Source organism: Amborella trichopoda, chromosome 6 (genome assembly GCF_054954075.1).
Source record: "Amborella trichopoda isolate Santa Cruz 75 chromosome 6, AtrichopodaSantaCruz75HAP2 v2.0, whole genome shotgun sequence".
Taxonomy (NCBI): domain Eukaryota; kingdom Viridiplantae; phylum Streptophyta; class Magnoliopsida; order Amborellales; family Amborellaceae; genus Amborella; species Amborella trichopoda.
Genome location: NC_142341.1, coordinates 39,293,227 through 39,361,123, shown reverse-complemented (window position 1 = coordinate 39,361,123; position 67,897 = coordinate 39,293,227). Strand labels below are relative to the sequence as shown.

The following is a 67,897-nucleotide window of genomic DNA, read 5'->3' as shown; positions in this document are numbered from 1 at the left end:
ATTTTAACGGCAGTGCATAATTCAAAGGATTTCACAAATTACCCTACTGGCGTCCCAAGTAGGTCACATATATACCCCATCAGCGTTCTGTTGGGTCCACTTAATCCCTATCGGCGTCCCAGATAGGTCCACTTAATCCCTGTAGGTCCACTTATACCTCACCGGCATACCGGATGAGTCCACTTAATCCATACCGGCGTACCGGATAGGTCCACTTATACCTCACTGGCGAACTGGATGAGTCCACTTGCATACTTAAAGTATTTCTAAATCTCTTTAAACATTCGAAAGCAGCAATATCATGTACTCAACATATTATTGAAATTATTAATATGAATTTCACTGAAACTATTAATAATAGTCACTTTCAATAACATTTCAAAAATAACCAGTCAAATATTTTTTGCTCAAATTTAGAAAGGTAGCAGTTCGTAAGGACATTCTAGCATAATTGCCAATCTAGTATGTATAGAAAACTCTTATAGAAATCCAAGAATACGGAATTATCACAATTTATGGGATATCAATTTGCAAATAAACATTTCACAGACAATGCTATAATCAAATGCAAAAATATCAGTTTTCAAATAATAAGGCAGTCATTTGCACATGAATTTTGCAATGGCTAAATATTCAAAAACAGTAGAAAGAAATCTCACAATTTTACTAAAAGCAGAAATATCACATTTATTTCTAATAATTTTACAGTATCTAAAATTTTCTAACAATAGACAAGAAAAATAAATAAATTTATTTCTAAGAATTTACAGCATTTAAAATTTCTAACATAGATAAAATATCACACTTTATTAAAAGATTATTTTTCAAAATAATGAGGTCGCTTGCGCATAAAATTTATTGCGCCTAAAAATTCATAATAATAAGCAGAAGTAATTATTTCATTTCATTTTAAAAAAAAAACGGATTATTTTTCAAGATAATGAAGTCACTTACCTAAAATATTTGAGAAGAAGCTTCCGATAAAATTCGGCTAAAGAGAGGAGCTCACTGTGTTTGTAAGAGGGAGAGAAACATCTCAAAAATTTTCTAAGGTGGGAGTCCTCGCCTCTCCTATTAAATTCTTAAGATACCTTATTATATTATTTTATTAAGTTACACCTCATACATGAGGTGTGACAATTATATTACACATGAAACGTTTAAAGCCCACATCTACTAAAGGACATGGTAAAGGAAAGGAAAAGTTAACAAAAGTGGTGATGGTCCCTAAGGACCATAATACTTATATGGACCATCACACTATAAAGAATTATTTTTTTATTTTTTTATTTTTTTATTTTTTTTTGAGAGTTTAGGATTGTTACAAGTTTTCTCTAACCAGGGGAGAATTATGGAAGGAAATTTTATTTTTATTTTTATTTTTATTCAACTTTAAAGGATATATATTATAGTTTTAGTTTTAGGGTTTATTTCTAAGGTTTTTAAATTTTTTTACGAATTCTAGGTTTTTATATATGTTTTATTTATTTTATAAGTACTATCATAAGTATTATTGACAAGTATTGTTCATGGCACCTGTTCAAAAGGGTAAAGTTGTCATTACAAATTTTAAGTTTAAGTTAAGATATATGAGTCAGTGCATTATTTGTTTGGACAATTTTGTACTTGAAACATTAAATTATAATATATAAGAGGAGTGTAACAGCTTGAGGAGGTCGTAATTCCAAATGAATTTTAAAAATTGAAAAAAAAAAAAAGCTTAGGCTTTTGAAACTCTAGCTTGAGGTATGAAGAAGAAACCTTAGATTTCTTTAAATTGTGCTCGTGTTTGGTTTGTTTTTTTAACTGATTTTATGATTCCGTCAAATTTTCTGTATCCCTAAAATAGGAAAGTAACTGGACGTACCTAAACCTTACCTCCTTTGGTTTTAATATTTGACTTACAAACCTATATTTGTATTAAAGTTAGAAAGAAAATCACGTTTTGAAAAAAGACATTTTTTTTTTGCTTTGGAAGTAAAATTGTATGTGCAACCCACTCAGCCATAAAGAGGCCGACCATCAAACTCTTCCCATCTTTTTGTTAAACTATAAAAAAAACCACCAATGGCAATGCACCACTATAAAAGTTCAAACTTTTGGGGTAAGGAAAAAGTTTATATAGAGCCTCTTTCTAAAAAATTTCACTAAAAAAAGATTGTTTTGATGGTCAAATATTCTAAAATTGATAACCTTGACATCAAGATGCATGGACATGAGAAAAAAAATAGATTTCAAAGTTTTGATAATAATACATCTTGTAGCACATTTTTAGACCGTCAATTTTCAAGATTTTCAAGTCTTCATAGATCTGTTGGATCTACGCTATTTTTGAAGCTTTAAATTTTATAATTAGAGAGAAAAATATACTTTAAGACTATCACAAAAATTTCCACCATTGAAACTACATTTCTCAACACTATTTAAAGGTGTGCTCTACTTTGATTGTTTAGAGCATCGGCTCTATACAAACCGCTTGGGGGGTAATGTTCAATGTATATACTTATTCTCCGCGTGCTTAGCACCCTCATTTGTACATATATTCCTTTGACAAAAAAATCTAGTTGTGGGGACTTTCTTTCATCTGAAATTTTAGGCAGGCAAAAAAATCACCTCATCATTATTTTTAGAAAAAGTTCAGATCTTTAGATTCTTAACATTAAAATCTTACTCTCCAAAAATAAGAGTCTCGTTAAATTTTGGGACATTATTTTCTTTAGGCATATACAAAATGTTATTTGAAAATTATTTTTTGAGTATTGGCCGCTAAGTTAAAGGATATGGCTAGCAATGGCCTGTCGAGCCTAATGCGGCTTAGTCGGCCCGGCCTTAAAAAGTGAGGCTTGGGCCACAAATTGTAGTCTTAAGGCTAGTACCTATCCAATTTGCCAGGCATAAACCTACTTTTTTTGTTTGTTTTTTTTTCCTTAATAAATTTTTCGGCACTCCCTGATTTGATGTATCATTTCGTAGTGTACCCACACGTTAGAAAAGTATCTAGTACATTAGTTTTTCAAAAAAGCTTTATCCTATCCCCTAAACCCATTTTTGCCTTGACATTTTGAAGTCCCAAATAAATTTGAAATGATAAGCTCTCTTTCTCTCTCACTTTTTATTATATTCTCTCTCTCTCTCTGCATTTATAAAGCAGAGCATTCATCGGTTATGGGCTCACCATATCCCCTCCCCTCTCTCTCTCTCTTTGCATTTATGAGGCAGAGCATTCATCAATTATGGGCTCCCTAACATTATCATGTGTGCAATTATAGGGCAGAGCATTCATCAATTATGGCTCACTAACATTATTATGGGTTCTCTCCGCGCGTCTTTCATGCTCCAAAACATGGGCTCATATATATATATATATAAATTTTTTTTAATGTTTATAAGCAAAAATGAACAGTGATTTCGCTTACTTTCATTACTGTCCAAAGTTCATCGCACGATCATGATTGTCCGGTAGTATTTTATTTTTCGTTTTTTTTTCTATAAATCGGAATGACTTGAAATTTAGAGTGTGTGTACATCTTAGTAAGACGCACCTAATAAAAATATGAAAAAAATAATTTATAAAATATAAATTGACCAAAATACCCTCAAATTCCGGACAATCGTGACCGTACGATGAACTTTGAACGGTGATGATGGTAGACGAAATCACTGTTCATTTTTTCTATAGGCAATTTGTAGTATCTTCGATATATATATATATATATATATATATATATATATATATATATATATATATATATAGAGAGAGAGAGAGAGAGAGAGGGGAATTACAACAGTAAAAGAACAGCGGGAAAGCGAGCCTATCATTTAGAAATTTATTTGGCATGTACTAATGTCATAGGTCAAATGGGTTTATAGGGTTAGAATGTAGCCTTCTTGAAAAATTAATGCAACTGAATATGTTTTCAATCTAAAGGTCTACTGAAAAACGATACACCAAATTAAAGTGGAAGGACAAAGGCAGTTGGCCTGACCCAGGCTGGGCACGTTGCCACCCTTAAGTTAAGGAGATTACATCACTTAAGGGATATTACATACCCTAATTTGAGGTCCTATAAGTATTCCTTCATTGGATTTTATAACCTGGGTGGGAAACCCATTGGAGCTGGTATTGCCACAAATATATATTAAGAGGGAGAGTCTAAAGAATTTGGTCTATGGAAAACATGGACTACAAAGATTAGGATCAAGTGTAGAGCTCCTGTAGACTGAACTCATGTCTAGAACAAATTATTTTGGCTAGGTCTGGGTCCTCAAATATAGAATAGGGCCTAGACTAGACCAACTGCCGTGGGCTTGTATGATGGAATATATGCGGTAGTGTATTATATTAGGAATTGTAAATTACGAGTATCTTCCTACAAAGATGTCATAAATTAACAATGACTCATAGTTCTTAGATGTTAAATTGGATTGATTGGAGTGTGCCACCAAATTTGAAAAATTATTTTTTGGAACTTAGAATCTAGTCAATAAGATATTTATAGCCACCCGATTTGAAATCTAAATAACAAGAATAATTGCTACTTCTTTCTGCTAAAAGTAAATGGTCTTTTCGTATTTTTTCTAACATATTATACGGACAATAATAAATGGGACATACTATGATATAGCATGGTATCACATGTAGTTGAAATGTATGGTCCAACGTGCTATTATGTTAATAGATTTCCTGGTCTTGAGGGGAGTATACTGTCCATTTACTCCCTAGGATAAAAGCCAAAGTTAAAGTGATTTTAGAACTCTATACTTTTGGGATGTAGAGCATATACTATTCACGTACTCTCTCAGCCAAAAGACCTATTTGGGAGAATTTTTTCAATATAAAAATTTGGCTTAATCATTAAATGATTATTTTTCATAAGATTTTGAGTTTTTTAACACTTAGATTTCACAATAAAAAAAATTAGATAGTTTATGTTCAAAGTCGATATATATATATATATATATATATATATATATATATATATATATATATATATTTCTTTCTTTCGAAAACTACAATTTGGAAATGTTTTCTATTGACTATAATCCCTGGATTAGAAGTGGTTGGCCAAGAGCCATAATGAAATCAACTGGACAAGATCTTTCTGGCCTGCATGGTGGGACTGAGTGTAGCCCAGCGATGCAGACTAGGAGGCCGTCAAACCATCCCAGTCACAAGTGGAATTGCCCGTATACTATGCTCCCGAGGGCGAGGGAGCATAGTTTACACATTTGGGAAATGATCTAATGCAAATGGTTGTATAGTAGTATAAGAGGAATGATCCAATGCAACGGTTGTATTATAGTATAATGCAACGACACTTCTAGAAAACTATGTGTGTGATATTTGTATGATTCGAAATTTTGCACATATACTCTCTTCATATCAATAATCAAATCCCTCCCCCCCCCAAAAAAAGTTCAATTTGAACTTTAGATATGGTCAAAATGAGTCCCCTCCAAAAACAAATTTAGACCATTCATTTTGTCAATTTCAAGATCTTAGCCTTTGTAAACATAAAATCATTTTGTATTTTTTAACATTGTTCATCTAATGATAATAAAGCCATCCAAAAAAATTGGAAATGAAAAAATCTTTCTAAAGCCTAGATCTAAGCATTTCACCAAAATGAACGGCCTATGTTAATTGGGCTAAAAAAATACTTTCTAGGTTGTGTTTTCAATTTTTTATTTTTTTGTGATTGTTCATTAGAATGAAAAGAGTGTATATTTCAAACAAATGGCCACATGATGGTTTTTTAAAGTTGTTGCCTCATATTACTATACAACGGTTGCATGGAATCATTGCCCATAGTATAATGCAACCTTAAACAATCCAACTAAGGTTGCAACCTCAAACAATCCAACTAAGGTACACCTTTAGATTTTATCATGATATGTAATTTTGATGTAAAATATTCTTTGGATTATCACAAAATCTATTTTTATATCTAATTATAAAATTTTAAATTCTAAAAATAGTTAAAATCAAGTAGATCTATAAACATATGAAAATCTTGAAAATAGAAGGTGTAGATAATATGTTGTAAGATGCACTATTTCTGAGACTCAAAATATTTTTATTTTTCATAGTCATACATCTTGATGTCGAGATGATCAATCACATGGTTTTTCAACGTTAAAACAACCTTTTCTGATAGATTTTTGAGGTTGCAACCTTATATAAACTATTTACTTCCAATAAGAAGACCTATTTGGGATTTTCGATTTGAAATTTTGGAACTATGTAATAATTAATAGATAATTATTCTAAAAAAATTAAAATTTGAGATTTCTAATGCGTAGATTTCACTATCTAAAAAATAACATAGTTTCTATTCAAACTTGAGATATTATTTTTTTAAATGCATGCGGGTATAATTAAGATTTTTTTGTATTGATGTTAATATATCACCTGAACAGTTTGTACCCCCAAAAGGGTCCTAAAATTAATTAGGTGTGATTTTACCCCATGGAGTAAATGAGCATTCTACTCCCGCGGGAGTTGCCGATTGGGGAAGCACAGGTAGCCTCTAGCCACCACTTAGGAAAGCGAAGTGTTTGCAGGCATCACGCTTTCGCACCTGTGCTGACGTACACTTTGCATGTCTCCCTCGGCCACGGTTTCTATGCGGCCAGCCCGCTTGTAGAAATACGGACATGGCAATAAATATTTTTAACATATAATTTGATCTTAATTTTTAGAGCTTGAATCCGAAATAAAAAAAAAGGAAAATTGTCTTATAAATGCTGGACCATATTTCTAGATTTGCGGTCCAAACAGTGTAAAGCATTTATATTAAAGATTAAAGCAAGTAGATGGTCCATCTAAAAACAATTTAAACTAATTATATAAATATTTTTTTTTGTTAGATTTATTATTTTTAATTTTTAAATTTTATTTATTTGTTCATATTCATGATCTCCATGTTAAAGATTAAATATCTTTAAAAATTAAATCTTAAAATCCATCTCAAAAATAAATTTATTAAGAGGCCCGTATTTCTACATATGGAGGCTTGGACTCATAGAACTAGGCCCAAAAAAATTTAAAAATAAAAAATAATAATGATATTAAAACAAACAAAGAGTAATGATCTTATGAAACCCTCCCACACTTATATGTGTAGGATTTCAAATGATCACCGTTAAATTTGACACAAATTTTTTAAAAAATCAAGTTCCACGTTTATGTGATTACTAGATATCTGTGTCAAATTTAATGACGATCTTTTTAAAATCTTACATACATGAATTAAGAAGGTCTCACATTATTATTACTCTAAAACAAATATTTGAACCGTTAGTTCCAATTGTTTTTAAATGGATCACCCATTCGCATCCATCTGATACTCCAAAATATAGAAATGCGGTCCAGCCCGCATGAAACAATTTTCCCTCCCTCGCTCTTTTTCTCTCTGGGCACTTACATCGCTCCTCAATTTTCTCTCTCCTGCTGTCCGATCGCACCATGGAACCCGAAGATAAAGTTAATGCCACCAAGAATTAATATATGGATATCAGACACAACAGTCAATTTCGGGTCCCCATTTTTACACTCAGGATAAATTAAATGGAAGGGCTGCTACTTCACTCCATCTTCTCCATCCATTTTAGGGTCTGCCTTCCACTCATGAAATTCAACATCTTCTGATCAGATCAGGGCTTCTGCATTTCATAAGGTATCTGTCCTTGTGCAGTCCAATTCTATGCCATCTCTCTCTAAAACTACTGCAAGTGTCTTTTATGTCATCAGTTCATGGATGGTTTTCTTGATTTGAATACTTGAACTTTTTATGTTGTATTTAGTTTGTCTGAGCATTGCTTGTTCTTCTAAGATTGCTCTGATATTATGATTTGCGCTTCTGGCCCATCATTTGAAGTTGGAAACTCCTTGCCTGTAATGTTACATGTTCTTTCCCAGTCATAGCTCGAAAGCAAGAAGCAAGGGGCGCGTTAGCGCATCCGTTTTCTTGCTGAAGTGCATTCGTTGGTTTGCTATTTTATACGTAGTTATAAGATGTGGGTTCTTATTTTTAGTGATAGGAGAGTATATGAGCTTCTGATCTGTGTCTTTAGTAGGGTATTTTTTGAACTCACTGTAAATTGTTTGCGGTTGGGTAGTTGATTTGGTTATTCCTTTTGATTCATTGTTCTATTGAATGAATTGGATCTTTAGATTCTTTATTGAATTTGTAATTTATTAGATATCTATGGTGTATCTGGAGTTAAGGTCACGGAGTGTAGAGTTATGCAACTTCCTCCTTCATTTGCAACATTACTCTTGGTTTGCCTCTTTTTTTCCTTTGATTTGCTATTGGAAATGGCTTCTCAGTTTTTAAGGTTATTGTGTTCTATGGTTAGATGTAATCTCTATTTGGTGCCACTATACTCATCTCTAGGATTCGTTAAATCTTAACATTGTATATTTTCTGTATCAGTGGACTTTGTCTCTCTTTTTCTATTAATAAGACATTTTTATCTTTTGAGAATTACCTTGTGATCCCTTATTTTCATTTGAATCAATTGTGCATTCTGTTGCTGCATAAAGATAAGGTAAATCAGTTGCACTTTTCTTACTTCTCGTGTGATGGCTCATTTTCTTGGAACTGCTCTTATGCTCTTCAAGCCACAACCATTATTGTGATCCTAGTGTTGCCTTGATTTTGTGATTGGTACTGCTCTTTGGTTCTTCCAGCCATGATTTCTTCAGATCTTATTGCTGACTCACACAATTCACTGTGTGTCATGCCCACATAGATCATGGTTTATGATTCTATGGTTCTACATTTTACATTCCATGAGCTTGTTGGGTTCTAGGAAAAGTAATTGATCACTATATCATGTATAATTTTAGCCCTTCTTCAGATTTGATTGATATGGAGGTTGGGTCTTCTTGTCATGCCTGTATAATGTTTCAATCTCCCCGTCCTTGTCTCGTTTATGATTCACTTTGATGAAAGAGATTATCTTTTGTGTATCCCACTCTATTTAGAGATTTTGCTATGGATCATCATTTGTTGTTTTTGATGCACATGGGAGCAGTTTGGCGTCTAGAGATTGATGGTTACTGGTGAAGTTATGGAGGCTTTCGTGTTTTCTGATTTTAGAGACATGGTTTGCAACATTGATTTGACATTAAAGGAATGTAGCTTTATGGCTGGAGCTGAACTGCTTAGGACTTCCATTCTCCCTGGTTCTTGGAACTGTGGAAGAGATCTTTGACATTTTGCTAATGACATTGCTTCTGGATATTTTCATGATAAATGCTTCTGTAATTGAAAACTCTAAAGTTTAATGAAGCCCACGTTGAAATCATGTCATGTGATCCTCTTGATTTCATTTACAGTTACTGATGGCTTCTGTCTTCCCTGTCTTATTTTTCTTGAATCATGTTCATCATGTTTGTAGATGGCCTAGTTAGTTCTCGTGAACTTATTTTTTCATTAACTTTCAATCCTTTGATAGATTATAGAGGGAAAGTCAATATAGAGATCACATGAAGCATTGCCGATAGCCAATATTGCATATATGGTGGTGAAATCTGCAAATAGATAGGATGGTAAATATGAAAATGTACTGATTCTATATAAAACATTCCAAAATCGTTGGAGACCTCTTAACTCATTCTTTTAATAAAATGTATAGGAAACTCACCCTCTATTGTACTAATACCAATACCACTTATTCTTTGCCACTCCTGGGTACTTATCAATTGTCGTAAAACATTTTATTAAGAACATCCTGCATAACAAGTTGCACAATATCGTTAGCACGACTTGTCCTAGCCAGAGGCTGCATCACAATTCTTGTTTAATGATCAAAAAGACAAAATCTGGTTACAACTGAGGTTTGAGGCAATAAGAGTCATTTTGTGATTTTGGAGAACACTTCCCCACTTTTTCTTGTGTTCTGTTCTTCAATGAAAGTCCAACAAATCTAAAGAAGATAAGTGAAAAGCCAAAAACAAAAACACATGAAGTTCTTTTTCTGCTCAAGGAAGCATGGGAACCCAATGTGATTTTATGGAGCCTGAAAAACAGTTGAGACTTGGGTCTACCTGTTTTTCTAGATACAAATGAAACAGTGGCCTAGATTGGAAAAAGTAAGCACATGTTTCAAGAAGTTAGAAAGAATGTGAAAAGTCATGTTTGTGTCATCCTACTTCTCCCATTTTGCCCTTTAACCAAACTTCAAGGTGTTTTAATTAGGGTACCTCAAGTTAATTCACCCACATAAATTGAGTGAATCAGACCTAAATTAATTTTGAAAGTTTTGAAGAAACAACCATGGGTCAAGCCTTCAATCACTCCACATAGTTGTACCTCCTATGCTTCATAGCCTGAGTACCATAGGTAGAGATACCACTGAAGGTAAAATACTAAAATGCTAGAAAAGTGAACAACTCATTGTACAACACGTTGTTAACGATATCACTTACGCAATGTATTCCGAAACAACACTGCTAGCAATCTTAGCTACAGTGATGCACCTCCAAGCGTAAATGGGATGAGAACAAACACTAATAAATATGCCCGAAAAATTAGGCGTTGGGTGACCTACAGGGGGCACATGTTGTTACGAGTACTGTTAAATTACTCAACTCGTGCTTAGGATTCAACTCAGGCGTGTCCAAGTGGACTCACTTGAGTCTTGCCCATGTCCACAAGAGGGCTCGTGAAATCTCATTTATGTTCGGGAAAAATACTTAGAAATAGGGAAAATTCAAATAGTTAAAAAATAATAGAAGTGATAAAATTTTATAAAAAAAAAAATATTATGCAATACCTGGAATATATTGACAAAACAGGTCCGTTGATTTTACATTGAAGAATAAAGAATACGTAGTACACTGCTCTGCTCTCTACATTGTCTCTCAAACACAAACTCATATATGTGCTATGTTTTGATGAAAATGTTATTTTACTAGAAGATTGAATTGATATCTAGAACTTGATAGGGAATTTCATTTCAAATGTTCAAGGTTAGCTGAATTATATCATAGGGACTAAGGTAATTTACCCAATTAGTAACTGTCTGTAGCTCACCTCAACTAAAGAATTTAAGAACGTTGGCATGTAATCTGAGTTGGATGAGTGCAGCTTGAGAAAGAAGTTGCTTGCGACTTTTTCTGAGCATATATATAATTGGAATGTTTATCGATGGACTAATATTATTTGCAGTAGGCTGACGTTAAATTGAACTTGTATTCAGATTTATTTGTCAGTGTGCGACAATCTCCTTGTCATTCTACAGGAGGTTGTTATGATGATTTTGATTTTTGAGGTGCCTCAAATGTACAATTACATAAGAGAACTAAGAAAATTCTTTACTCTTTAAGTACATTTACAGAAAATGACAATTATTTGAACTTATAGCAGTTTTCATATCTCTCGCACTCTCTCTACAATGGCCAGTTGGACATGGCTGCCAGGCCTGTCTAGTGCTTCATATATAACATTCATATAGGAAGACAGTAGTGGTGGTGAATGATTTTCCAGCTGTATGCTGCTCCATGCTATGAAGGAGGGGTTTGGAGATATCTCAGGAATGACCAAGGGAATCCTTTTCGGAATATAGGGGCTCTATCTGCCATTATAAAAAAATTTGACAAACCTTTAGAACAAGTTCCAATTTTCTAAAAAAACTAAAACATGTGGTTAGTTTGTAGATTACAAGCCATGGTTAGTTGATTATCTTTACCAGTGTTCTAAAAGGTGGAGCGCCCAGTGCCTAGGTGGTCCAGAGGGGCCAGTGCCTAGGCGGTCTAGAGAGCCTGGGCGCCTCACCCAGGCCTAGGCAGCCTGCCCCTAGGCGGCCACCTAGGTGCTAGGGAACCCACCTAGGAGGGCGCCCAGCACCAAGCCCTGGGTGGCCGCCCAGGGCCTGTGCCCTCCCACGGGCGGAAATGCCCCTCAACGTGGGTGCCCAGCGCCCAGGTTTTTTTTTTTTAATAAAAATGGGGGATAAGGATGACTCACTTCTTTGTCTTTCCCTTCTTTTGGATCCCCATAATATGCTTACCAATTATTGGTGATTCAATCTTGCAATATGAAAAGACACCCACATCTAGATTCTCTTCTAAAGTTTTTGGAAAATATCTATGAGGTCTTGGGTAGACAGTGCTGATCACATGCTGCTCATACTTACCAGACATGCTTCCTGGTCTATAACTCAATGGATCACCTGATCTATCAGTTTGTCCAACCTATGAGTCAAGTATAATATGATTGCACAACTTGGGTCTCAAAGAACTCGTGCGGCTATCAAATCTCTAATCCGGCGTGGTTGATCCTGCTGGTCTACTACTTTTTTGCTGCAATAATTGGGTGGGGCTAGAAATACTCAAATGATAAATAACCATTAATTGAGCCCCATAGCTCTAGAACTCAAAAAGTTCTGTTGTAATTTCAATAAAAAAGCCATCCTCCTTACAATGGACATGTTACTTTATTCATAAACATATAAAGCCCTAAACTTCCTACGAAATCCTAGAATTCCATTCCTAAAACTAGTAAACATCCCCACTCCAATTCAATAAATAAACTTATCCGAATCCTAATTACGCACAATACGAGGACTCATGTGAATCTCGATTTCAACTCGGCAAATGACAAATCTACATCTTGACAATTAAATAATATAAAACAATGAAATTAGTCTTAGAATTTGTCACCATTATCAGTCACATGCTTTTAACTAAAGATTTGAAGCCGAAAACAACTTAATTATGAAAACACCTTCATAGATAACACTCAGATTTTTTAAATTCAACTTAAAGCACCATGATCAGACACAAGTGAAAAGTTTGCTCCTCGGATGATGGTTGCCTCAGTTAGGTACCCCATCTCATTAAGAGGCGTCATCCTAGTTCAATGATGTGGCCCAGAAAGGAAGGCATCATACTAGTTCAATGATGTGGCCCAGAAAGGGAGGCATCATACGTGGAGGTTAAAGCTTGTATACTTTTCTCAAAGTGTTCTTCTTTTGTCCAAATAACATTTAAATGAGTCCAATTAGGTGGCCGATAGGATTACAGATTCAAGCATATGTTTCAGAGTTAATTTGTTTTGTTGTTTTGTTGATAAACAGTTTCCTTTTTCTCCTCTCTTTAAATCTCTTGCAAGGTTTGATATTTAATTGAGTTATTGCATAATTAGGACATTGAAAATTGTCTCTGAGCCCATAGTTCAAATATTGTGGCATTTATTGTTACACTGAAGTTTGTGGATAAAAGCAAGAAACAGATGCCCATGTAGAAATAGTGAAAACACAAAGAAAATGTAGTGTACTCCCATCTAGTCTAATGTTTCTATATAAGCTTGTAGCCCACTAGATTCTAATGGTGGGTCCCTTTCGCTCTTCATTACTATCCTTGGGACTATGATGATCCCAATGGAATATCATTCTCCATATTCCATTGTATTATAGTGAATTCTCTTGATGTTTGTTTGGGTGCGCACATCATGTGACCCATCTAGAACTCTCTTTTATTATGCAGCAACATCCATGGCTACCTCAAGCTCGCTACTGGCAACAGCCGAGCTCTGCGACTCAAACTCATTGCTCATATCGAGTGGTGAGCTTCGTGCTCTCCACCCAGTCCTCCAAATCTATGGCAGGCGCCAGGCCTTTTCAGGTCCCATAGTGACCATCAAGGTTTTTGAGGATAATGTGTTGGTTCGTGATTTCTTGGAGGAGAAGGGTAATGGCCGTGTCCTTGTTGTTGATGGAGGTGGAAGCATGCGATGTGCTATTTTGGGTGGCAATCCTGTTCAACAGGCCCAAAACAATGGGTGGGCGGGTATAGTAGTAAATGGTTGCATAAGGGACGTAGATGAAATTAATGGGTGTGATATTGGGGTGAGGGCCCTTGGTTCTCATCCTGTGAAAGCCAACAAGAAGGGAATTGGAGAGAGGCATGTGCCCATCACCATTGCAGGTACAAGGATTTGCGATGGAGAGTGGTTGTATGCGGATACCGATGGGATTTTGATCTCACGAATGGAGTTAACTGTTTGACGAATGTTGCTTTAGCCGGTGGAGGGAGGTGTTTATGGTGTGTGTCGTACTATTGTTGTAATGGATGTTTTGCTTGCTATTGTTGGTTAACCCGCATTAAAGAAGTAGGTATTTTTACTGTCTTTTACGTGAGAAAGGAATAGGTGTGCTTCACAACGAGGACAAAAGAAAAAAAGAATAAAAACAGTGTTGCTTCGGCTTTGTAGTATTTTTCATTTGGAAAATTGTGGTTTGTGTTTCTTATACCAAAGGTTTAGAAGCCTTGGTATTTATATTGAAGTCAATGATGTAAGGGATGTCTCACTATTGTATGATGTGGGACAGGAGTTGAGGGGGATGTCCTCTCATAAAGTACTATGGTGCCTTTTGCCTCAATTTATTATAGCTTCAAGATCAATGGGGTTCCTTTTCTCTTTTTGTTGCGTCAAAACAATAACATTTGGGCTTTTCCTAGTGCCCCTTTTATTTTATCTGACTGAGTGTTTGTGGATCTTTTTCAGAGAAATTGGATGCTACTTCTATTTTAACTGTTTGCCATGGTAATGAAATTTTATGCAGAGTATTCAGATAATAGGATATGAATGACCGTTGGAATGATAAAATGATATTGACCTGATAAAGAATTTAAGGGGTTTTTAACCATTCTTTTGCTATGGGTATGCTAATGATTCATTTGGTTAATTTATGGACATTAGTGTCGATGTGTAACTTCAAAGGAACTAGAGTTCCTGATTTAGGAATGTTGAAGTTTGATCTAATGTAGGGCTGGCAATGGGCCAGCCCAGGCAAGGATCTGCCCTATTTGGACGGGAGTGGTCCAGGGAAAATTAAAAGAAAACAAAGCAAAAAAAAGATGAAAAAAATAACACTCGGGTCATGCCTGCTTAGACCCAGTCCTCGAACAATGTTTTGTGGCCCAGGTCATAATTAGGGTCTCGCCAACCAGGCCAGGCCAGCCCACCCAGCCCATTACTACCCCTGATCTACTGGCCCTAACACATCATGGAGCAGAGCGTGAGGCGCGTTTGAATATTGTTCCATTTGCAAACCGAAATGAAAAAGTGGAGCGTCCAATACTAGTATGTACTTGTAATTTGTGGTATTGTCTACAGCACCCTCATGCTTTATGCCATTAATTATAAGGATTGATGAAGGGTAAAGTTTTTGGTGAGTCAGCGCCCTGTTCCAGTTCATTGCAAATCTAGGTCTCAAATTAATAAATTTGGAGCCCAAAAATGGTGCAAATTTTGTGATAGTTGAAGAATTGAAATGGATTGTCCAAAGAATTTCATTTACAGCTTTGAATCCAAAATGCATCTTGGACGGCTGTGAATCCGTACAATACGTGTATCTCTGATTATCCTAAACCCTGTCCTTCATAAATTAACTTAATTTGAGCTTCATGAATTTACTTCATTCGAGGAGTGCGAATTAAACATTTTTTTTTTTGTTAAACAAATTCTCTCGACCCTTATTGAGGGCCACCTTACTGTTCATGATGAGGATAGAAGTGCACCTCATGTTGAACTCCCAAAACCCGTCCAAGAAAAATACAGAGAGACCTAGATCTGCTTCAAGGACTAACCTCGAGCACCCAATCAACAACCCACCTAATGGGGACCAAGTGTCAATGACATTACCGCAAAAGAGGTCCCACCTAATTGGGACCAAGAGCTCAATGACATTACCACAACAGAGGTCCTCCATGACCAAGGTAATTCACCTCTTGGGATTGGAGTATCCACTCCCATGATGGGAGACAACATCATAGTAGGGGCAATTATTGAGGTCGAGGCCTCATCCAATGATCCCGATTATACAATTTGGCGCTTAAGCATCACCAAGCTTGGTCTCCTTTTCCAAGGACCCCACCGAGGCTTGAATGCCAAAGGGGCAGCCTAACAAAAAAACACTCCCAGTATTACCACCTGTGGTCCTAATCGGCAAGGACATCGGAAAAGAATTGGGGTGAAATTTGTCAAAAAAAAAAAAAAAGAATTGGGGTGGGGTGATCACTCATCCACTTCGGAGCCAATCTCAATATGAAGTTATTCAAAACCCCATATTATCTTTTCCTTAGAGGTTCAAACCATAGTTACCGGGAGCTCCCAACTAGGGTGGCACTTCCGCTCCAGGACCCAACTCCAACGCTTCGTGGCCGAGATCTCATTCGGAGCCCATTTCCAACTTTTTGGGAGCTCGCTCCTATTTTTAGGATTCTCGATCCCATTCACAACAGAGCTCGCTCCCACTACCGCACGGATCTTGCTCCCACTGTCCCACAGAATACGTTCCCAAACAAATTAGATCCCCGCTCCCATAATTTTAGAATCACGATCCCTACGTTCCTGGAACTCCATCCTTAGGGAGGATCCCACCATGAACAAAAACAGAGCCACTCGCCATTAAAATAGCAGGTTATTAGCTAAAAAACTCATAGAAATTGGGCCTCCCAGAGTCAAAGCAGCTATTCTAGCTTATTTCTAGATGGGTAATTTTTGAGTAGTCCCTTAAAAATGTTAATTTGTTTTTCCAATCCTTTACAAAGTTTTTTCATTTGAATTCCTATCGAAAACCAGTCACCCCAATTCTTGAATTCGTCAAGGCCAACGTTTATAACATACCTGAAATCTCCTTGTATATTATAGCTTTCATGGTTTCCCTGTAAAATTAGCAGCTTCCCATTTGATTTCTTTGCGTCTTGCTTGAGTTTTTCTAAAAAAATAAAGGAGCTTGAACTCTTCTCCTCCTCTGTCAAGAATATCACCAAGCTTTACAACCATGGAGTTGCTTACAATCCAATTAATAGTTTTCAATCGAAGATTTTAGCCATTTTCAGAGCTTGTTTGGCCTTTTGGAGATCGCCATGGAGGTCCCCAACTGCTAGCCAGTAAGGTTGAGATGGGTATGTAGATTTTTGTTGTTGTTGTGCTTTTTGAGAAGACATAAAGACTCCACTCACTGTGAAGTCAAACAAATGTGTTTATGAAGTTAGAGAGAGAGGGGTGCATTTTGGCAGATGGTTCCATTGGATTAGGGGTGCAGAGGTTGAAGAGGTGGTGAATGTCCGGTCAAGAGAGAGAGATAGAGAGAGAGAGAGAGAGAGAGAGAGGATAGGTGGAGATTGGCTCCAAGTTAAGCGGAATGCGATCCAACCTTGAATGGAGCTCGATCCATTTCAAATAGAAACGTATTTTTCTAAGATGGGGTGCGACTCAACTTTAAATAGAATCCCGTTTATGTTGTCTCGGAGCATGATCCTAATGAGCATGGGAACACGATCCCATTTCACATAGAACACATTCCACGTTAAATAAGGACTTCGATCCCAATGTATTGGGAACGCTCTCCCTGTTCATAAGGGATCTCGATCGGTAACTTTTGCTCTCACCAAAACTCTCTCCCTGAGCTCTGAAGCTTTAGACAGCTCTCAATCTGACTCTCCCGCTCGCGAAACCGAAGCTGTTCCCTCTCCCACTCCCAATAACTATGGTTCAAAACCTACATCCCACTCCTCATAGGCCGTTCATGTACTTCCAAGAAGGCCCACTGGACTCTATACTTCCATCTCTTCTCATAATCACATATTTTTTCAGAAAACTGCACAATTTTAAACACATTTCATGAGCACAACGAAATCGAAGGCCTATCTATTGATCTTATTGTATACACCCCCTCTAACTAATTCAATTCGCAGATACTCACAACCCCAAACCACATGGAGTAGACCTAGAAGCCTTTCATAACCAAAAACTTGTTGGCTTTTGCCTCATCCAAATATGCCATCCCTACCCTAAATTGCACTAGAGACCACACTAGTGCAATACATCCCAATGTACCACAACCCCATATTCCATACACCAAAAGGAACAATCTAAAAATCCAATAGCAATCCGCACCATTAGAGATATCCTAAATATTTAGCCCTAAACACATAGGAAACCTTAAACTTGCCTAAATAGTTCATCCCATTAGATAAACCTGCTTAATTAGGCTAACCAACTCTTAAAACCTAGCTAATTAGCCTAAACCCACCCATAACATCTTCTAAATCTGCTGTAAAAACCTAGGTTAGGAGCCCTCAGCCTGGTTTAGCCTGTAATCAACGTTTGACCACCTTAATTAACTTAAACCCTAAATTTGACCCAAGAAAAAAAATAAAGTAATATTTAGAAGGGGTCATAATCACCTTAAACCTTCACGAGTTGCATCATTCGTGGACAAACTTGTGTAATTGCCTCTATTTGGTGCCAAACAATGACCACCAGGGTATCGGCTCATGCACAACCCTTGAGGGTTGCATGCGACCCAAATGCACTCACAGGGAGTGGATAGCCCAAACTGATCCATCTCCCCAAGTGGCAGTTACATCCCTCCTTGACCTATAAAAAGAATCCCTTAAATTGAGTTTTGGTCCAAATTTTGCCATTTACCCCAAAACTATGCTTATGCTCGGATTTTGCCTTTGCCCCCATGAACCCTAAAAACCCTAGGTACACCAAACCTTGACTTCCTAGACCTCCTCACAACTTCAAGGACATGGACTTGGCCTCTCGATTCTAAACTCACAACTATAAACTACCCTGAGGGTAACCCTAGACCATGATAGTCCATCCTCTCCTCGAAGGCGTCTCCGGCTTTGACACAACTTCAACAATGGGTTTTTATGGCCCAGGATTATGAAAGACAATGGGGATGGACCCCTCACACCGACATGCTCTGACTCGACCCTAACCTCAGGTGTGGGGCTCATGCACTGGGCATACAAGTAGGCCCACTCTTTCTTCTCTCTCATTTTATTTATTTTTAGCTTTGTTTGTTACTTGCTTAATCTAGATCTTTTTCCTATTTTCTAAATTCCTTTTGAAAGGCTTGCTCCTTATTTCCCAACTATTCTAAGGTATCTATATCCCAACACTCCCCCTCAAACTCAAGATACTTTGACACAAAGCAGCTGGAGTTTGAAGCTGGAGTTTGATTTTGACAACAGCAGCTGGAGGTTGAACAATACTAAGTTGCTGAAAAAACGTTTCTTATCTGAAGATTAAACAATACTAAGTTGCCAAAAAAATGTTTCTTCTCTGAAGATTGAACAATACTAAGTTGCCAAAAAAATGTTTATTCTCTGAAGATTGAACAATACTAAGTTGCCAAAAAAACGTTTCTTCTTTGAATATCTCCTCTCTTTAGAGGCTTCTCTGAAGATCTCCTCTCTTCAGAGGCTTCTTTTTTTTTCTAGAAGCTCTCTCTTTCTAAAAGAAAATGATATTTTTTTCTGTCTTCTTCGGAAGATCCGGGGATCAAGTAATGAAAAACTCGACGATCATCACACAAGATGCTTCCGGGATCAAGTAATGAAAAACTCGACGATCATCACACAGGATGCTTTCGGGATCAAGTAATGAAAAACTCGACGATCATCACACAGGATGGAGCAACGAAAAACTCCAACAGGATTGAGTAATGAAAAACTCAATCATTAAACATAGGCATTCGGAACAAACAGGATCGAGTCACGCCAACTATCAGGAATACCCAAATATCTAAAATTCCTGCAACCTACGAGAGCCAGAAAGAGACGATAATGGATGTGGCGGACGTGAACAACTCGCTCTGCTTAGCCAACAAGGAAGAGGTGGAGAAAATTTTCAAACGGTTTCGATAGCAACGGAGACGGAAAGATCTGGATGGTTGAGCTCGGTGCGATGCTCCGAGCCCTTGGATCGAACCCCTTTGATGAAGAGGTGACTCGGGTGATGGCTGAGGCCAACACCGATGATGATGGCTTCATCTTGCTCGAGGAGTTTGTCGTGATCAACAACAAAGCGCCCTTGGATAGCAATGCGAGCATGGTGGATTTGAGAGACGCCTTTGCGATGTACGATCTCGATAAGAACGGTTCGATTTTGGCCAAGGAGCTTCACATGGTGTTGAAGAAGCTCGGTGAGAAGTGTTCGTATCAAGATTGTTGTTAGCTGAACTCGACCGTCAATTTGGACGGTGATGGAAGCGTCAGCTTTGAGGAGTTAAGAAGATGATGATGTGGCCAAAATCCCAACCTCCTAGAACCGGTCTTTCTCTCTAGATTAATCCTATTCTCTCGTGTTGGCAATCATTGTGGCTCGTATACATGCAGGGAATTGTAATAACCAGTCTCCAAGAAATCAATCACTATGCCTTGTATACACGCAAGGTAGGGTATTGCGATAACCAGTCTCCGAGAAAGCAATCACTATGCCTCGTATACATGCGGGGTATTATTTCTCTCTCTAGCTCTTCTTCCTCATATTCATGCCAATTTTTTTATTGGAGATGGACAATGGGCTCTCTGCAAAGAAGACCTGGGCAGCACCACCAAGAAGGGAACTTGTGGGAGCATAGAATGGAGAGAAAACACATGTTAATAAAGAAGACCTAGGCAGCACCACCAACAAGGGAATTTGTGGGAGCCTAGAATGAAGAGAGAACATAACATTAACTTGTGGGAGCATATAATGGAGAGAGAGAACACAACATTTACATGGTTCAGGAAGATCCATAGCTCCAACCAGCTACATCTTCATTATATTTGATAAATGTTTACATCAATAAGTATCTCTATATATAGAGAGGACAATCACATAATTACATGAGATAAATATAGTATGATAACTTGATGACCAAGTAACTTGGTCTCTATCTTTTAGATACCGAACCTTATCCAGAGATATATACATATATGAACCCGAGATATCCATATCCCAACAATGACTTGATACTATATCTTCAATAATATATGTGGTTTATTTTTTATTGGACTTGATATTCTATCTTCAATAATATACGTGGTTTATTTTTTATTGAATTTTTTAAATATAATTAGATAACTAACTTTATTTAATTTCTCATTATTTTTGAAGGATTATATTTAATTACTGATTTTTATGCTCTTCAAATTTTTTGTGATTGTTTTTGTTATCTATTTTTTAATGAATTTCAGATTATGTTATTTTTTAAGGATTTTATTTTATGATTACTTTGCATTTAATTATTATATGACAACTTTTATGTGTTATAAATTGATTTTGATGAATTTTTGGGATTGTTACCTCTTGCTCTTGTTACTTTCTATCACCTAATATCCCATGATTTAATATAGGAATGTTTTAAGAATTCAAAGGACATTGATTGTTTGTTTGGGAGTTTTATAAAAGGGTTCAGTTTGCATATGCATCCGTAGCTGTAGAGGTAAGGTGCACCTTCAAATATTATCATGGTATATAATTTGGATGTAAAATGTTTTACGATTATCTCAAAATCTATTTTTATATCTAGTTATAAAATTTTAAATTTCAAAAATGGTTAAAATAAAGTAGATCTATAAACATATAAAATCTTGAAAATGGACGGTGTAGATAACATGTTGTAAAATGCACTATTTTTTAGACTTAAAATCTTTTTATTTTTCATGGTCGTACATCTCGATGTCTAGATGATCAATCAAACGGTTTTTCAACATTAAAACTACCTTTTCCAATGGATTTTTGAGGTGCATCTGTAATTCTACATTATAAGGTTGCATATTTATATAAACTTTTTCCTTTATAAAAAGACACGGCTTCTATGCAGCCAGCCCGCATATTGTAGAACTGCGGGCTTGGCAATAATATATTTTTTACATATAATTTGATCTTAATTTTTAGAGAGTATATAATCTTTAACATGAAGATCATCAATATGAAAAAAAAAAATTTATTTGAAAATTAAAAATAATAATTGTATTAAAAAAACATGTGAACCGTTGGTTACAATTGTTTTTAAATGGACCACCTATTTGCTTCCATCTTTAAGATGGATGCTTTAGATCTCTGAACCGCATATTATAGAAATGCGGCCTAGCTTGCATGAAACAATTTTCCTTTATAAAATCCTCACATTAGACTTATGCCCCGATAAAATATTACATCTCCCATTTTTCAATTACAACTTCTGACTTCCATATTTTATATACAAAAAAATATAGGGAGACACAATTGTCTATTGAACACCAAGTTTGAAATATTGTTTGTACTTTGTAATAGTGTTGCTTAACAAAAATTGTACAAGTTTATAAACAAATGTTTGATGTTACAATAGATTTTTATTAACAAGTTAATTATCTTATATTCATTAAATATATATGTAGATATGACCACATTCCATTAAAAAGCAATATTGTCTTCTTATTATAAAAGGATTCGGTTTCTATGTAGCCAATCCCATATATGTAGAATGCGGGCCTCTTAATAGATGTATTTTTGAGATGGATTTTTGGACTTTTGGTAGTTTCCATTGTTTTTAGTTGGAAGACCTACTTGTATCCATCTTTAAGATAGATGCTTTACATTTTGTGAACTACATATGTAGTCATGCTATTCAGCCCGCATAAAACAATTTGCCATTATAAAACTTTTACTTTTAATCGTATGTAATTAAAATGCAACACAATAAAATGTAAGATTTTAGAATAAAGTATGATAATATTTTTATTTTTATGTTTTGACTAAATTTCTACAAAGAGAAGTATAATGCATCTTTTCTATAAAACTATTTATATATTTTCTAACTAATTAAATCTACATAAATATAATAATTAAATATCAATAATGTTAAATTGATTAATATTCCAGTGACACGCGTGAAGCACCTGCAACACACCAGTTGGGTTATATGTGGTCTGGGGTCAAACACCAAAAGCGGTGAAAAACATATTCTAACGTGCTCCCCTAATATCATATTGTGTCCTTATTCCCTTCAAAAAAAGGAAAAGTTTTTTGCGAGACGTAGGCATTAAAAACGGAAAGTTTTTTTTGTGTGACAGCAGGTGCGAGACCCATTAAGATGGATTAGTGTTTTGTTTTTTTTCAGGAATTTCAGGAAAAAAGTATATAATGAGACTCTTTATCTTTGATATAAGGTGGTCACAATTGGATGGTTACATTTATTTTATTGATGGAGCTTAAAGTTCAATTCTTTTTGTTTTTTTGGGAACTTTGTGATACACCCAAGCTCTCAAGTTATACATTCGATAGTTATAAATAAGCGTGCGGTTTGTATAAAGCCGAGGCTCTAAACAATCAAAGTAGATCACACTTTCAAATAGTGTTGAGAAATGGCATTTCAATATTGGAAATCTTTGTGATAGCCTTAATATATATTTTCATGTCTAATTATAAACTTTAAAGCTTTGAAAATAGTGTTGATCGAGCATATCTATAATCTTGAAAATCGACGGTAAAAAAATGTGCTACAAGATTCACTATTTCCAAAACTTGAAATTCATTTTTTTTCTCATGTTCATGCATCATGATGCCAAGATGATCAATTTTAAGGTATTTGGGCAACAAAACAACCTCGTCTAGTGAAATTATTGAGATGGACTCTAATTTGATTTTTTAGAGCCTCAACTCCATATAAACCGTTTTCCTATAAATAATTATGACCTCCTATGCTAAAGGTAAAATGGTCTCATGGTATACCATCTCTTTTTTGTCTTTTTAGTACATAGAGAGTTTATTTAAAAGTTCTCTATATTAAGATTATTTTATAAGTTGTAGACATTACATTCCAGATTTTAAGATCCAAACAACATGCCTAACATGTGTTTTACCCCAAAGAGTAAATGACGCGGTTAGCATGTGGCCAGTTTGCATATTATAGAAATTTGGGCTTGGCAATAAATATAATTTTTAAATAAAATTTGACCCTAATTTTTAGAGAATATATAATCTTTAACATGGAGATCATGAATACAGAAAAAAATCTTTTTTTAAAAAAGCTAGAAATACTAACTATATTAAAAAAACACTTGGACCGTTAGTTACAATTGTTTTTAAATGGACCACCTATTTGCATCTATCTTTAAGATTGATGCTTTATAGACCGCATATTGTACAAATGTGGTGTAGCCCACATGAAACAATTGTTCTTCCCACATGAAACAATTGTTCTTCTACAATATGGGGGCTGGGCTGCATATTTATAACAATTGTTTGGATGCTTTGTACCTCCGGACCGCATATTGTACAAATGCGGTCTAGCCCGCATGAAACAATTGTTCTTCTACAATTTGCGGACTGGGCTGCATATTTATAACAATTGTTTCATGCGGGCTAGACTATATTTGTACAACATCCATCTAAAAACAATTGTAACTAACAGTCCAAATGATATCTTAATATAATTATTATTTTTAGTTTTCAAAATTTATTATTTTTTTTATATTCATGAACTCCATGTTAAAGATTATATATTATCCAAAAATTAAGATCAAATTATATTTAAAAATATATTAATTGCCAAGCCTGCATTTCTACAAAATGCGGGTTGGCCACATGCTAACTGAATTGTAGAAATGCGGTTGAGCCTGCACAAAACAATTGTTCAAGAGTAAATGAATAGTAAGGAGAGTTACAAAACCTGCCTTAACCCAACTTTTTTTGCAACTTACCCAATCAAAGTTTTTATCGCAACATTTACCCTAAAACAAGTTTTTCTAGCAAATACCCTCAGTCAAAAAGTTATAGTTTTTAGGACCAAAATGCTCTTTCTCTCTTCTAACACCGACTACTGAACTTTTCCCATAACACAAAAAAAGGTGGTCCAACAATATCCCAAAGCGGTCTGGTACTGACAAAGAATAGTCCGGCAATAGACCCTTACAGTCCGACACTGCCAAAGAGCGGTCTAGTAACAAGCTCAAAGTACGGTTGAACAATGTCAAAGAGCGGTTCGACACTTTTTTTTACTTTAACAGGATCCAACAATTGGTACATGGCTGTCCCGCAACACATGTAAGCCCACATAAATGTCTGGCCAAATTAATTTTTTATGTATGAAAAAGGTATTTTCGTCAAAAAAAATGTACCTTGTTATATTTGGGGAGTATTTGCTAGAAAATTATATTTTAGTATAAAAAGTGGAAAAAAAAAAGTTTTGTTCGGGATAAAAAACAAATTGGGCAAGCTTTTTATGCTTCCCGTGCAACAAGAAACTTATATACTTCCCCTTATCCAACCGTCCATTCTGAATGGAGGGCTAAGATTGCCCTAATCACAATGTCACGTCTCTACACAAGAAAGCTTTTTATGCTTCTGTTACAACATAAAACTTATATACTTCCCCTAATCTAACCGTCCATTCTGAATGGAGGGCTAAGATTGCCTCAATCACAATGTTACGTCTCTACACTATTTTATTTATTTATTTTTCTATAAACTATCTTAACCCCAAATTTTGTATGTCCAATCCTCCACGCTAGCGAAAAATATAAAAAAATATTTCCAATAAAAAAAATGATCAAAATACCCTTGAAAATTTCAAGGGATATTGTAACAATCCTAAACTTTCAAAAAAAAAAAAAAAGTTTAAATAACTTTTCATAGTGTGGTGATCCATATGAACATTTTGGTCCTCAAGAACCATTCGTTTTGTCTTTTTTTGATATATTTGGGAAGACGTCTTTTGAAACACATAGACGACAATTAGCCTTTTTGTTAAATAAAATAGTTCAAAATAATTTATTTATTTATTTATTTATATTTTTTAATATGGTGCAAGTCTATTTTTATAGTGTAGACCTTATGGTCTACACTACATTTGCACAATGTTTTACCTTACAATTGGGTAGCATTTCCAACACCCTTATGTAGGACCCATTTTGCTAAGTGGACCTTTGGTCCACAACTTTTACAGAAGCATTTTAAGGAGATGCTTCACCACCCTACATGACAACCCAAGAAACTTCATTATCCATTATTAAGACACTTTCAATGAACGGTGTTAAAATTTTATAAAGTTCTCCCTCTTATGTATTATAAGGCTGTTCTCTCTCTCTAACATAAAACAATGAATCTCTCTCTCTCAAAAGAAAATAGTCTTCATCTACCTCGTAGTGACATTAGGCAAGCTACCTTTGACACATTGTATGTTTAGAATTTGGTTGGGATGCTATGTCCTGGTCATTTTTAATGTATTGGCTCAATCATTCTTCACAATGGGCCGCACAGGTTCAATGAGTGCTTTTTTAGCGTAAAGGGTGAATATTGTTGTCACTCGAGAGGTAGACTGTGCATGTATTATGTAGAGATTCCCCATTGTACTGTGGATTTTTGTGGGAAAAGGCTTTGGGTGGATGATTTAGGAAACTTCTCAGTCAACTCTCTCAGTCGTAGGCTCTCTCAAGTGACACATAAGTAAGCGATCTCATTGTCTCAAAAAATAATCTTTTTAGTAAAAATTGTGATATTTTATTTATTGTTAAGAATTTTAAATGCTGTAAATTCTTAGAAATAAATTTATTTTTCCTGTCTATTGTTCATAATTTTAAATACTATAAGTTATTAGAAATAAATGTGATATTTTCGCTTTTAGTAAAATTGTGAGATTTTCCTTCTACTATTTTGAATATTTAGACATTGTAAAATTCATGTGCAAATGACTTCCTCATTATTTGAAAAACTGATATTTCTGCACTTGATTGTAGTATTGCCTATGAAATAATTATTTACGAATTGATAATTCCATAAATTGTGATAGTTCTGTATTTAATTTTGGATTCCCATAAGGGTTCTTTTATTGAGACTGGACTGTTATCATATTAGATTTCAAGAATGTCCTTCAGAACTGTTATCTTTAAGAAATTATTGCACAAAATGTTTAAATGGCTACGTAGAGATATTTCAATGAAAGTGATTGTTATCGGTAGGGACTATTTGGACTCATCCGGGATGCCAGTGAGGTATGTTTGGACCTGCAATGATTGTTTAGATTTATCCGGTAGGGGCTATTTGGACTCATCCAGTACCGATGAGGTATGTTTGGACCTGCAGGGATTGTTTGGACCCATCAGGATGTTGGTGGGGTATATAGGTGACCTACTTGGAACTCCAGTAGGGTATTTTGTGAAATCCTTTGAATTACGCATTTCTGTTAAAATGTTTATATGCATTTTCCATCATTTGGATTATGTTTAACTGTGGATTTGTGAAAGTGCAATTGTTATCTATAAATGCTTTTGCTCGAAATTCTTCCTCGCGTTGTTTTTTTAACATACATTCTTCAGAAAATGTTTATATCTTCCAACCATGATTATTTTTGGGACCATGATGATCACTTACTGAGTAGCCAAACTCACCAAACTATGGTAAATATTTTTCAGGGTAATTGCAGTCTCATAGTTAAATGCACATCAGGACCAGCTTGTGAAGAAGATACAGTTATGTCATAACTAAATTCTCCTTTGTAACGTTTATTTAACTTCACAATTGTAAATATTTGTTCTATCAACAGATGTATATCTAAACCTTCATGTTAATATTAGTTACGAGTGGACTTTATAGACTCGTAAAAATGGAAAATTGTTTTAGCACAATAAATGGTGAAGTTCAAGAATTTGTTTTGTTAAGAATCGACTGTCAAATCTCAAGGATTCTAGTATTTTAAAACTTGTGATGTGACAGGTATTTTAGTCATTATATTTTATCGAAAAAGTATTTTTAATATTTTTAATAAATGCGCCCCAATGAGAGGATGACACTTACCAATTTTCGTATTCATATAATTTATATAAAAAAATAAAAAATAAAATACTTTGAGACGTCGGATCTAAGATCAAACAGTGAGCAGCTCTCTTGATCAAAATTGGACGGCTTACTAAGGGGAGGAAAGTATAGAAACCTTTCCAAAATTACGTATAGAAAATCTATTGCTGGGAGTTATTTGTAATTCTAACCGGATAGTACCCCTTGCAGACCTTTGAGGTTGGTACCTTCATATTAAGTGGTCCGTCGACCTTGGTCGTAAGTTAGATACAGGAGATAGATACACATCTTAGTACCCGCTGACGTGAAACACGTGCGTGAATCATTGAAGTTTGAAAGGTATTTTAGTTGGGGAAAGGTTTCTACACTTCCTCCATTCAATGGGGTGGCAATGGTCGGTGTAGTATGCCTGGGGTTGGAACACGTTAGTGGTCCGAGTGTGGGCCCTAGGTCGCTAGCCTGGTTCTAGCCTGGGCCAGCCTGGCTGTTTTAGCTTTTGCCTTTAGGTTTTCACGTGACTTTATTGGGCTCCACCCGTTAGGGCCAAGACTAGCTCCATGAACATTAGGACCGGGTCGCGGCACCCCGTTGTGAGCCTTACCATTCAATTACGTACTAACTAAATTAAAGAAGGCAAAGTTGTTCACGAGTCGGCGGATAATACAGTGTATACATGTTTTCCAGGAGATCATTTTTTTTTTATTCATGTTGATGATTAAGGTTCGTATAGAGCTGAGGCTCCAAACAATCAAAGTAAAATGCACTTTCAAATTGTGTTGAGAAATGTGATTTTAATTTTAAAAAGCTTTGTGATAGCTTTAAAATATATTTTTATTTTTAATTATAAAATTTAAAGTTTGGATAAATCAAATAAATTTATAAAAACTTAAAAATCATGAAAATCAACTGTCCAAAAATAGGTTACAATCCAATCCAAGAATAGATTACAAAATTCGCTATTTCCAAAACTTAGAAATCTATGTTTTTTTCTCGTGTCCAATGTGATCCTTTTATAACTTTTTTCCGTAACTAAGGTTAAAGAAACAAACAAAAACCCCGTTCCATCAAAGATGCTTCTTCTGCGTCTGCCTTTTGAAAAGCATCACGGAGAGAGGGCGCGGTAGAATTTCGAAAAAAATGAGAAGTCATACACGCATGGGAAATTTAAACTGTAAATGAGAAGGTAGAGAGAGAGATCAGGTAGAGAGAGAGAGTGTGTGTGTTATATAAATCAAAGGGGGAAGAGAGGCCAGAAGGCCCACAGTGGGTGGTAGAGAAAGTGGGAAGGGGGTGTGGGTTTTATTTGTAAAACAATAAGTAGAAAATTGTTTGTTGTGGAGGGTGTGGATTTTATTTGTAACATAATAACTGCAAATTGTTTGTTGCCGGGCCTGCAGAGAGAGAGAGGGGGGGGAAGAAAGGAATCCAAAGAGAGAGAGAGTTTGGAATTTAAAGAGAGAGAGAGAGAGAGAGAGGGGCATAATGCACGCCGGCGCTTTCGCTCAGATTAGTAACGCGGCATTTCCCGGATTTAGAAGGCTGATGCCAATTTTCTCCCTCTACAAATCTCATTCACTGGTTTTCTCATTTGGGTCGTTGCATAAGCGTTGTGGGCTTTCTCTCTCTTCTCCTGCATTCTCTTCCATTTCGACGACAATGGGTCAAGCTGCAGATGCAGGCATGGACGCTGTTCAACGCCGCCTCATGTTTGAAGACGAGTGAGCTTTTGCTGCTTTTCTCTTCGCTTTTCAGTTGACCCCCGCTCCCTTTTTTTGGAATCCCCTTTCTCTCTCTCTCTCTCTCTCTCTCTTGATTTCTTTGAGAATATGTTACCGCTAGATCTCTTTTGGACCTACTGGTTTATTTGATAAAATGTTACTATTTCGTATGTTGTGATCTGAATGATTAGTTTTTTTTCTTTTTTTTGTGTTACTGTTTGGGTCTATTTTTTCTGTACTTTGTTGGAGATTTTGCTTTTTTTTTTTTTTTACTTATTATTCCAGTTACATGTTTGATGTTATCATGTCCTTTTTAGCAATTGTCATATCTTTTTCTAATTATTTTTCCCTGAGGTTATGGATCTGGTTGGTTGCATTTGTTTGCGATTCAGGCTGAAGTGCAGCGTTTCCTGCTTGATTTCCGATTGTACCTGGAAACTCATTGACTGAGTTCTCATGGGTGTTTATCATGATGGGTCTTTTTTTTTATATCTTTTTATTTTTATTTTGAGATGACCTCTAGTTGATGTCGAATTGTGGGGATGGCATACAACTGTGTCACTTATATATCGGTTACGTTGTGTTGCTGTATTCTGGTATTATCTCGTAATGATGGATGTTATGAATTTGGAAACTTTTTGTTGGTACCATTGAATTGGCTTGTTGGATTGGTAATCCATACCCCTTTTGATACTGTAGCGAGTTGGGATTGAAATTCTGGTACTGAAGTTGACGTTAGCTTGGGCTATAGTGGCTCGTTCAGATCCACGCTACGGTTCATTGAGAGATGGTCCAACACTTCACACAAAATGGCCTTTTGCATGCTACTTCTATGGCCTATTGCGTGTTAAAGGAAGACTGGCAGTCGTTTGGTTATACAGGAAATGGGTTCAGAGGCTTAATTAATGGTTGTCTTAAAAGCTTCCTCTTGGAGTGGGTAGAGATGGAAGTGTAGTCTCGTGGGTGTTATGTGGCATTAGGGAAAGCAGGGTTTGCTAGGTATTAACTGAGTCTAATCAAGTAGTTTTGCATGGTTGTGTGTGTCGCTGATTCCTAAATTTAATGCACAAGGCGATTGTTGATGTGGGCTAACAAATGAGCTCGTCAAGTCTGACAAGGTTTGGGTGCTTTGAACATGCAAAAATCATTAAGTTTTCTATGATTAGCTTCATTGAATCAAATTACAGGGGCATGGTAAGCAGTGTAACTAATTTGGTACTTGTCAAATCGGCTCATTGGAACATTTGAGGCTATCCGATAAAAGAGAAGCTCATCAATCTGTGTGATCTATTAGAATGTGTTAGGATGGACTCTTAATGACACTAGTATAATTAAGGGATGTGTTTATAAATGCATGGTACCTGGGGTAGTTATTGCCACAGATGGACTTTGATTCCCTTTGGGGCTATCATCGATGTTAGTTTTAAGGCATTCTTATGGTAGTTTAGCCCTTCAAACTTAGGGCTTAACGAATGGTGTTATAAACATTGGCTTCCACTCATGAATGATGCCTGCAACTCTGAAACCAAATAATACTTTGCCATATGTCTCAAGAAAACGGCCTATTTGCCATTGAAAACCTTGTTGTTCCTTCCCTTTCAGATTGTTCCAAAAAGAAAAAAAGAGGTAATAGCTTCCTAAGAATGTGTCCTCTCTCAGGCTGTATTGAACTTACACCAATTAGGCATGACAGTAGACATCTCAAACAGGTTATGAAGTTGTCCCAAATGTTTTGAGAAAGGAACAATGTCGGAGTTGGAGGTTCATTGTATCCTCTTCTTCCCAACACATGAAGCATATATTAGGAGTTTGCCCAATGCCCTTTTCCCCTATCCTGCTTTAAATTCCTTGCAATCTTTACCTTTTTCCTAGTTTGAAAACTCACCAGTCTCCCTAATAAGCTAGATCCGCCTTATGTAATCTGCCTCTTCTCCCCTGTGATTTCATCTTTCACGACCCATTACCTACAACAATTTTTCCTTGCTTTATGGAATCTTTGCTTCCAAATCCAGGAAATTCTCGTGTGTCAAGTGTACTTTGCTCAGAATCCAGATTCCTCCACCATGATTTAAGGTCTAGAAATGGCTTAGAAAAGATAACAACTAAAATGAAAATTGAACCAACTGAGACCTCAATCACCACAATCTAGAGTAGCAGTACTAGACGTCATGCTTGCTGGCCATTCATGAAGCTTGGATACTGCTCGACTGGAGCTGCGCGAAACTATGTGGCAAGGAAAGATGTCCAGATATGTGGTCATTTTTGTTATATGAAATGACAATGAGGTGGTCTACTTGTTTGTAGTATATATTGATACATGATTGAACATTTTAGGTCTTGTTTTGTTGAATACTCTGTTTCAGGCATTGAAATTTATCATTTTACCTCTTAAAATGTTGTTGGTTTAGAGAGGATGAAAACATGCTTTTATTCTCTTAGTAAAACATTTAGAGCAACCTTGTGGATGGTAGTTGATTGAGTTTTGGTTATTTTATCACACTGTTTCAATTTGGGTACGTGTAAGTGGAGAGGTGATGTTCATAATTTTTAGAGCCACACGAAATGATGGTTGATTTTACTGGGTAGGCACTTTGCTTAGTGAAATGAGATGAAAAATGTTTGCCATGTGATTGCTTTATCGAAGTGCCTCCTTTTCAAGTATATGTTTGGTTTTTGCTTGCTTTACACATTTTGTGATTTGTGATATGTTATTTTGCAGGTGTATTCTAGTGGATGAGCAGGACCATGTAATTGGTCATGACTCTAAATACAACTGTAAGTGGGGGTCTTCTATGTTTTCTTTTTGATTGTTTAAATAATTGTGAGATGGCTTTTGACATGGTAAAACTGTAAATTACTTCAGCCATTCATGTTTTTCTGTACATTGTACAAGCATTTTCTCAACTGTGATACTTCGACTTTAGTCTTTTCATGTTGATACTTGACATGATCTTTTTAACTTTAGTCTTTCCATGTTGACACTTGACATACTCTTTTCTTTCCATGTTCATATGATATGTTCAGTGTAAACTAGAGTTGGTGCTCAACAATTAATATTACATTGGACATGTTTGTATTAATTATAAAGAATATAAAATTCCGTAATCTCTTTAATTAGTTGTTTAGTAATTTTGTGAGCGTGAAACATAAAGTGTTTTTCATTGTCACTTATATTATTGTGCTAATAACAAAAAAAAAAGCTTTTCTAATTCTCATGCATTGGAGATGTCATTTAAGAATTAATTTCTTCCTTTCCTAGATAAACCATATAACCAAGGATACTTAAATTGCCACATTTTATGCATGGGTATATTGTCTAACTAATGTAAATTTTAAGAAATTTGTTCTAATGTGTCCTTTGGACGACGTAATGCATAGGCTATGAACAAGGAAGGCAGTCTTTAGATTAGGGTTTGAAAACTCGTCGAGTTTAGATCAGGGTTTGAAAACTCGCCGAGTCGAGCTGGACTCGCCCGGTTCGACTCGGGAATAGTCTGCAACCGAGCCGGTTCCATGAAAAAACCGGGAATCGCCCATGTCCATAGAGAACTGGGCGATTCCCAATAGTGAATCGCGAGTCTTATACGTGGCCGCATCACCGGAGCAACATGTGGCACCTAAAAAACCTCCACACGTGGTAACTCACCTCACGTGTCGGCCCCATCACTTTTCTACACGCGCAATGCAACATCTATTACACAAGAATTATAGAGAACAAAGCAACACTCATCCTTCAATGTGGGATAATTCCCACAAAAAATCATTAAAGCAAGACGATTGAATATATATTATTATAGAAGCTAATAAAATCACATTAGGCGACGTGGCGGTATTGGTTGACATCTCCGATTTTTTGGTGGACGTTTAGAGTTCGAACCCCTTAGCGAGCGTCCTCGTTTATATTTTTGTTGTAAAAAAAATAAACAAAGGCAGAAAATACTGTTGTAAAAAAATATAAAAAATAAAAAGCTTTTCAAGATAAAGATAAAAAAGATAATACAACATTTTTTTATTTTTCTTGTAAAAAAAATACAAAGTAATATAACAAGTATTTCTTGCAAAAAAATAAAACAAAAGGCATAAAAAAATAAAATGTACTTTGGCAGCATCATTTTCTTATTTTTCTTGTAAAAAAAAATAAAAAGTAATACAACAAGCAAAAAAAAGTGTAGTACAACATCTTCTTCTTTTGTCCAAAAAAAAAAAAAGATAATCAACAAGTATCATATTTTTCTTGTAAAAAAAAATAAAAGATAACACAATAAGTATTTCTTATCAAAAAAATAAAAGGTATTTCTTAATACAACCTAGGAATAAATGGGCTAATTATATTTTTTATTTTTATAACATGATGGTCTTTAACATAAATTTAGTAATATTAATTTAAAGATAGGATTCATACAATGAGGCCATTGGAAATCTCTCTCTTTCTACTAACAATCTCTTCCACTAATTTATTCTAGAAACCTGAAAAATTAAAGAAAATTGGTACGCATTCTAATAATTTCTACATTGATAACCAAATCTTTTATTTTATTTATTAATTTTTGTATTATAAATCATGTAGTGTACTATTTTTATTACAGTTGTCAATAATACATTTTAAATTAGATGATATTATAAAATATTTTGGATTTTTTATTATTTATATAATAAAATAATTTAAAAATATTGTTGGTATATAATATTATAGTTAGGTCGTAATAATTTGGGTTTTTTTAACGAATTAGGGTTTTCCGCCAATTCGAGATTTTAGTGACCAATTTTTCATCGATTTAGTCAACTCTTTATTGCAGTCCATATATAATTATATACTTAATCCATAATAATTCTATGATTTCTTTTGTGTGATGTAAATTTAATGGTCAACACAAGTTCATACAGGGAAAGAACATCTCAATATTCATAAATTGATGAAAACAATGAAAGTTAATAATGTAGTACCCCCATTTCTTATTGGATTCCTAAAAAACAACATTTATAATGAATTTTAATAATTTTTTTGAATTTTTTTAAGGCTTAATCCTAGCGATTCGGCCTGATTCCTGATCTGGATCGTCGATTCACCGATCTGGATCGGTTTTTGGGATGTCCAATCCGGGTCGCCGATCCGTTTTTTAAACCATTGCTTTAGATAATTGGAAAATGGGGTTTATATGGGTCGTGGATTGTGAGTGTAAGCAGCAATTATGATTATTCTTTAAATAGTCTTCTTAGGTTTCCTTTTTATGTAGGAAAAATGCTCTCCGTATTGGATCGGCACTGGCTAGGTCCAGGCTGGGCCTAATAAGATTGAAAAAATAAAGAAAAATACAGGGAAGGGCCAGCCTGGCCATGGCTTTGGCCCAGGCCTTGCTTGACTCGACCCTCAGGCTATGGTGGCTAGGGGCTGGCATGGCCCACATGCCACATTTTGTGGCTTAGGCCCTACTTTTTCAGGGCTGGGCTAACTGGGCCCATTGCTAGCCCTACCCTTATATTTTGAAGAAAGGGTGGCCCATGGAACGTTTTATATCATCGAATATTTTTATAATTAGTTAATTGTTATAATCTTATTGTTTCTGAATTACTAGAAATAAGAGAATATAAATTATCTATTGTCAGTTCTCTAATAACTTATAGTCCTATACTTCATGGGTGGGGTTTTGTGAGGCTGTGGTTGCCTACGCTCTTTTTATTGGAGCTGTATTCACAACCCCCAGCGTAGTGGCATACCAACATGTAATAACCCACATTTCTTCTTGCAAAGTTCACCTTGAGAGCAGCTGGTTCTTGGAATTTCAGATGGCTTTCATCAAAATTCTTATTGTGAAGGTTCCACATCTTTGGAGTTAGGGTATTGATTCATCATTGAATCCTAAGATAACTTGAATTAAAGCCTCCACCATGATCCCTTCCACCTTTTTCATTGCTCTACGGCTACCAGCACATTCTGTGTTCTTGTTCCACGCAGCCTAAATAATAGTGTGAAATTTTTTTTGAGGAAAATAATAGTATTAATTTTAGTTTGTAATAAATTGAAACAACTCTCTCGGCTCAAGATCAAGCAAATTTAGAGAATTAACTTTCAACCAACAGCAATGATGGGTTGGCTATCTTATGCATCTTACATGAGCATGAAATGGCTGCCATATGCCTCAAATTCTTATATACAAATGATTACAAGGAAATAACCAAAATACCCCTATGTTGTGTTATAAAAATGTACAGACATGATATACATATAAATATTAGATTATGTCTTAACTCTTAACAGCACCTCCTTCCCCTAGTTTAAAATTGGGTTGTGAAAATTAGAGTAACTTCATTAGTGTTTTTCAGTCTCTAGTCAAGGATTTATTGCATATGTTGGCGATTTTGGTTGTGGGTGAGGCAAATTATTATAGAAAAGTTGAAATATTTGACCAACTGAAAAATTTCCTAGAGTAGTCTTTCACTGATAATAACGAGTGTCAACCTCAACCCATGTGGTGTTTGTCTCATCATAGAATACATGATTGAATGCAGAAGATGTAACTTCGACACTATCTCTTAGGATCAACAACAAGATCAATCATATGGACCATAAGATGAAACTACCTCACTGCATGCAAATTGCATAATTCTATAATCAGCTTAAGCACTGAATTTGGATATTGTATCTTGCTTGTTGTTGTCAGCACTCAGCATAGGCAACTGATGCCCATTAAACAATGATAACAGAAGTGACCCCTCCTACATGTAGGCCTAATAAATCCAATAATTATATCTACTATAATGAGTTGTTACTCCTCTCAAAATCTTAGAGAACTCTACAAAATGTAAAATGTTTTAACATCTACTTAATGTGAGGAATGCCAGGTCTCATAACATAGTTGCTGGAACCTTGGGGGATAAGGCCACAGTCATAACTTAGGAACTCGATCCCGTGGTTCCTCTACAGGATTTTAGATGGAGCTGGGTTTCGAGAAATAGGGATCTCGTCAGTGTTACATAGACACCAACATGGGTGTCGTATCTTGTGCGTGTCTCAGCCCAAACAAAACCAGTACGGCACTGACATGTCTAAAATTAAAAAATCAAAGATATAAAAGTTTAAATATAAATTTATTATTTGCAAGCAAATTAAAATATAGACCATAATTTTATGTGAAAGAACTATTTCGTTGAACATCTTCCACAATTTTATAGGTAGATCCATTTACAATAAAATGCAATTTTAAAATTTAAATTATGAACCACAATTAAAATCTCTATTAGTATGATAATAATAAATATATATCAAATATATGCATAAACATGTATGATACAATATTTTATTAGAGACTTTTTTGAATCTCATACATTAATATTTAAATATTTTGAGATTCCACTTCTAATAAATATATTGTGCATGAGAAAGTTCTTTTTATTAGTCTCTTTAGTATTTAAAAGAAGTGAGTTGTTTTATTAACCAATGTACACATGCTAAATTCATTCACATGGAGAATTGGGTTTTCAAGTAATAAATGCACTGCCATGACTAATAAATGCATTGCCATTTCTAATAAATGCATTGTTTTGCACTTTTAACCAGCAAGTATTATATATCTCCATATATTAGCACTTGTAGTTGGTGAGATGGTGGTTCATACTTTTGACATTCCTATCACAAGTTATGGGTTCAAGGTGAGCCTTCTTCGAAAAGAAAAATAAAAGGAGGATAAGGTTTGTCCAGATATCAGTCCCATTGGTTATACGTGTCGACGCAGAGTGTTGTTGCAACAAAGGTCACGACATGTGTAAATAAAGTATCGATAGCGTATCTGCCCGTGTTGACACGTGTCTCTATGTTGATATATGTGGACGCGCGACATAGGAAAACACTGAGGTGCCCATGAAACACTGGATCTTGCTCCTAATAAAATGGGATCTCTTTGTAGGATCCCTCCAAGAAGAGGAGCTATACTATTAATTGAACTACGTATCCTCTCCTTGGTATTATAGGTTTAGTTATTTAGAATATGTTAAACTCTAGTGCATATCACATCATGGTGTACTAGAATTATGGTATTAAAAAAAACGGCAGTTTAATATCATAGTAAGCCAATTTGTGATATTATTAAATTATATTATTGTAGTAAATTGGAGTACTATAACTATGACATAGGTAATAAGCTAAGGTATTTGATAATGGATCGAGCGGAATTGGCTTGATCCTAATATACTATTAATTGATCTCGCTTGATATATAGTGGAGCTTAGATCCCTTCAATTCAAGACCTCGATCCTAGTGGCATGGGGTTGCTCACCTAGGTATCTTATAGCTAGGCTTGTTGAATGTATAGATCATTGATTAAAAAAGCGGTCCATCCAGTGCCCGCCTAGACGGGCTTGAGCGCATCGCCCAGGCATGGGTGGACCAACTAGGCGGGCTATCAATGGGTGACCGCCTAGGGACCCTAGGCATTCACTTAGACGAGCGCCCAAGTGGGCGGGCTCACAAGAGACGGCGCCCTTGCCTTGGTGTGAAAATACCCATCGGGTGGGATATTTTGGTGTTCTTTTGTTTGGATTATAAAATTGGCGGTACCTTGGGCGGGCCTCCAAGGGGCTGCGCTTACGCCTAGGTGTAAAAATACCCATCATATGGGGTATTCTTGGTGTTTTTCAGTTTGGATTATAGACAAATGCATGAATACACATTTGTTATACAAAATCTAGACCTAAAACTGGATTAATGGACACCCCTTGCCCTCCTTTGTAGGGGTGCCCTCCTAGGCACTGGGTGGCCTAGAACCTCCTACCGCCTGGTGGTTTTGGAACACTGGTATGGATGCCGATCCTAAACCCAGGGAACTTCCACCATATGGCGGTTTGGCATTACCTGAACCGATCCAACTCACGAACCAGCTCCTAGCTCCAACAACTATGTCTCATAAAAATAATATTCGAAACACCTCCCGCTAAACATCTCTCTTGTGCGAGGTCTAAAAATATATTTCCAATTCTTTCCATACTTCACGCTTGCTTAGAGTGGAGAGAGTTTTTAGAATCTAAACATGAGGCTGAGAAATAGTGTTCGTGATTCACTTTTGCTAAGAAGTTAATATAAACTAGATGACTTAGAAATTAGAGGATCTAGAAAATAAGTAAGTATGAAAACAAATTTTATTTAAAAAATGTATCTCAAAATAATTCACATGAGGTATGGTGGTGACATCATTTTTGGTGATCATTCTGTTTTTTACATGACCAGAAGAACGATGACTTGAGTCTATAACTGACAAGGGTCATCCACATATTACCTTACAAGTTACACCTTCAATATAAATGATCAGGAATTCTCAAACCAGGCTGTGTGCTCTTGTTTAAGGGTGTGTTCGAATGGCGTATAAGTTGTTGATACCGCTAGTTTATACGTGGGGCCAGATGTTTTGGTGTTGGGTGTGGGGCAATGACCTGCAGCATATTGGCCCCATTTATATGGTAAGCATAGTGTCTAGGGATAAGGGCAACACGTACAAAAGAGCTGTTTTGCCCTTGTCCTGATTAAGGTGGTTTGATAAGCCAAAGAGTGAGCCCCACCCAAACACACCCTAAGGTCACATATTTAGCCTATTTAACTGATTGATTAAAGAGCAATCTGATAAATAGCTAGTAGGTGAGGCATAGGGATCTTCTCTTGTAAATCATCCTTAAGAAAAAGCATTATTAGCATCCATCTTTTACATGTCTCATCCACTAACTACAACTACTGATGATGATATCAAACTGTAGTAAGTTTGGCAATCAGACAAAACATTCTCATATTCAGTTCCATGTTTCTGACTGCATTCCTTTACCCCATTATGTACTAATCTTGCTATATATTTGTTACATGGACATCAACTTTGGGTTGGTGTTGGACTCATGCTGCAGGTGTCTGACATGGAGACCCAAAAGCCTTGAATTAGTGAGAAGTCTATAGAAAATTAAAAGAATATAAAAAAAGATAAAAGACAGGCAAGATAAAAATATATAAGTGTAAAAGAAAATCTAAAGAAAAAAAAAATCAAAGTCTTAAAAAATCTTGAATGCTTTATTTTGACACATCCCTTAGAGTGCCTTATTGTTCTAGGAAATGCTAGTTGTCCATGAATGCATGTTTTAGACTTCTGATGATGCATTTGAAAATTTTGGGAGTGTCTCGAGAATGTTTTTTTGGCAGTTCATCAGAAGGGTTCAGCACTTAGGACGAAGTGCTAGTGACATCATCTGCACTCTCATCAGTGTTTGACACTTATAAATATGAAAGTGTTGTCTCAGAAAGTATTAATGCATGGCACCACACCAGCACTAGTTGGCACGCATCACCAAATGAAAGAGGGAATGTCAGGGAAACTCTGCTTAATAGGTTTTATGAAGCTGATCTTATGATGGTTTTAACATAACTTAGTAAGGTTTAGTCTAACTTTATTAGTCCATTTATAGTAGGGAAACAATATCGCACACAAGTTAGTTCAATGGCATGCAGCAATTCGTCCATTGCGTCTTGCCTAATGAGCATCTCTAGTAGTTTCATTGTATATGGAGAGCCCCAAACATGCCTGAGCCAATGGTTGTAATCAATCCAAATGGTTGATATCAATCCAAATTGAACTTGAGGTATGGAAACACCAGAAGAATGAGGATGCAGATCATGGCAATGGAATAAATATCTGGTTCTAATGTTCTGGACATCCAATTGATGAAGCTGATGGTGAAGAGGTATCTAAGCTAAGCATTTAAGTCCCTTAGTGTTTGCTTCTTGCATTTGGATCCTTTCTAATTATCCAAATTGAGTTAGAAATTTATTATTATCTAATTGAAATATTGAATCATTAAAGACTCGATGATCACCAAAAGTACCTGGAAAAGGATGAGGACGAACTAAATTTTCTTTGATTTAGAGGGTTGTTGGAAAGTTAGGGATGCCTTCCGGAAAACTTACATTATGAGGTGCTGTTAGTCTTTGTTCTGAGGATTATAACAATGATATCCCTTTTGATTATCTATATATCCAAGAAATATACCGTCAAACTATATAGATAAATCTTGGAATGTCTATGCTGCACTAGAAGAACAAATAACACATAATTAAAAGCACGGATATATTATAAGTCCTTTTTTTCCTGGTAGATGTTCTATGATCAAGATTCCTCAAGGAACAAAAGATGGAATTGTGTTGATGAATAAACGGCACTAGTTACTGCCTCAAGTAAATGGTATATAACCATGAAAAGAAATGGTTTCTCAAACTATGATTTAGGCCCAGGAAAATACTTTGTGCCTTACTCCTTAACCCAATACACTTTTGGTCTTAAGGTGCTTTTCCAAACTATGGGTGTGGTCCACCAAAAGATTGATATCTAATGTTCATGGGATTGGATTTATGTTGAATATAGCATTACTGATTACTATATTTCTTCACTATCTACAAGCACATTTGGGTAGATGCAACGATTGTTGTCTATTCATATTTCTTCAGGATTTTCTTTGTCTGTTATACGTAACAAATGTTTATTGAATCTTACTATTCCAGGTCATTTGATGGAAAAGATAGAAGCTGAAAATCTCCTACACAGAGCCTTTAGTGTGTTCTTGTTTAACTCGAAATATGAATTGCTTCTTCAGGTATGCTAACATAATTTATTGTGAGAACATTGGAATGTGCATTCCATATCTGTGATTGGCTTCAACAAGGATGAGCAAGCATCTTGGGCTCTTTGAGTTACTAGAGTATTTCACTGAATATATCTAATATATTCCAACATAGTATAACTCATACATAATGGTCCCTCATTATATTGGACTATAAATTCATGACAATCGACATCAGAACCATAGTTGGCATTATTTACCTGCTGATAACGTTTTCCATAGGGATCACACTAAAATCTGAGTATTTCGGGAATCAAATATTATACATGTGACAATGCAGTTTGTTTCTAGGAAAGCACAGCTGATTACATTGCTAGGTCTTAGTCCTCTAGATTAGACATACTGATGCAGGAATATATGGCACTAAGTAATTGCTATCTTTGATATGTGTTGCAGCAACGCTCTGCAACAAAGGTTACGTTCCCCTTAGTGTGGACAAATACTTGCTGTAGTCACCCTCTATATCGCCAGGCTGAGCTTATTGAGGAGAATTCCCTTGGTATTTTGCATACTACTTTCAGCTTCTGGACTTGTGTCAAATTTACAAATTAGTAGAGGAGATGTCGTTGCTAACTAGAATCTCTCCCTCTCTCTCTCTCTCTCTCTCTCTCTCTCTCTCAGGTGTGAGGAATGCAGCACAAAGGAAGCTCTTTGATGAACTTGGTATCCCGCCAGAAGACTTACCTGTTGACCAGTTCGTCCCTCTTGGTCGTATGCTCTACAAGGCTCCATCCGATGGAAAGTGGGGCGAGCATGAATGTAAGTAACTATCTACATGAACCCTTGTTTATCCAAGTGAAGCATTTTGTGAGTTTTTCATGGAAACCCCCAATTCTGGTCAAAATCAAGGGAATCAGGACTGTTTTTGGCCAAAATTCATGGAATGTTGGAAATAGTAAGTGCACATATTAAAGGGGATTGCTATTTGACCCTAACACCTTTGTGAAAATTTGGCCAAACCTCGTAATTCCTTGTTCCCAGCCATGTTTTGGATGGCTATATGAGACATATTTGCACATAGAAATTTTTTATCAGTGCACATAACCTTATTTTGAAGCAGAAAAATATTCACTACATCTTACCATAATTTGGCCAATGTTCTGAATCTTGTCCATTATTTTTAATTAATCAATTATCCTTTTTAATACAGTAGTGAGATCCTTGGTTTCTCTTTGCTGGTGACTTCAAATTCTATACCAACTCCTTATTTGTTAAGAGCAACTTTTTATTTGGTTTATTTCTCGGTTCCAGTGGATTATCTTCTCTTCATAGTCCGGGATGTTACTGTACAACCAAACCCTGATGAAGTGGCCAATGTCAAGTATATGAATCGAGAGGAGCTGCAAGAGCTTCTGAGGAAAGCTGATGCTGGTGAAGAAGGTATCAAGCTTTCTCCCTGGTTTCGATTGGTTGTGGATAATTTCCTACTTAAGTGGTGGAAACATGTGGAGAATAGCACTCTCTTAGAAGCCGTCGACATGAAAGCAATCCACAAATTGACTTGAGGAAGGGAGTAACAAAGCTTGTTAGCTTTTAACATGTTTTTGGGCTGGTTTGAAATTGGAGTAATCAAGGAAATCATCAAAGACAAATAGAATAATCAAGCATTTTTTTGGCAAGAGGGAGAGATGGATGCATGTTTTGGATCATGCTTCTCTTGTTGTGCTATTTTTTGTCCGTGGTTTTGTGTCTGACACTGGAATGGTAGTTGAAGTTTGCTTAGTTCTCATGTTTGCATTTGTAAGAGATTCAGGGGCTTGTTTCTGGGGATTGTTATCTTTCTTTTGTGGTGGTGATTGTTTAACTAATTGGTCTGCTGTGGCATTGTGATGTTCTATGGCTCTTGAAATATAACTGAAAATGTAATGCTGATGTCCACATGGTTACTGGCCTTTGTAATTGACCAGTTAGGGACCGATCACCTAGCCAGTTTTAGGTTTTGAGTTTCCTCTGAAGTGATTGATTTCTCATTATTCATAGGTAGTTGATCGTACGATCATAGGGCCTAAATTCTCTCTCTTTCTCTTTCTCTCTCTCTCTCTCTGAGGCAGTGAATGTGTGTGTGAGCATTGCAGCAAGAAATGTTGTTCCTATTCAATGCAATGATCACCATCGATCAATGAATTACTCAACATTTTCAAACACAATCCTTCTCAACAATATTATTTTCCATATTTAAAAGGATATTTAAAAGAGCATTTCGATGGAATTTGCAAGGGGTAAATATATTGCCATTGGGGCGATGCTTCCCCTTAGCCAGCAATCTCAAGCCTAAGTCAATAACGCAAGGCAAGTATTTCACAAACACAAAAAAATGGAAGACAAATATAAACAAGAGGATTGGAGCAAACAATGTAATGCACAAGTTATACGCAAGGACTTATTGCCCAGCTATAAATACCATAAATGCTCCTCAAGAGTCCAGGTAAAAGGTTTCTGTGGACCTGTAGTATGCACTCACATACACCCTCATTACTATATTGCCCATTAAGGGGCTTGGCACTTGCGTATCACCTGGTGTCGTAGTTGCATGATCTTGCGCTCTAGCATATCTATTAAGAGGGATTAAAGGTATGGTAATACCGCTCTATTGGTAAAGGGTGGGATTAATGGTATGGTAAACCCCTTCTATTGGTAAAAAGAGTGGTTTGTATAAAGTTGAGGTCCTAAATAATCAAAGTAAGAAACACCTAGAAATACTGTGAAAGACGTTATTTCAGTTTGAAATTTTGTGGTGGCTTAAAAATTTATTTATTTATCTAATTATAAAATTTAAAGCTTCAAAAATAGTGTATATTGAGTAGATCTATGAATACTTGATAATCTTGAAAATTGACGGTCCAAAAAATGCATTACGAAATGCACTATTTTCAAGACTTGATATCCAATTTTTCTCATATTCATTCATCTTGAGGTCGAGATCATCATTTTGAGCATCAAAACAACCTCTTCTACTGAATTTTTGAGACGCACCTTACCCTTATATGAACTTTTTCATTGCTAAATACTACCTGTGTGTTAATTTATGTATGCATAGTTATCATATAACGTTTTAATAACAATGCATCCCACTACACGTACATTCGCCCATTCTCACATGGCTTATGGCTTGCACAAGACCATGCCAATGGTAGTGGCACATTTAAAGTTGACCATTATATTCAACACACTTACCCATCACCACCATAAATTTGACAGCCTCGTTAGACACTTGTCATCAGCGTTTAAAAAAACGCCGAGTCAAACCGGACTCGCCCGGTTCAACTCGGAAATCGTGAAAAGGGATCGGATGGCCCAAAAAATCGGAAATCGTCCGGTTCTAGAGAGAACCGGACGATTCTGTACAGTGAATCGCCAATTCACTGTACGGAATCGGCGAGTCCGAACAGTGAATCGGGGATATTGTACGAAATTTTTTTTTTTTTTTTTGTAATCCATGATAGATTTTTTTGTAATACTTGATCGATTTTTTTGTAATCCATGATCGAATTGTTTTTGTTTTTTTGTAATCCATGATCGAATTTTTTGGTTTTTTGTAACCCATAATAGAATTTTTTGTAATCCATAATCGAAATGTTTGTTTTCTTTTCTTGTAATCCATGATCGATTTTTTTGTTTTTTTGTTTTTTTTTGTAACCCATGATAGAATTTTTTGTAATCCATGATTGAATGTTTTGTAATACATGATCGAAATGTTTGTTTTTTTTTTGTAATCCATGATCGAAATGTTTTTTTTTTTTTTTATAATCCATGATTGAATTTTTTGTTTTTTGCTTTTTTTGTAACCCATGATAGAGGTTTTTTGTAATTCATGATTGAATTTTTTGTAATCCATGATCGAACTATTTTTTTCTTTTTTTGTAATCCACGATTGAATTTTTTGTTTTTTGTTTGTTTGTTTTTTTTTGTAATCCATGATCGAATTTTATGTAATCCATGATCGAATTTTATGTAATCCATGATTGAATTTTTTGAAAATTTGTGATTTTTTTTGTTTAATCCTTGATCGAATTTTTTTTTGTAATCCATGATAGAATTTTTTGAAAATTTGTGATTTTTTTTTTAATCCATGATCGATTTTTTTGAAAATTTGTTTTTTTTTTTTTTTTAATCCATATTATTCAAAGAGAAAACGAGAGAGATGATGATTCTGAGGCCACCCTATCCTAGCGATATTATTCACATATCGAGTCCCAACAGCAACAGTGTAGGGATGAGCACGAAATACTGTAAATTAAATGCTGAATGGCAGTTCATGCAGGGAAAGAACATATCAATATTCGTATATTCATTCAAAAACATGAAAATTCTTAATGGAGTACCCTCATTTTTTATTGAATTCCTAAAAAACAATATTACAATGAATTTTAATAATTTTTTTGAATTTTTTTTAAGCTTTATTCTGACCGATTCACCTGATTCCCGATCCGGATCGCCGATTCGCCGATCCGGATCGCCGATTCGCCGATCCGGATCGGTTTTTTGGAAGCCCGATCCGGGTCACCGATCCGTTTTTTAAACCATTGCTTATCATACATGATCACCATAAACTATAGCTTTGGCCCACGGCTCATGCTTGCTTGAATAAATCATGCTGCTAAGTCATTGCCCTTGGTCAGATCCGTGGGTGCCACAAAGTCTCCTTCTTGCCCTTGATTAGGTCTCCCGCAGTCGAGAAGTCCTTACCCATACACGCATGGTCAGGTCCATTGTTATCAACATCGCACTTAGGTGCATGGTTAGGTCCATTGCTGCCACCACGTCGTCTTAGGCCATCTCATATAGCCCTCAAGAGGAAAGCCTAAGTATCAAAGGTATTTCTTTCTTTTATAAGGGAATTTAAACTGCTACTTTCTCTCCCTACAACACCTTATGCTTTGCCTTGAAGTTCATGGTTCGATCTCCCCTGTCATGATCACTCTATATCAAAAGCTTTTCATTTGAAGTAAGGTTTTGAAAATCATTGTCATTAAAAAAGAACCACTAGTTATTTGTAAGACACCTTTATATAAAGCTTGGGTTCGTTATGTAAGAAATAAATCTTCATATTCATGGGATCAATCAACGATATTTGAGAAGTTCTAAAGGGAACTGCTCTTTTTACCATGCTCCTAGTTTTGGTCGTGAATTTGTCTTGATTAATGTAACATAAGTGGGGAGAGTTCTTTTTACTCTTCGACGTACCTATCTTGCTAATGCAGGAAAAAACAAAAACAACTAATGAGTAGTGAGTAAAATAGGTTTAATGGAAGAAACCTGGTCTCATTAACACTTGATTGGGTTTTAGTTTCCCCTCCCAAAAGATTGCTTCTCATTAAATAATATACTCATTACGTTTTAGTTTTCCCTCCCAAAAGATTGCTTCTCATTAAATATTATACTCATTAAATACTATACTCAAAATACTGTACTCAAGCCAAGTTGATTACAAAAAAATTGCCAAAAAGATAAGCTTCTACTAACTACTCAAGTAAATCTACCCAATTATACTCAGGTAAATCTACCCAAATACTCCTCCAAAGACTCCCAACAGACTACATCTCATTAAATACTATACTCATTAAATACTATACTTGTCAAGTTGATCCAAAAGATTGCTTCTCATTAAATACTATAGTTGATTACAAAAAAAATAGTCAAAAGATAAGCTTTTACTAACTACTCATGTAAATCTACCCAAAAAATAGCCAAAGATAAGCTTTTACTAACTACTCGTGTAAATCTACCCAAAGACTCCCAAAAGATTACTTCCCAATAAATACTATACTCATTAAATACTATACTCGCCAAGTTGATTACAATAAAATAGCCAAAAAATAAGCTTCTACTAACTTCTCATTAAATATTATACTTACGCCGAGTTGATTACAAGAAAATAACCAAAAGATAAGCTTCTACTAACTACTCATGTAAATCTACCCAAAGACTCCCCCAAGGACTCAATCAACCGATATACATGACTTTATTAATGACTTCTACACGGGTGCATGATATATACATACCCATGCCTACTTTATTTACCATCGTGTATTTACCATCCTATATGCGATGGTGCATGAGATATACATACCTATGCCTGCCGTATTTACCATGCTTATCATTAAGGAAAAGGAGCTACATGTTAGGCACGTAACATCTCCTCCCTTCTTAAAATTCGGTCTTGTCCTCAAGATTAAAATCGGTATGTACTGAGATGTTACGTAACGTCAAAATCAAGAAATTGTTGGTCTGTTGTAGCGATGTTATCTTCTTCTTCATAAGAGACCTCAATTAAAAATAACTTGCATCGATGTCCTGTCACAAATTTCTCGTTACAATTATAGCACAACCCTTTTGCACTTCTCTCTGTCTCTCTTGCAATTCAACAGGTGTCATCCGTCGAACTGGAAGTGTAGGACTGTTGTTGGTTGCCTCCTCTTTGGTTTTAATGGACTCCTTTGATTCGGACATTAAAACATCTCGCCGCTGCGAGAAATTGCGGGCCTCGTACAAACGAGCAAGTCCGATAGCTGCTGATAAAGTAGTAGGACACCCTGCTAACACGTCTGCCTTGATGTTGTCATTTAATTCGTTGATGAAACAACTGACTTGGCGGTTAGGAGGAAGGTACCCGCATTAGTGAGCAGCCTTTCAAATTGAGTTTGGTAGTTTCGTAGAGTTCCAATTTGGTGCAACTTAGCTAACTCTCCAAAGAAATCTTGGAATTAGGTAGGACCGTACTTAGCATGCAACCCGTCACAAAACATCTGCCAGGTCATTTTGCCTCCTTCTTATTTGAATAGTTGGTACCACAATTAAGCATCACCTTCCAAATGGAAAGACGCAAGAGCCACAAGTTCTTCCTCTAGTGTTTGATGGAACTGAAAAAATTGCTCCACCCTGCAAGTCCAACTCGTCGTGTCTTCTTCATCATTAACGGGGGAAAAATCAAGTTTGACAAGCTTTGGAGCGAAGGACTGTTGCGATCCATTTTGATGGTTTCCATTGGTGTTCCTAGGTCGTACTTCATGGTTTTGGAGTAGAGCCCTTGAGTTCTCCCCTACTTCAGGTTCAATATTAGCTGAATGTAAACTAAGCTTTTCAAACAACTTAACATGAGAGAGCTCACATCATCTTCCAACTTCTCCACTCGTTGATCCATGCCTTTGCTCTGATACCACAATGGCATGCCTTTGCTCTAATACCACAATGGCACATACTGAGGAGAGTTCTTCTTGTTCCTCGATGTGCCTATCTGATACCACAACAATGTGCTTTGATACCACAATAGCACATATTGAGGAGAGTTCTTCTTGTTCCTCGATGGGCCTATCTAATACCACAATGCCACGTACTAAGGAGAGTTCTTCTTGTTCCTCGATGTGCCTATCTGATACCACAATGGCACGTACTAAGGAGAGTTCTTCTTGTTCTTCGACGTACCTATTTGATACCATGTATTGAGGAGAGTTCTTCTTGTTCTTTGACGAGTTCTTCTTATTCTTCGACGTACCTATCTTGCAAGAGAACAACTACTCATTAAAATTGTTGTTCGATGTATCTATCTTGCTAATGCAAGAGAAAAGAACAACTACTCATTAAAATTGTTGTTCGACGTACCTATCTCTCTAATGCAAGAGAAACGAACAACTACTCATTAAAGAGAAAGAACAATTACTCATTAAAATAGGTTTAATGGAGGAAACTTGGCATCGTAAACAGATTAGGTTTAATGGAGGAAACCTGCTCATTAAGGTTTAATGGAAGAAACCTGGCCTCGTAAATAGGTTAGGTTTAATGGAGGAAACCTGGTCTCGTACTACTCATTAAGGTTTAATAGAAGAAACATGGCCCCGTAATAGGTTTCCTCCATTTCCTCCAATGGAAGAAACCTGGCCTCGTACTACTTATTCAGGTTTAATGGAGAAAACATGGCCTTGTAAATAGGTTTAATGGAGGAAATCTGGCCTCGTACTACTTATTCAGGTTTAATAGAGAAAACATGGTCTTGTAAATAGGTTTAATGGAGGAAACCTGGCCTCGTACTACTCATTAAAATAGCTTGACCTCAAAATAGGTTTAATGGAGAAAACCTGACCTCATACTACTCATTAAATTAAAATAGGCTCAATGGAGGAAACCTGGCCTAGTACTATTTTAAAATCGGGTATTAAAACTTACCACTCACGATTCGGTGGGTTTATATAACTCTCTCACTAATCTAAAACACCCATTGATACCAATTGAAAGTGAAGACTAGAGCAAATTTCCAAGCAAAAACGTAAGGCAAAATGGACACCTTCAACAAGCCACTTGCTAAAAACCAAGCTAAGTGAATAAGTTACAATCCTTTTACATAACAATTACAACCATTTCTAGCCTTGTATAACCACTATAAATAAACTCAAATGCCAACCCCTTATAGGGCAATTACATATAAAGCAAGACTAGCTTATGAATTGCACTTTCATAGCACAAATTACATAAACTATGTCCCAAAGCTTAAATACATCATGCAACTAATTTAAACAAAATTCTAAATAATAAAATCAACTAAACAGGGAATTAAAATGCCAAATTAAAATAGGGAAGCCATGTTTCGAACCCCTTGTGCCGGGGCCACGCAATCCAGCCCTATAAGAATTTAATTTTGTCCCTCCGGATTGTACAAAAGTGGTTGAATCTCACAAGAGTGTCTAATCCAAAGAGGAAGAAATTACACACCTTAAAATCACTTCTTAAGATCTCAACATACTGGCATTATCATCCAAAACAGAATGAAAAATATTTGAATCGAATCGGATAAAGGACAAGAGAGTTATGGCCAAACTACAGACAGTGGTCCCTTGAACTACTAATGTATGGAAAGATTATGAACCCCCATAGGTAAAAACATGATGAAAAAGTTTTGAAAATAGAGTGACACTCTGAGACTAAATTATTTGATGGGTTTGAAGCAAAGTAATTAATGGATACTCTGCATGATCATGGGTTCTCGTGCATATAGGATATAACTCATGAAAGACTACACTATGAATAAGCATGATGAAAAAGACGATTAAATGGGGATTCTAAGATCAATGAAATTTTTCTAAATTCAAAACTCCAGCAACTATAGATTTCAAGGATATGATCTTATGAGAAAAGAAAATTCAATGGAGTTTACCTTGATAAATGCACATTATGGACTTAAGCATAAGAAAGGAGGACCACCATCAAGATCACTATTAATGGAACTCTAAAAGCTCTCTCTTCAATTTTCTCTCACAAAACCTTAGAAGAAGGAGGGGAGCAACAATTTTCCAAAATGGTTCAAGAGTTGAGATAGGGTTTGAGATCTCATGATGTGTTTTTATAACATGGGTGTAACTTTGGATTCAATCAACACCCTTAATGCACTAATCCAAAGCCACATGAGAGGCTAATGTACATAGCCACCCATCCCCATCCAATCACAAGGATAAAGGGATGAAATTTCACACCATTATCACTCACCCTAACCCTAAGTTATGCCACTTTATCATTTTGTCCTTGGCCCATGTTTTTGTTCCAATTGTATCCAATGTGGCCTTACAAAAATACCCTTAGTTTTTTTTAAAATGATGTATTAGAGTAGATAACTACAAAGGCTAAAGGGCAAAGAAGTAATTGGCAAGGCTCACACATGTGGAGATATTCTACTTTATCAAAGCCAATCACTTTGTAGATCTAAAATTTCAAACCTATCAATTTAAATAAATGTCCCCTTTATACATGTGTGTGAAGATATTTTTCAACTCAAATTTGAAAATGTATTTTCTTTTTAATATCAAATAAATTAATTAATTAAACTTCATACATGCCATGCATGACCCATGTGTAAGTTAATTAAGACATCTGATAAAAATGGGGCATTAATTTATAACATTATATAACAATATATAACAAGACACCATAATACAACCCCTTATAAAACAAGCAACCAAATGTCAATCTAGTCCCTCGCCTAGGGATCAGTACTCAGCTAGGCGATAATCTTAGAGTGAGGTGTGGGGTACCATGTGGCAGCCCTATGGCCACTCGGAAGCCACATGGCACTATCAGGTCATGACTAAAGCGGAATTTGAGCTAAATAATATGAAAACCTTCATTTTTTTGGGGGTTTATACCGTTTGTTGGTAGTATAAGACCAATGGGCTAGAAATGCAACCTTTTCAAAAAAATCTATTGTATAGAAACTTAATGGTTTAAATGCATGAATATCTCAATACACAACCATAATACATATATTCTAGCCTACAAACATGGTTTATACACATTTTGAATAATAAAATTCAACCCTAATAGGTCCCTTACAAATCCCTTACTCAAAAATTCAATTAAATTGAATATAATATTCAAATATTCACATTGTACATCTCTACAACATATTGCATGACTTGCATTCGCAATTCCTCATTGTATCAAAATTATATGATAATTTCATCTTCATTCTTTATCCTCATCATATATCATAGTATCTCATACACATCATACACTTGATCATAATAATTCAATAAGATTTCAATTTGCATTATTGTAAAGCTCATACCGCAAGATTAAAAAATAATCTCAATATTCACACAACATACTCAATTTAACCAATCATGAATCCATTTAATAACTATAAATACACCAAATTAACATGCAAATATATATGGGGAAACCATGGTTCGAACCCTTTGTGCCCGGGCCACAAAAGGGCCTTTTGAGGACTTAATTTTATCTCATTGTCTAAGGCACGAGTGATAATAATAACTCAAGGAGATCAATCCAATGGGAAGCAAATGATCACATTTATTTCACTTAATGAGGCTCAAATCATGAGAGAAAAATATATCAAAATAGCTCTTTCAGGTTTGAGAGAGATATTACACAAAATAAGGAAGTTATGGTGAGACTACACCATGTGGTCCATAAGGGACCATACGGACTTTTCAACATTAAAAAAGGAACTCAATGGACTATTTTTTATGCTCAAATATGATGAAATAAACCTCTCATCAGTTGCATATTCTGAGTAAAAATTTCAGAAAAATAAGATCAAGAAATCAAGTTGAAACTACTCAAGATCATGGAGTAAGCAAGCTTGTCTATACATACGATGTGTATGGACTACATTATTGCTTTGGGACTCTTCAAATATCAAGTTTTCATGACTAAAAATAAAGAAAGCTACTGTAAATTAAGAATTACAGCATGCTTTGATAATGAAAATGAAGTAAGAATTAAAAATACCAGAAGAAAAATCAATATCTTAATGAAACAATAGTATGGGCTTGATCATATAAATGATGGACTACTCTATTGAAGGGTTTCAAATGAAAGCTCAAGAAAGAAGATAGTCTAATGAGTGACCACATTTTTGTCAAGGGCTCTCTTTCTCTTTCTCTCTCTTTAAAGTAAATACTCAAGTTAGGGTTATAATTGATCACATAAGTTACTTTTATACTTAGATCATAAAGATGAATTTGATATTGATCCTTGATGCCTTAAATCAATGGCACATGATAGGCTTCTATCCAAGTCACTCATCCATATCTTACCACCAAGATCAATGGATGAGCTTTTGACATCTTTTACTCTTTAAAATCTAGGTTTACAGTCATTTTACCTTGAAGCCCTTAGCTCCATGTTTTATTTCTCATTAAGTCCAAATTCATGTTTACACTTATGCCCATGGTTTTTGAATAATTTGTGAGAGTCAATAAAATACAAGAACATGGGCATAAAGGTAACATAGGATATCCACACAAGTGAATAAAATATCTTATGATACTACCAATAGGATTTTAACAACACTAAAGTTTCACAGGGCTCAAGCCCATAAGGTGGTGTCACATAAGATATACTCATATGCTACAAAATCATATGTGGATAGTAATATGAATTAAATTAATTCTCAAAATTTCATGACTTCACAAATGCCAAAAATAACACATATCAGCAAAACGAAACATGTGATTTAAATCAAACTCAAGTCATAACAATATATAACACTTTAAATAACAAGAAAACATGTTATAACATAATACCAACAAAATAATTAATGACAAATAGGTCCCACATATATATGATATCAGCATAATGTCATCCACGAGTGGGGAGGTGGGGGTGCCACGTGGCATTCCTATGGCCACTTGGGATCCATGTGGCATCCCCATAGAATGTCCTTGTTTGGTATTTATGTCAAGCAAATTTGAAAATCATATTTTTATTGTTTAAAAAAAACTAAAAACATCTCCAAAAATCCCAAAAATTCTCTAAATAATTTCTCAATATTATTATACAATTTTTTATCAATATAAAATATTTTCTCATCAATTTTAGATTAATATGGGGCCAATGGTAAATGAGATCTCTAGACTTATAACACCAGTCGGAGTCTTCCATTGGGCTAACCTGAATAATGTTCCACCGGTATCTCAAGCTGACCCAATGGACCTATGCTCCATAGGCTATGGCAGGGACACATAATTGGTCACATTAAAGTCGTTGAGCTAGAGCTTTCCGTCACCAGGGGTTCAATAGATTACTGGTTCACCCCTGTGGGACATGTTCCTACTCAAACACAGGGGTCCTCTCAAAATACATGTGCACTAGCTCTTCTAAATCGGATAATGTTATAGAAGAGTGGCTTCCCCATACAACTATGGGTGCACATGTCATAGAATGATCTCATGTCAAGATATGGGCTTATGTTCCATGAGTCAACCATTTCATACCGGGCGAATAGTTTTAAATACTCGTGTTTTATTAGTCTCGATTGAATTCTCCAAACCCTGGCTTATTACATCAACTATGAGACATTCTAATCGATATAGTCCTGACTGAGCAGTGACCCTCACACCTCCCTGAGAGTTCACACTCTCAAAACGTATACTCTCAATGCCTCAAATACTCGGGGTATATGAATCTGGGCCCCAGTGCGATAAGCACCCAGATTCAGTCTCTCTCTAACTCTCACTGAGTGTAAGACTATTGGCTTTAAGGACTTGAAAAGCCACATAGCCAACATTATCCCACTTGGCCTTTTGAGGCCTTACAAATGATCATCTCTCTCATTCTTATATACAATGATATAATTTAAAATATCCATTATCTACCATAAAAGCAATACTCATATCAAGCAAGGGGGCAAGTATCAACAACCAAGTTAACTTTCTCAATCTCATATAATGCATAAGTATAAACCATTGTATGCTCCATAAGCATAGTCAATCAATATGGTCCATTAACATAATCAATAGTTATGAACTAATAAAAGCAAGTGTGGTCAAATATATGCAATCATCGCAAGAGAAAATTGTCAAAAACTATTTCTATGTTTGATGTATGTCACATAAACCACAAATCACAATTTAAATATCATGTTCGATCTCCTTCATCCACATATTTAATCAAATATCATGTAGTTTATGTGTCAACATATCACATCATACTCACGCCAATGCTTGACATACTAATCTACTAGGAGCTAATTGCGAAAGTAATTATCAGCTTCAATAATCACATATTCTAAAAATACAATGGGTATCCCTAAAGAAAAAGAAATATGGGAACATATGGTATGACAAAGAGTACAATACTTTTATGTGCATGTTCATGACAATTTATGCTTATAAAGATTGACATATATATTCACATCTATCTTCATTCTTGCTCTCTCTACATTTATTCATGTGCTCAAAAGTTCACAAGTCTATGTACATATCAATTCTTAAGTAACACAGATTTTTACTCTAACAAAAATTCATTAAAAATCATGCTTTAATCTCATGCATTGTTCTCAAAGTTCCTTAGTCACGAACTGATACTTTATCCGTTCAAAACCAAGGTGTGGGAGTAGTGCTTGGACTTTCAAGCATTTCACCATTCAATCCCTTATTGATATTACACTCGGATTAGATGGCTAGCAGGCATCATCATGCACCTATTAATTAAATCCAATCCCAATATCAAGAGAGGTTCAATTATACATGTTTGAGTGACCAAACACATTATAAGTTCGAATCAATTAGGACAATATCTCATGTAATGTGAGACTTATCAAAGTTTATTGGATTTCTCTCACATTTAATCTCACAAATTATCTCATGATAAACAACCAATTGCATTAAGTCATATGCATATAGTCCATGCATAGATAGTCACTATCAGTGTGACTAGCCCACAAAATGAGGTGTCCTTATCATCATATAATCATATCATAATCCACATAAAAATATGCAGCTCTACATAAGGTCTTACATACTATTAAAAACATTTTCAAGTGGCTAATGCATACTCCACTAAAAGGCCTACTAGCCTTTTAGAGACCGGTATGAGTTATCTAGTGGATCATCTATGTGAAAGTGAATGCATATGATCACCATGGCATGAAATGCATGTATAGACAAGTGAAGATCTATTACCATAATATCACATAATTAATCATTGAAAATTCAAAAGTCTATCAAAGAGAGGCCTCACAACTCTAACAAGTGACATGTCTCTAAGTGATTTAAAACTTCTCACTGTAACACTAAATGAAAACAATAATACTTATAATGCAGCAGAAGAAAACGACCAATGGGTCCATAAAATGCTCAATTTTCAAATAAGATGTCAAACACTCATTTCGACTTTTATTTACAAATCATTCTAATTCAATGCCTCTTCCAATTTTCTCATAAGTGAAATTAATTTGAGATATAAGTGTTTCCAAAATCAATACTAAAGTTATCTCTTTGATGATGGTATGGTTTTACTATTTAGACTTATTAAAGATGCTCCCATTGAAACTAACAAAGTTGCCTTTCAAAATAACTTGAATTTATGTCTTAGAAAGCAGTTTACTTTTAAGTAAAAATTCAAAGGTTTCTAACATCCTCTTGTGCTAAAACGTATTAAATATAGAAATCCTCGTTCAGAAGAATAAGTGTTTAAGATAAAATCTCTTTCATCACATTTTCTTAATTATTACAATCCATACTTAAGATACATTTTGGTTCGATTGATCTCAATTTCCAAAATAGTGAAAAACATGCTACTATAAAGGAAAATGTTATCTCATACATGAAAATCCTTTTTCACGACCATTGAACTTAACATGCCATGTAATAATCATCATATGACATTCATAACATAATACCACATTCACTTATTCACATAAGAATTATGGCGAGATCATGCATCACTAAGTACTCACAATATGATAATATCATACATCACCTTATCTTAACATTTAGGAAAGCTCAAAATAATGAAGCATGTAGCTTGAGGCACCATAAGGATTAGTCAATGTCATATTCATGATACATCTCATGAGTTCTCAAATCATGAAGCAACTCACAAATAATAAATAATTCTATATCTCATAATTCTCAAGTAATCACAAGTACAATCCTTACACATGCCATATATCTTGAATTAGCCATATCCATAGGATCGATAATTTGAATCATAGATCATAGATCTAGAATCAAATTACTTAAGCATATTCTATATGTTTTAAGCTTATATAAGAGTGGACACAAGCATTCAAAATCTCAATATGTAAGTATCGGCCTAATTCAAGTTTATAGCTTATGTGATGATTCAAACCTTCCAATTATTAAGCTCATATGATACACCAAGATATTCTATCAATAATTGCTCACATGATATCATAAAACCAAAATGGTTGTTCTCTAAGAAATGAATTCTCAATATATTAAAATCATGCTCAAAAGTAGAAAGAAGTCGTATCTTATGGTTTTAAAGTAACCAAGTCGTAATGTGCCAATACTTTTGTCTTCGATCTGTGATTTAGCTTCACCTTTTATTTATCTCTTTTGTAACTATGGTCATTGTCTTATCCATCCAAATGTGTCTTTAGTTTTGTTGTCAACTTCATCACACACTATCCGGAACTAGTCCGGACTAGACCAAGACTCGGGTATCGGGCATTAAAACTTAACACTCACGATTTGGTGGGGTTTATATAACTCTCCCACTGATCTAAAACACCCTAAGAACTCATTAAAATAGAGCAAATACTCATTAAAATAGGTTTAATGAAAGAAACTTGGTCTCGTAAATTGGTTTAATAGAGGAAACCTGGCTCTGTAAATAGGTTTAATGGAAGAAACCTGGCCTCTTAAATAGGTTTAATGAAAGAAACCTGACCTCATACTACTCATTAAAATATATTTAATGGAGGAAACCTGACATCGTACTACTCATTAAAATAATAGATTTAATGGAGGAAACCTGGCCTCGTACTACTCATTAAAATAGGTTTAATGGAGGAAACCTGACGTCGTAAATAGGTTTAATGGAGAAAACCTGGCCTCGTAAATAGGTTGAGGTTCAAAAACTTTCTTTTCCGAAAAAATTACTTCTCATTAAATACTCTCAAGATTACTTCTCATTAAATACTCTCAAGCCACATTGATTACAAGAAAATAGCTACATTGATTACAATAAAATAGCCAAAAGATAAGCTTCTACTAACTACTCAGGTAAATCTACTCAAGAAAATAGCCGAAAATAGCCAAAAGATACGCTTCTACTAATTAAATCTATCTATAAATCTACTCAAGACAATAGCCAAAAGATAAGCTTCTACTAACTACTCATATAAATCTACCCAAGGACTCGGTCAACTCAATATACATGACTTTATTAACTACTCCTACACGACTCTGCATGAGATATACATACTGCCTTATTTACATTTTTATCATTAAAGCTGCATGAGATATACATATTGCCTTATTTACTATGCTTATCATTAAAAAAGGGGAGCTAAGGCATGTAACAATAAACCATCAAAATCTGCAACCAAATGGGAAAGGGGATGGGGTTGTAGTGGCATGATATATACATACTGCCTTATTTACTATGCTTATCATTAAAGTTGGATGAAATATATATACTGCCTTATTTACCATGCTTATCATTAAAGAAGAGGAGCTGAGGCACGTAACAATAAATCATCAAAATCTGCAACCAAATGGGAAAGGGGATGGGGTCGTAGTGGTAGCATGCATACTCTAGTCATACATTATGTTCTTCAATCAACTTTATGGACATCATATCCCCAATACTTTTATTATCACACTCTAAATCTGACACTACTTTCTTGAATTTACCTTATAATAAAAAAGTCAACAAATTTTAGACGAAAATACCCTTCTTTTTTTTCTCTTCCTCATGTATTTTTTTACAAGAAAAAAAAAATTATACGGTTATTGCATCTCCTCTCTCCCTCTATGCCCAACTCTCTCTTGATTGAAAAACCTATTTTATTCTCTCTCTTTGCCCAAACTCCCTCTCTACTGAAATTTCTATCCGAAAAAAATAAAAAATGTATAAACTCATAGAATCCAAAACAAATATTTAACTTTATTTTGTTGAAATGTTTTTTCACATCAATTTTTATTTTTAATTAAAATAAAAAGGCAGAAAAAGAGTAAAAAAAAAAAATCGATATTATAAACTTTTGCTTTTTGTTCAAAACTTTTGCAATGGCTTTTGTGGATCACAAAAATTAGGAACATTATGAGATAAGTTTGAACAAATTTAGTGAAATATTCAGTAAGAAATCAAAATTTTTTTATATAGGATTGAAATAGTCTCAAAACTTCCATTCTAAATCTCTTAAAAAATGTGCATCAATAAAATAAAAAAATATATAGATGTGTTAGAGGTATCAAAAACTCTAATTTTGAAACAAATACAAAATTTGATGGCATATTATTGATTGAGAACCAGATAGAGAGGTGGATTAGGTTTAAAAAAGGAAAAAAAAGAAAAAAAAAAAAAAAAAAGAGAGAAGAAGAACAAGAAGAAGAAAACAAATTCTCTTCTTCAAGTTTCATAAACAATTACAAAGAACTAGAAAATTGAAGTTCATAAACAATTACAAAGAACTAGAAAATTGAAGACAAGGAGAGAGAGGGCGGGTAGAGAAAGAGAGAGAGAGAGGGCGGGTAGAGAAAGAGAGAGAGAGAGGGCAGGTAGAGAGAAAGTAAGAGAGGGTGAGTAGAGAGAGGAAGAGAGTTTGGGTAAAGAGCAAAATGGATTTTTAAGTAGAGAGAGAATGGTTAGAGAGAGGACGAGTAGAGAGAAAGTGAGAGAGGACGAGTAGAGAGAGAAATAGAGAGAGAATAGAGAGTAAAAGGGCATTTTCGTTTAAATTTTTTTGATTTCTTGAATTTGAGGTATATAGAAAAAAAAATAGTGTTGGGGTATAGGGTATGATATTAAAAATATCGGAGGTAAAATGTCTACAAGGGTCTGTATTCCCCATTGAATTACTCAAAAACAAAAAATCCGCAACGAATGGTCAGTAGAAGGCTACCTTGTAGAGCAATTCATAACAACCCAAACTTGCAAGAAGGCCAACTCCGAGAGTTCACTTTGAGAGGCGAGTAGGACATCTAAGCCACGCGGTAAACTTCTCTAATCTTTATAATTTCTTGTAGATAAATTGAAAATCACCTCACTGGGCATTCCCAAAGTTGTGCTCCATTTGGACTATTTTGGTTGAATTTGGACACTTCAATGCGAGAGGCTATACACACAGTCCCATATTGAATTTGCCTTAATCATCCTAGACATCTCCAATCTTCATAATTTTTGGAGATATATTTGGTTTTGGCCCAAATGCCGTGGATGTTTTTATAATTCAGAAGTAAATAGAGCTATAGTAACATGCAAATTAGGTTTTGAAAAAAATCAACAAATATATGGCATGTAACTCGATCAAAACAGTCACAAAAGCTTTCTGTAAATTTCTTTAAGACTCAAACAAAGATGCACAAAGATCACTGACTTTGTTATCCACAAAGAAATCGAAACCCAAATCGATTGCAACTTTTATAAACATCATACAAGCCCAATATAATTTCTAGCAAGTATGTATTCATCAAAACCCAATATAAATCACTCAAACCAACTAAAATAAGGTCTTATAAATTTTCCCCCTTGCTCACACAAACTTTATGAAACTTCAAGTATTATTTCAGATACAAAATTATAAACAAAAACTTGGAACAAACTCACCAAATTTATAAAAATTTGTAGACTCAGTTTTGTAGCCTCTCTAAAGAGATAAACTTACTGAGAATGAGTTTTTTTTATTAACATATTGTATAAGAGGAAGATAAGCTTACTACAAAACAATGGTCAGCAAATAATCTAGAGAGAGAGTATTGTGAAGTACAACACGGTGTTGTAATTTATCTCGTGAACTGGAGGACTCTCTTAGATATGAAAGGCACGTCCCTAGTACTCAGCTCATAATAAAGCTTAAGAGAGAAAAAGAGGTTTTAGAGAGAGAGAGGAAGCTTGTACAAGGTGCATTGGCCTCCCAAAACTATTTCCCATATATAGCTACAAAAAGAAAATGAGAGACACTAGTAGAGAGAGAATGGCCAAGTGTTACCTCTTAATGGCCACTTGTTCCACTTTTCACATGGTTATTTCTTTTTCTCTACTTACTTGTTCCTCTCTTCACATGACTATTTTTTTTTCTCTACTGACTTGTTCCTCTCTTCAGATGGTTTTTTCTTTTTCTCGACTAAAAGCACTGATTCTTTTTAAAATTCATTTTAAGAGGCATAACAAAAGGAAAAAAAAAAAGAAATTGGACCATTATTTTTACAAATATTTTGGAAACTGTGTTTTTCTTTAATACGTGGAGGAGTCTAGCCAACCCATGATGCTGCAGAAGCTCTTCTGAATAATGCCATGCCATGTCACTTTGAATGAGTCCACAAAAGCTTTGAGGCCATCCATTAGCCTTCCCATAACCATAAGAATATCACAGGTTCAATATTAATCCTCCATGCTAGCCTCCTAGATATCACTGTGAGCCTCCAAGGAGGTGCAGCTCTACCTAAACTTACAAACTTTGGACCCTAGACTCATGAATTCTTCCAATTGCCCTTCAAGGTGGTTCACACATTGCAAAATTTGCCCAAGGCGCCACTAGCCATGGTCACTATTTCCAACTATTACAAGGGGCAACTTTTTTAGCCAAACTATACGACATTGGCCTAAGTTGAATTTGGACTAAGGTATTGTCAGACTTCCACAAACACATACAAGACGAACGGAGAAAACAAGAGCATAATTTCACACGCACACGTTCAGACCAACACCCCATAACCTGCTGTTATTGCTTTATGCACTTTTCATATAGGGTGCAGTTGGCATACGGATATATCCGTAGGTGTAGAGGTAAGTTGCACCTTCAAATTTTATCATGGTATATAATTTTGATGTAAAATGTTTTTAAGATCATCTCAAGGGTGTGGTTTGTTTAGCGCCTAGGTTCTAAACAATCAAATTAGAGCCAACCTTCAAATGTGGTTTCAACACCAAAACCTTTGTGATAGCCTTAAAATATATTTTCATCTTTATTTATAAAGTCTAAAGCATAAAAAATAGTGTCCATAGATATATCTATGAAAACTTGAAAATATTGAAAATTAACGGGCCAAAAATGCATTACAAAATACACTATTTCCAAAACTTGAAATCGATTTTTTCTCATGTCTATGCATCTTGATGTTAAGATGATCAATTTGAGGATATTTTTCCATCAAACCAATCTCTTCTAGTTAAATTTTTGAGGTAGGCCCTAATTTGATTGTTTAGAGCCTTGGCTCTATATAAGCTTTTCTCTTATCTCAAAATCTATTTTTATATCTAATTATACAATTTTAAATTTCAAAAATGGTTAAAATCAAGTAGATCTATAAACATATGAAAATCTTCAAATGGACGGTGTAGATAATATGTTGTAAAATGCACTATTTATGAGGCTTAAAATCTTTTTATTTTTCATGGTCATACATCTCGATATTGAGATGATCAATCAAAGTGTTTTTCAACATTAAAACTACTTTTTTTGATGGAATTTTGAGGGGCATCCTTAGTTCTACATTATAAGGTAGCATCCTTATATAAACTTTATCCTTTCATAGATAACCATGGATTTCCCTCAAGGGTCTGAGCAATGGGTTTATATAACCTTGAGTTTACACCCACACATACACCATCATTCCATTAGTTGTTTAGGCGTGCATCTCATTGCTACTCACCACTTGGTTTGGCAAGTACACCAATTGACTGCCCTCGTAGTTCATTGAGTGTTTTAGAGGTGAGGGTGTGAGAAATTATATTTCTGTATATTTGAGCTTTAAGCCCCCATATAAGATGTATTTCAGAGCTTGTTGAAAAAGTGAACAATAGCCCCAATTTAAAGGTTTACAAAGTTGTGTTCTGCTAAAGAAAATAACATATGCAATGAACTGGTTTCCTAATATAGGTACATATAAAATGAAGAAAAATATTGTACCAAAAAATAAATACAAATTTTTATAATTTCCACACTCCGCCTCAAACTCAAGACGAGCTAAGAGCGAGAAACTTGAGTTTGGATAACTGAAGGCAGGCCTTAGAAACAAAGTAGGAACAAAAGAAGCTTGAGCAGCTGTAAATTAGCAATCCTCAGAAACCGATGCCTCAAACAGAGTATTCATATAACAAAAAATCAACATGCATCCAGAACATACATGATTGAGTAACGAAAAAACTTGATCATCACACAGGATGGAATAATGGAAAACTCTATCATTCAATGGGAATGAGTAATGGAAAACTCAATCATTAACCATGATCCAGTAACGAAAAGCTCGATCGTCAACCAAGATCGAGAAATTCAATCATCAAACAGGATGGCACATGGAAGAGCCAACAGACATCAGAGATGGATCAACGAGCGCATTTGCCCTTTAGATTTGGAGTTGAGAACAGTACGATTTAGATAGTCGAAACACGACTTGGTAGAGAGATGCAGAGAGTCAAAACACGACTCAGTAGCTGTTTTGCACATGGTACAGATCGGTCGTTTTAAGAAGTGGATTTAGAGGATCCGACGCAACAAGGATCTGGCATCAGAGGGGAGCACGACAGCAATGGTTTTCCTGGTTTTGATGCTAGATAAACAGAGAGATGCACTCAGATTGAGGGCTACACTGATCAAAAAATCCGGAAACAGAAGCTCAATGCTTAAGAGACAAAACACCAAAACGTGACTCTGACAAGTTTAACAATATTACCGATTCTTCTAATCTCGTGGCCGGGGCGGTGCTTGGTGTGCCACTACCAACTTGTTATTCAAGTTCTTTTTTTGTCTTGGTAAACAAAAAAATACTTTTGCGAGAAGATTGGGCAAGATCAACTAGGGCAACTGAGAAAGAAATAGAGAGAGAACCAGACCCCGTTCTTTGATTAATGAAAGAAATTGTTTGATATCAAGGCAACGAAGTAGCCAGATTAATTTCAAATAACCATCCGATGGGTACCAAGCAGGATAGTAAGATGACGATGCTTAATACAAGAACGCATGATGCTTAATAGTTGAGGTGCGTGAGATGATATGACAAAAATACAAGAATGAAATGGTGTGTGATGTTAATGGGCATGAGGCATAGGGAGAATATGATAAAAGTTTAGATACAACTGATTTCTTTTGAAAACCTAGTGGGGCCTACTCTACTTAGAGAGAAAAAATAATATAGGGATTTAGCTAGAGCAAACCTATTGGGGCCTTTTTATTGCCAAGGTTTCCATTGCAAATCTCTACGGCTTCCAACAATCTCTTGGTTTCATTGAGACCACAAAAGATTCCATTAAGACCTTCTATCGCTTCCATCAAAAGCTTCGTCACATCAAAATTTGGGCAGTTACTGCAAAGAACTCTCTCTCTTTATTGATAAATACCATATTAGAAATTGTATTTCATTATATTTGGGTCTTAAGTCTTCATGGAAGATTATTTCAGAATAATACAGAGAACGCTCTTTTTATTTATTAATAAAGAATATGCAAGACCTTGTATAAATATACGGTCAGTAACAGTTAAAGATAAATACCAATGGCTATGGATAGACACCACCTAATCTTATCAAGAGATATGTATCCGTACAGATGCATATCCATACTGATATGTATTAGTATGATACAAATCCATATCCATACGTTTCAGTAATAGTTAAAGATAAATACCAACGGTTATGGATGGACACCACCTAATCTTATCTAGAGATATGTATCCATACATATACATATCCGTACTAATATGTATCAGTATGATACATATCCATATCCATATGTTAACACCTTCCCTCAAACTCAAGACGCTTTGACACAAAGCATTTGGAGTTTGAACGATAAGTTGCATAAATGAACGAGTTGGATTTTCAGGTCTTCTCCCTTAAACTCAAGATGCTTTGATACAAAGCATCTGAAGTTTGAACAATAAGTTGCATAAATGAACGAGTTGAATCTTCAGGACTTTGGTTCATGGTGTGGCCGATAGAAGCAGTGGCTTGCTCAGATCGCTTGAACAACAAGCACAGATTACTTGAACAACAAGCATAGAAAAGTGGTAGACCTCAGGAACAGACGACTTCAGGAACATCTGGGATCGAGTAACGAAAACCTATATTAATAGCAGACAAATAGGCCTTCAGAATATCCGGGATCAAGTAACGAAAAACTCGATCATTAGACATGATCGAATAACGAAAAACTCCATCATCCAATATGATTGAATAACGTAAAACTCAATCATCAAACATAATCAGGTAACGGAAATCTTGATCATCAACCAGTATCAGAAAAATCGATCATCAAATAGGATGCACTTGGAAAAGCCAGCATAAATCAGTGGTAGATCAACATGCTCAGGTGGACCTTAGATTCGAAGAGGGCAGCAGATCAGCTGTGTGAATTCTTAGGTGCTACAGATGATAGAACTCGCTATGTTTGAATATATGTTTTCTTTTATCGATGATAAAACTCACTATGTTTGGATTTATCTATTGAAGTTCAAGAGTGATGCCTTCATTGTTTTTAAAGAATTTCATGCCATAATAATAATAAAAAGAAATCAATTTGATACTAAGGTGAAAATTCTCAGAACTGATAATAGCACAAAATATACAAATAAATTTTTTTCTTCATATTTGATGGATCATGGGATCATTCATCAAATATCATATGTAGAAACTCCTTAACAAAATGGAATTGCTTAAAGGAAAAACATGCATCTTCTTGAAGTAACACGTGCCTTACTTTTTCAAATGAATATTCCAAATCATATTGGTATTCTTACTGCTTGTCATCTTATAAATTGACTGCCGACTAGAATATCGGATAATAGAAGTCCCTATGAAATGTTGCATGGTTGCCCTCCTATTGTTCAACCATTGGATATTCACGGGATGTTCATGGGATATTCACCTAAACATTTGTAATAAAAGTCCCTATGAAAAGTTGCATGGTTGCCCTACTAATGTTCAACCATTTGTAACCCTTTTTGGTAGGTGAATATGCAAAAAACGATTCACTACATATATATTCATGGGATATTCACCTACCAAAAAAAGGTTACCACTGCTATGACCCAAAAACCAGACGAATGTATGTTTCTCGAAATGTTGAATTCAATGAACAAATTCCTTATTTTCAAACTGATAAGCCTCAGGGGGACATTAGCAAAACAACCTCTACCCAATATTTGTCAAGAATGGATGGTCTTAATTCCAGAGTCGAAATCATTAAGAGTATTACAACTAATCTGGAAATACCTCAAGAAACCATTCTTGAAACACTAAAAGACACCAACGAGGAGGTGCGCTCAAATGAATATCAATGGAAAATAGTTCCTCAAGACTTTTAGCCAAGACAATCTAGTCACATTAATCAACCTCCTCCAGGTGAGCCAAGACTTTCAAGGAAAGCAATCCCAAAATTCGTTACCCTATTGAAAAACAAATGGATTTTAAGAAATTATCTCCCAAATATAGTGCCTTTTTTACAAAAATTTCCTCAACTAAAGAACCCACTAGTTTTGAAGAAGCTAATTCAAATGCAATATGGAGGACTACTATGAAAGAGGAACTTGTTGCTTTAAAGAAAAATCATACTTGGGATGTCATTACCCTTCTTAAAGAAAAAAAACCAGTTGGATGCAAATGGGTCTATAAAACGAAATACAAAAGTGATGGAACTATTGAGAGATACAAGGCTATACTTGTTGAAAAGGGATTCACCCAAACCTATGGTGTTGACTACGAGGAAACATTTGCTCCTGTGGTCAAAATGAATGCTGTGAGGGTTTTACTCTCTATTGCTATGAACAATGACTGGCTTTTGTATCAACTAGATGTAAAAAATGCTTTCTTACACGGAGATTTGGAAGAAGAAATTTACATGAACCTTCCTCATGGTCATCTTAAAAAAGGCAACAAAACGCAGGCTTGCAGGCTCAGAAAAGCAATCTATAGATTTAAACAGTCTCCCAAGGCATGGTTTGCAAAGTTAAGTCAAGCTCTCATTGATATAGGGTTTTCTCAGAGTAATATTGATTCATCCATTTTTGTAAAAGGAAGACAATCCAAGAATAGTATAGTTCTCATCTATGTTGATGACATTGTTATAACAAGAAGTGATTCACATGCCATAACAAAATTGAAATATTACCTTCATACGAAGTTTGATATTAAAAATTTAAAAAAACTCAAATATTTTTTTGGAATTGAGGTTAAGAATTTTTATTTGCCAAAAGAAATATGTTTTAGACTTTTTGCATCAAACTGAAAAGATATGGTGTAAACCTATTGATACTCTAATTGATTTTGATAGATATCAACGCACCAACTTGAGAGAAAAAACCGTGATCGAACCACATGCTCTATTTTCTTTGTTTTTCTTCTTTCTCTCCTTGTCTCTTCTTCTCAATTTCTTGAACATTGGTTTTCCATCCTAATTGAGTACTACATAGAGAGAGAGAGAGAGAGAGAGAGAGGGGAACAGCGGTATGGAGGGAGAGAGGAGTTGGATACTTGATTTGTTAGAGCTTCACAGTGAGTATTTGTCCTTATTTAAGAAGGGAGAGCAGTTGATCTTAAATTTTTTCTTAAGAAAAAAAAAAAGATGTCTCCATTAAATATAGTTTGTTGTCCGTGGTTTGTCATCCGTCGGTGAAAACATCCTTTCAACCACCGGATCGGAGAAACCATTTACTATTGTTTATCATGGGAAAAAAAAGGTTATGAAAAACCCTAAAAATCCATTAGATATGAAGTGCTCCGAACACCGCCTTTGAAAACCATCAGAAACCACCTTTGAAACCCATTGTCTTTGAAATCTCTGGAACCCCGATTTGAAACCTCTCCTCTGCATCTGCAACCACCTCTGAAGCTCGCTCTGAACCCCTTCTGAGTATCGGCCTTGAAAAATCTATCTGAAATCTAATTTGAAACCCTATGTAAAACTGCCATATGATATCTTTTTTGCCGGTCGTCTTGTCTGAAGTTGGTCGGCTTCTGCAAACAATTTTCCGGCAATATATTTTTCCTGTGACCTTGTTTTTTTTGCCGAAATCAGAGGTTAAGTTATGGTTCTGGCTTAAAACATCGATTTCATGCCGTGAAACCAAATCCTCAAGCTTCCTCCATTGTTTTCTAACGTCCAGCCACCGCTGCCATCTCTGCGTCACTTTGTTTTCCCCCGTGCTCTCCTTTTTTGTTGTCTGCAATACAAAACCAAAAGTTATCCCATGTTTTGCTCTTGGTTTGCAATAGCAAAACAAAACCAAAGTTCTCAATAAAAGATAAGGTGTCTTGTCTATTTTGAACAGGACGTACACATTTAAAAGGCAAAGGGGATCGTGGGTTGGGTCTTTTGGTCCATTGTGCCCTTATGGAACATTCAGATTATTTGATCTTGTACTTAATGGTTGTAATTCTTGCTTAACAAAATGGAAAAATCATATTGTTGCTCAAGCATGTTATGTTCAAGCCGCGCTTGCTCTATTTATGGAGTTGCTTGTGCATTCCACTCTGAGCTTCAATTCTAAGATCCAATTGTGCTTGATGATCAAGCAATTTAAAATCGTGCAACTGAAGATTTGACAGC

At 35.4% G+C, this 67,897-nt stretch overlaps 2 protein-coding genes and 1 pseudogene across 2 annotated transcripts; all 3 read left to right on the top strand.

Moving 5' to 3' along the window:
- The first annotated feature begins 7,302 nt into the window (after window positions 1-7,302).
- Window positions 7,303-14,416, top strand: LOC18430010 (putative 4-hydroxy-4-methyl-2-oxoglutarate aldolase 2). Its single transcript, XM_006840174.4, has 2 exons — window positions 7,303-7,679; window positions 13,499-14,416. The coding sequence occupies exon 2, from the start codon at window positions 13,507-13,509 to the stop codon at window positions 14,017-14,019; it is 513 nt and encodes a 170-aa protein (XP_006840237.1). The 5' UTR covers window positions 7,303-7,679; window positions 13,499-13,506; the 3' UTR covers window positions 14,020-14,416.
- Window positions 14,417-19,706: 5,290 nt separating this feature from the next.
- On the top strand, window positions 19,707-19,994 carry LOC105420321 (putative calcium-binding protein CML25 pseudogene; annotated as a pseudogene).
- Window positions 19,995-28,777: 8,783 nt separating this feature from the next.
- LOC18430011 (isopentenyl-diphosphate Delta-isomerase I) lies at window positions 28,778-42,828 on the top strand. Its single transcript, XM_006840175.4, has 6 exons — window positions 28,778-29,296; window positions 32,016-32,071; window positions 40,818-40,909; window positions 41,333-41,435; window positions 41,558-41,695; window positions 42,188-42,828. Exons 1-6 carry the CDS (start codon window positions 29,061-29,063, stop codon window positions 42,439-42,441), a joined length of 879 nt encoding a protein of 292 aa, XP_006840238.1. The 5' UTR covers window positions 28,778-29,060; the 3' UTR covers window positions 42,442-42,828.
- Window positions 42,829-67,897: the final 25,069 nt, after the last annotated feature.

What these genes read in the sequence shown, in the direction of transcription:
- LOC18430010 (XM_006840174.4), top strand. Translation starts at nt 13,507, where the DNA reads ATGGCTACCTCAAGCTCGCTACTGGCAACAGCCGAGCTCTGCGACTCA.
- LOC18430011 (XM_006840175.4), top strand. Translation starts at nt 29,061, where the DNA reads ATGCACGCCGGCGCTTTCGCTCAGATTAGTAACGCGGCATTTCCCGGA. An exon ending in TCATGACTCTAAATACAACT is followed by an intron (nt 32,072 to 40,817) that starts GTAAGTGGGGGT and finishes TTACTATTCCAG; the next exon opens with GTCATTTGATGGAAAAGATA. An exon ending in AAAGTGGGGCGAGCATGAAT is followed by an intron (nt 41,696 to 42,187) that starts GTAAGTAACTAT and finishes TCTCGGTTCCAG; the next exon opens with TGGATTATCTTCTCTTCATA.